The sequence below is a fragment of the Vicia villosa genome, linkage group LG3 (genome assembly GCF_029867415.1).
Source record: "Vicia villosa cultivar HV-30 ecotype Madison, WI linkage group LG3, Vvil1.0, whole genome shotgun sequence".
Lineage (NCBI taxonomy): Eukaryota > Viridiplantae > Streptophyta > Magnoliopsida > Fabales > Fabaceae > Vicia > Vicia villosa.
In genome coordinates, this window is record NC_081182.1 from 23,569,437 (window position 1) to 23,641,525 (window position 72,089).

General features: G+C 32.5%; 3 protein-coding genes across 5 annotated transcripts; 1 reads left to right on the plus strand and 2 right to left on the minus strand.

Annotated features, from left to right (window-relative positions):
• The first annotated feature begins 3,277 nt into the window (after positions 1 to 3,277).
• Positions 3,278 to 6,713, plus strand: LOC131660659 (two-component response regulator ARR12-like). The gene is made up of 6 exons (XM_058929947.1): positions 3,278 to 3,557; positions 3,960 to 4,112; positions 4,213 to 4,608; positions 4,853 to 4,929; positions 5,028 to 6,170; positions 6,314 to 6,713. Exons 1-6 carry the CDS (start codon positions 3,440 to 3,442, stop codon positions 6,383 to 6,385), a joined length of 1,959 nt encoding a protein of 652 aa, XP_058785930.1. The 5' UTR covers positions 3,278 to 3,439; the 3' UTR covers positions 6,386 to 6,713.
• Positions 6,714 to 12,549: 5,836 nt separating this feature from the next.
• Positions 12,550 to 33,168, minus strand: LOC131660660 (CHD3-type chromatin-remodeling factor PICKLE-like). 2 transcript variants are annotated; one of them, XM_058929949.1, is made up of 31 exons: positions 33,013 to 33,168; positions 32,467 to 32,633; positions 30,688 to 30,825; positions 30,417 to 30,601; positions 29,760 to 29,921; positions 28,316 to 28,563; positions 28,138 to 28,233; positions 27,552 to 27,694; positions 27,266 to 27,478; positions 27,033 to 27,140; positions 26,032 to 26,082; positions 25,824 to 25,923; positions 24,282 to 24,424; positions 23,954 to 24,057; positions 22,754 to 22,892; positions 22,476 to 22,645; positions 20,930 to 20,996; positions 20,730 to 20,852; positions 19,145 to 19,254; positions 18,992 to 19,073; positions 17,331 to 17,531; positions 16,802 to 16,949; positions 16,588 to 16,693; positions 16,425 to 16,499; positions 15,660 to 15,721; positions 15,489 to 15,565; positions 15,080 to 15,210; positions 14,438 to 14,810; positions 13,918 to 14,050; positions 13,477 to 13,547; positions 12,550 to 13,332 (listed from the first exon to the last, which is right to left on the minus strand). In XM_058929949.1, the coding sequence occupies exons 2-31, from the start codon at positions 32,608 to 32,610 to the stop codon at positions 12,937 to 12,939; spliced, it is 4,299 nt and encodes a 1,432-aa protein (XP_058785932.1). In that variant the 5' UTR covers positions 32,611 to 32,633; positions 33,013 to 33,168; the 3' UTR covers positions 12,550 to 12,936. The 2 variants fall into 2 exon arrangements, with proteins under 2 accessions (XP_058785932.1, XP_058785931.1); XM_058929948.1 differs by having other exon boundaries at positions 16,588 to 16,696.
• A 30,698-nt stretch (positions 33,169 to 63,866) lies between these two features.
• Positions 63,867 to 65,491, minus strand: LOC131660661 (probable CCR4-associated factor 1 homolog 7). Of its 2 annotated transcripts, XM_058929950.1 has the most exons (3): positions 65,283 to 65,491; positions 65,086 to 65,155; positions 63,867 to 64,983 (listed from the first exon to the last, which is right to left on the minus strand). In XM_058929950.1, exon 3 carries the CDS (start codon positions 64,949 to 64,951, stop codon positions 64,115 to 64,117), a length of 837 nt encoding a protein of 278 aa, XP_058785933.1. In that variant the 5' UTR covers positions 64,952 to 64,983; positions 65,086 to 65,155; positions 65,283 to 65,491; the 3' UTR covers positions 63,867 to 64,114. The 2 variants fall into 2 exon arrangements, with proteins under 2 accessions (XP_058785933.1, XP_058785934.1); XM_058929951.1 differs by having other exon boundaries at positions 65,086 to 65,491.
• Positions 65,492 to 72,089: the final 6,598 nt, after the last annotated feature.

Genomic DNA, 72,089 nt, shown 5'->3' on the forward strand with positions numbered 1-72,089 from the left:
ATTAATTCAACTATTGCTTTACTGTCATGCCACATCACCAACAGTTAACATTTTTTCTCACAATTTAACGGAAAGGAATAAGTCGGCTAACAAAATCGTTTTTAAGGACTAAAATGTAACGTTTATTAAATAAGGGACTAAAGTGAAATATGAAATTAAGTAAATGACTTCGTCACTAATTAAGCCTTATGAGAAAGTTTAACTTCGGGGTCAAAAGTATATACCTCAGAGTCTTCACTTTTCTTGTGTGTCATCAAGCATAGGTTGAAACATTCATCATATGAACTTGAATTGGAAAATGAAGAGGATCTCTCATTTTCTTCCCAAGCGATATAGGCCCTACGACTCTTAGCATAATTGTCTTTCGTCTTGTAGAATTCCTTATCCTTTTTCTTATGATGTTTGTTAAGACTCATACATGTGGTTCGATAGTGACATGACTTTCTGCATTCAAAGCATGTGGCATCTTCTTCATTTCTCTTGTGTTCCTTCTTGTGCGGATGAGACTTCTTGAAACTAATCAGATTTTTGTCAGAATATTTTGAGCTTATGTTTCCTCATATATTGATTGTAGTATTTGACGAATAACCCCGTCTCTTCTTCTTTAGAAGAGTCTTCATCATAACTATCGCTTTCGTCCTTGTTTTTATTTGCCCTTGACGACAAAGCTTTCAAGGATAGATCCTGCTTTTCTTCTTTGACCTTATCTTTCTTTTTCACCTTTACTTTGCTCTCAACGAGACGTTTCAATTAATTTTCATGTTCAATTAGATTTCTAGACAATTTTGTAATATCCAAATTATTAGGATCTTTTTATTCTTTGATGGTCGTAACCTTTGGTTGTCATTCCCTGCACGTAGATATCAGAATTTCATTGACTTTCCCAAGTTGTCTAACTCATTGATTAAATGAAGAAAACGGGTATGCAAGGATTCCACGGATTCTCCGGGTTCCATACGAAAAATTTCACACTCCTCATTCAACATAGTGATTTTAGAATCCTTAAGGTCTTTAGTTACTTCGTAAAGGACTTGAAGATCGTTCCACATTAGCAGTTAACACAAAGATAAATATATTTTCTGCCTTCAAATCATATGATGCCTTTTGTTTTCATTATTGATCCAATATTTTGGAAGTTTAATAGAACTATCGACTTTATTTTGGGAATAAAGGCTTGTCGGCAATTACTACCCATAGATATTTATCAACTGACATTAAGTGTACATACATGTTTTCTTTTTAATTAGCATAATTTTCATCTTTAAAAAATGGAGCTCTGCTGTACGCTCAATTTAGATCTTCGTCACCCATATTCTTAAACATTTGAGTCGCTTATACCTGATCAAAAGACCAACTCCGAGACCTATTGTTGGGTGAGAATATGCATAAGAAACTGTCTAGAGGGGGATGAATAGACCTCCCAATTAAAATTTTCTTCGGAAATGGTTTGAAAAACTTTTATCAAATTTTTTAAAACAATAGTGATTTTTCATGGCGGAAGAAAATTCTAGCGTAAAAGAGATTATGCTTATTGATTGGAATTGGTATGTAGTGACTTAAGCAGTTTACAACACAATCAAGATTTACACACAAATTCAATCAAAATGAACAAACTAGTAAATGTATTGAACAATAGTCAAATTACACGAAAAGTGTGATTTAACAACAACAACAACAACGCTAAGTGGATTCTACGACCACAGTTTTCAGATTAATCTACAACAAGACAAAATTAAATTTCCAATTCTAACAAACCTACTCATTAACAATATAAATCAATACCAATAGATATTCTAATGGCATGCAATTTCTAGAAAGCAATAAAGAACAACTTAATCATGAAATTAACTACAAAAATTAAAAAGGAGAGTGAGAGGGGGGAGAAAGAGAGACCATTCATCCTCGTGCTCTTTAGGAGGTTGATAAAGGGTTATTTCCTTCACTCAATCAGACCCACAGAGACAACTATAGGTATGTAACCTCTAGGGTTGACAAGATCATTCATCAATCTCAGATAACCACGATAAAAGCATGTGTTTGTGATCATACACGTAGGAAGGATCATTCATCATTGTGCTTTTGCAAGAATACTTTCTATCTCAAATCATATTTCAACGATGTTAATCTAATATTAAATAGAAAACAACACTTTTCAGTAACATTTATATGTTGAACTATCATCTTTACATACTAAAAATCTATTGTTAAGTGAGTTGGATGAACAAAGTAGTGAAAGAAGGCACGATCGCTATAAGGTTGAAAAGACGATGAAAAATAAAGACCAAGGGTAGTACATTTATAAAAGAATAATGACCTCTCCATATTGAGTACACATTCATAGGATCTTAAAAATCATTATTGTGTTATAGCACCGCAAGCATGCAAACAAACAACCTAAAGTATTTGGTCGTTCCCAAGGCAATTTTAATCATTTCGCTACATTAACTGCACCGCTAATCCCAAAGTTTAATCGTTAACCTTAAGCAAGTTTCCACTAACTTTCTGCGAAACACCACTAGCAAGAATCAATTAACAAGTTATTTGGTGTCACCTTCGAACGCGCCCCAATCACTTCGTCCTTACATGTCGTGTACTTGGGGACTAGAGATGTTGCGGATTCGAACACACATATATGCAATCATATGTCTTTATGATTACTAACTAGAATAGTTCTTTCTTAACCATTTCTCTTTTTCGAGCCTTGTGCTTGAGAGACTATGAACTAGGATATTCTCACTTAATCACTTTGCCTTGTAAATATTGTGCTTGAAGGACTGTGAAGTGGAACATCATTGGTCAAGCCGAACAACTAGACACAGCTCTTAATGACACACTAAATATATAAATAATAAGTGACGAGATCGCATGATTCTGCTCGTCTCACTCCTTCTATAACGTATCTTTTGAACGAACGTGTCAAACCACATTTTCAAGTGAGTCAAAAGAAATTCTCACAATAACTAACACAAGTGCTTGTGGTTCTAGAGATTGACTTTGTCTCCCACATAAAAGGGTAAAATTGACATTTTGTACACCTTATATCAATTGAATCATGACGTAAATTCTTCCAACTTATAAGCATAAGACCATGTGGCACATGGTGGCCCAGCTTGTCATTTGGACTCAACACTCCATTTGAGTCTTATATTAATCATCCCATTTTCGCGCGTACCCACAACGCGCCAGCATTTCCTCACAATCACAACCGTCCATTCCTACTCAGATTCCAATCCAGCTTGTACTACTTCATCCACTCCACTTTTTGGATTATCACAGATTCCACTCTCTCTCTCTCTCTCTCTCTCTCTCTCTCTCTCTCTCACCAACCCCAATTTTTGTACTCCAATTATTATTCATTCATTCATCTCATTACAAAACAATTCAATTTCCTTTCATTATCACTATTTCATAACCTTCCTTTCTGTTTCATTTCCTCAACATGGTAATGGATGATTCCACTGATCTCTTCCCCATCGGAATGCGTGTTCTTGCCGTCGACGACGACCCCACTTGCCTCAAAGTCTTGGAAACTCTCCTCCGAAAGTGTGAATACCATGGTAGATTCGGATCTGCTCCTTTTTTTTTATTATAAAAATTTATTCTTTTTCATGTTTATGCACAATTTTTTCATCAATTATAATGTATGGTGTTATGGGTATGGTTAATTTTTTGTTTTAGTTTACAAAGTTTATATTTTTAATTCCAGAAATTCAAAACAATTAGGTAGAAATAAAAAAAAAAAAAAAGTTTTTTTTAGTTGATATTAGCATTTGGACTAAGAAGTAAGAACAGAAGATGAAGAGTCATGATTTTAGAGTCAACGTTTCTGAAAAAGTTGTGATTTGATTGAGGGTTTTTTATTTATGTTTTTCATGAAATCCTTATGATGGGTTATATAGAAACAGTTGATACAGTATAATGATGATGATGCTTATGTTATTTATGATTTGGGATTGTAGTAACCACAACTAGTCAAGCTATAGTGGCATTGAATATGCTGAGAGAGAACAAAGACAAGTTTGACTTGGTTATCAGTGATGTGCACATGCCAGACATGGATGGATTTAAGCTGCTTGAGCTTGTGGGACTTGAGATGGACCTTCCTGTTATAAGTAAGTCGGGATCTGTTATCGTTTCGGCTCTCGTTTATTGGTTATTGATATAGTTATTAATCAATGACTTTTTTGGGTTATAAAATGTGTTTGATTTCAGTGTTGTCTGCGTATGGTGATACGAAGCTGGTGATGAAGGGGATTTCTCATGGTGCTTGTGATTATCTGTTGAAACCTGTGAGATTAGAGGAGTTAAAGAACATTTGGCAGCATGTGATTAGGAAGAAATCTGATTCAAAGGGGAAAAACAAAAGCAGCAAGCCAGATAACGCTACTTCTGATAGTGGCAGCGGACTGAGATCAGCGGGAACAGAAAATTCAGATGAAAATGGGAAGTTGACTAAGAAAAGGAAAGACCAGGATGAAGATGATGATGAGGATAAAGAGAATGGTAATGATAATGAGGACCCGTCAGCTCAGAAGAAGCCCCGAGTTGTTTGGTCTGTGGAGTTGCACCGCAAGTTTGTTGCTGCTGTAAATCACCTAGGCATCGACAGTATGTTTTATTGTTCTTCACTCTGCCTACAACTCGAGAACAATTTTTTTATCTTATCAATTTCCTCAATTTATATTATCAAAATATTGTTGAATAACTGGCTCAGTGTTTATTTTCAATCCGATGTTTAGAATAATTTATGATGTCTCAACTATCACTCAAATTTACACTGCATCATGAAGTTTTCTATAACTGAATTTGAGTCTGAGCCTCATGATTCATGATATTGTTGTTTCACTGGCAGAGGCTGTACCCAAAAAAATTCTTGATATGATGAATGTCGAAAATATTACAAGGGAGAACGTGGCTAGCCATCTCCAGGCATTTTTCTAGTTCTTTACTCTTTAGTTTAAATTGTTTAATGTAAGTTATAAACCATTTCTTTCACTGAATCTTTCCTGTTTATGAAATGGCTGCAGAAGTATAGACTTTATCTGAAAAGAATTAGCTGTGTGGCAAACCAACAAGCTAGTATGGTGGCGGCCTTAGGGAGTGCAGATCAATCTTATTTGAGAATGGGTGGTTCTGCACATTTTCACAGTAATGCTTTCCGATCTTTTTCACCTGGTGGAATAATTAGTAATCTGAACACTCCGGCTAGTCTGAATGGACACGGATTTTCTCCATCCGGACTACTTCAGTTGGGCCAATCACAAAATTTAAACAATTCTTCCAGTGACCAATTTAAATTCCAGTCGGCCATAAATCCCGTTAATCAGAATATTCTTCAGGGTATGCCAATGTCTATAGGGTATGATCACTTGCAAAACAGCAAGGGTGCTATTTCTCTTCAAAACTTGAATGCCGATGTAAAACCAACTTTTCCCATCCCGAGTCAATTCCCGGATCAAAGACCTAGAGTAACTACTACCTCTAGTTTTCATCCTCCAAGTCTCGGTATCTCAAACAATGCCTTGATGTCAGAAACACGCCCTGAAGGAAAACGAGGTATAGGAATAGGATATGAAAGTTCACCATCTTCTTCATTAACCTCTCAACATTCAGATTTTTCTTTCAGTATGCTTGATCAAGGTAGGCGTAGTGATGATTGGTCAAGTGCGGTTCAGTTATCCGGGATCCAAACAAATTCTTATCCTTCAAGTGAATGTTTTAGACAAACACCTATTCCTCCTTCAGATAACATGGCTTCTTTGCCCTTGCAAGGGGTATATCCTGGTGGTCAAACCCATGGTTCGTTGGCCGATATGCACTCCCAAGGAGGGATGTTTACTAATCCACCCGAGTATATAAACAGTAATTTACCGTTTCAGGGATGGGAAGACCATAATCAGGACGCTCCTTACCATTCAAATGTTACTTGTGGATCAGTTAACTCTCTCCCTCCAGTTAACGGTGCTGTTGTTCCTCCAGGCCAAACAACAACAAACTCGACCTTGCACAGAAGCATGGACACCAAGTTTTGTGATTCCATACAAATGAAGCATGCTGGATTCGTTGAATGCTCCACATCAAGACAACCTCGAGCGAACATCATAAGCCAACCGCAGTTTTCTAATAATCTTGGTTCACTGGAATACTTAGCGAGTTCAATGATGGAACAGGTAATATCATTTGTGAAATATAATGACTGTGTTTCCATATATCTTGCTATATGACTTTTTAACATGTAGATTTTTTGAATCGGTGAAACCGAGTATTGTTAAATTTTACGCGTATTTGAAACCATGTTCATGATGACATACAGGAGCAAGACAAGATGAAATTATTGGGCGGAGACTTCATATGCGATAACTACTCTGGCGGGGTATCTTTATGACATGAGTTATGGTACTCCATTCAGCATCATTTCATGCCATCATGGTTGATAAATTTTAGAGTTTCGATAATGTCCCCTCTTATGTACTATTAAACCAGTTTTGTCATACTAGTTTTCTTTCTGTGGAGTTTAGCTTCTTTTTTTTCCTTTTTCTTTCAAGATTCAATCAAGTTCTCTAGAATTCTGCATCATGTGCTTTAAATAAGAAGTCAATGAGAAATATAAAGTGTATTATTTAGTTTCTCGTTAGTTTAGTGTTTAAGAAATGGATCTTGATGAAGTAGCTTCGAATATCTTGTTAGTGTTTGACAACTGTTCATGTGATTAAGATTGTATACAAAATATTGTTAATAATTGTTTTCTGTCAGCATGATAGATTAACGTGCCTGAAGGCTCACTGGCTTAGGACAGTTAGGATTGTTCTTATAATGATCAAGAAATGATTCTACGGACACGAGTTAAAACTAACGAAAAAAACAGCATGCAATAATCAATATTACTTTGCAGTGAATGGAAATTGAGATAATTTATAAACATTTTTCTATTATTTTTTACTAAATAAATAATGCTATTAACCACTTACGAATAATGAGATTAGGACGTGCCTCATTATACCACACAAAAACTCAAACTACGAAAAATGCTAAAGGCTTAGTTTAAATTTCAATCTTTGGATTAAACTTACAAGATTGAAATATGAATGTTTTTATTTAAATATTCACGTTGAGACATTTCCCTCTACTTTTTCATTTCATCAAATTTGAACAAGTGAAAAGAGAGCTCGCCACTAGCTACTTGTGCATTAAATTTTTTCAATATTTCTCACAACTTCTATTCCACTACATTCAAGCTTAGCACATTTGTCAATTTTTAATCAACTACATTCAAGTTAAGATTATTCATCTCTCACATTTAATAAGTTTTTCATTTTTTTATTTTTTTTATTTGTGATGCATGTGTTTCATAAATAAGTTATAATTATGCTACATTAGGTTAGATCAGTTAGATGCAATAGAGATGTTGTATTTGTTTTCTCATAAATAAATTTAGTTTGAAATTTTAAACTTTTGAGCTAAGGGTTCGTAATGCATGCTCTGTTTTATGGTTTTGTGCAGTTTGGATTTTGAAAACTAAACTCATAGTCCGAATAACAAAATTTGGACATCTATATTTTTATTTTTGCTTTGAAGTTTGATTTACTGATACTTTGTTTCTGCTTCTTTGATTATGATATGCATTTTTTCTTTGATTATAAAAAAATAGCTATCTACTGATAAAGATTGAGACATGGTAGAGTGGTCCAACATTTCTCGGTGGGTAGAGAGAAAGTTAGACCCTCATTGCCTGCAGTTGAAGAATCGTCGTTCGTTGTTGAGATTTTGTCTTCTTGTGGTCATGTACCTTCGGCTCATTATGAAACCCCTGTCGCTCCAATTCATGTTGATGTACTCAACGGTGAATTTGATGATGTCATGTATGATAGTTTTTTTGGAGGCGCCTCAAACCCTTCACTACTTTCTTTATATGCACACCATACTACTAGGCATGTGTGGGAGAAAGAGGTAACATAAATAATCAAATTGTTTGTGTTAAATATTTGTGTTATAACAATTGAACTATCCGATGATAATGTATTTATTTTTGCAGTAGCGAGACATTAAAATGTATTAAACAAAGCAGAAAGGTTGATACATAGGAGAGTTGTCAAAACGGATTACCCGAACCGCTTCGGTTCACCTTGTAACAGACTTGAGCCTTTAGTGGCTCGGGACAAAAAGTCCAAAAATTTAAACGGGTTATAATTTAGTTGTTCAAACCCGGCCCTACGGATTATGGTTATTGGGGTCAGCCCATATTATATTTAATATATTTTTTTTAAAAAAATTGCTTTTTTAAATAAAGAAATTTGTACCCATGTAACTTATGAAAAAATGAATGAAATAGATAATTTAGTAGTGTTAAACCGTCAAAACTAATCGATGAAAAGTGAAATACCAAATTTAACCTTTTTTTAGAAGCATAATTGTTGGATACAAAGTAACATGTTAAACTTATTATCTATTCAACATGAAACTCATAGCATCAAAATTATTTATTTTTCTCATGTTACATGCTCTATATTATAGTTTGCTTCTTGATCTAAATGATGAGATAGTATTTTTTGTTTAATTCATCCCTCAATCTCACCTATATGTTCTTGCACTTTGCATATTTTCATTAGTATCAGTACAATCAAGGGACTCATAATTGAGTTTAGCTTTAACAATGAAATTCAATAACAAATTGATCATAAACTCTTGCAGTACTCTTGCACTTTGCACATTTTACGGGCTTTCGGACTGACTCGATTGGTCTGATCCATTTTACCAGCTCTACATGAGAAACACATATCGCTACCATTATCAATTTTTTCTTTAATTAAGTGCCTGTCCACTTCAACATGTGTCGTTTTGTCAAATAGGATCAAATTATGGGCAATGGAAATAGTTGCATTATTATCACAATATATATTTTGATTGGTTTTGCACTAGAGATCTTCAATTCATTCATAACTTTTTTTAATCCTTATTATTTCATAAAAATTATGGGCTGTAGAGCATAATTCAATCTTTACAATACTCATGGCTACAACATTTTATTTTTTTTCTTCTTCGTGTTACTAAGGTTCTACCTACAAAAGCACAATACTCAAGAATAAACATCCTATCATTTTTACTATCCACCTAATCAACATATGTGTAAGTTTCAACTTGTATATGTTCTTTCTTCTTAAACATCATCCCTTTTTCTAGAATTCCTTCTAAATATCTCAATATCCTAAAAACTCCTTCAAGTGAGCATGTCACAGTGCATGCATAAACTTACTTATCACACTCAATTTAAAGGCTATGGTAGGCCTTGTATGTGAGAAATAAATTAGTCTATTGATCAATCGTTGGTAGCTTTTTCTATTTACCATTTCATCTCCAAATGGTGCATTTGGTTTTACATTGGGATCCATTGGTGTTTCTCTTGACTTACACGATGTCATCTCTGTTACTATGAATAAATTAAATGTATATTTTTGCTGATTGAGAAAGATTCGTTCATTATACCTTGCAGAGTCCTTTTTAAGGTAATATTTTAATCTTCATATATCTTTAATATTGAATTCAGCCTCATGTTTTCTCTTTACATCAATGATCTCTTTAATATTGTCTTCCTTCATGATAATGTTGTTACATACACTATTAAGATAAGAATCTTACCTTTATGTATGCGTTTGAAAAGGAAGGTGTGGTCTGCTTAACTTTGGATGATAAAAAGATAGTTATACTTGATGTACAATGAGAGGTGTAAACAAATTACAACTCACAAAACTCTAAGAGTTCCATGAAAGAGTAACTTCTCTTTGTTTTGACAGGGTAACTTCTTTTTTTTCTTGTCAAGGAGAAGTGTTATATGTTTCTCCAAATCTTCAGCTCCTTTTATAGAGTCTTATTTCTCCAAATATTCATTTCCTTTTATAGAGTTCCATAAAAGAACTCGTTGGAGAGAACTCCAAGCACAAAAAGAGTCGTTGAAGAGAGATATCAACAGATATGTTGCAAAGCTTCCTTAAATGGTTAATGTCTTTGCAAACTAACTTGAACTTTCTTTGCGACAAAAGGAATTATCAGTTGTAAACCTTCAGACTTCGGCAACTTTCTGTTGAGTAATCACGTGACCATAACAAGACAAATTGACTTCAGAGTCTCATAGCGACGTGTCAAAAAATCATCGTTTCTTGAGCTTTAACTGGGCTCAGGTTTTGATCCTTCCGAGTCTGAATCTTAGCTTATGATCCTTTAGATCCTGACTCTTCAGAGGTTGGCTTGTCCAGAGTCAGGAGACTACAAGTTCTGGTCATCTTGATCATAAGTTGATTCTTCAGAGTCGGATCTTCAGAATTTCCCTCTTAAGAGTTTTTCTTTCAATGTTCAGTGCAATTCCAAAACTTACTTTCAATCAATATATTGATCTTTGTACCTGCGCACTTGAACATACATTAGTTTATCCAATAGTTCTTTAAATACTTTATTACTATCACTAAAACCTAAAGGGTAAGATATAAACCAAATTTATTCCAACACTAGTTTTGTGTACTTGCCACTTCTTTCGCATCTCAGTGTCACAAATGGTTGTCTTCTATCAAAATCATTATAGAACCTCTCGATTACAACGCCAAACCCCAATTTAGCAGCTTTTGTGTGGATCCATTGAAGCATATATTAACGAATAACAAACTCTTGTTTATTTGTAAATTATTTACCAACATATACCTCGACAACTACTGATTTAATATCCATAAACACAGTAGCTTTTGCGACAGTGTCAGAATGCACTATATTTAAGATCAATTAATGAGAAAAAAATTTTAAAACACACCAAATTCAACACTACAATAATATGAAAATACAATTTCGTATGATATTCAACAACAATCTGAAAGTACAATTTTGGACTTAACGTTTGTTTTCTTACAACAAAAATCAAATTCTACTAAATAATGAGAAAGAAAATACATGTACATTACCTTAAATTTCATTTTCTTAAGCTCCTTTTGATGTGAAAAACAAAGAAATTATATTTTGAATTAGAAAACTTAATTGAATGTAGGATGAGGTTTTAGTATGGTTTAAAAAAATTGAAGTATGATCATGAGTGAAACATACATACGGATGATTATTAAATTTTCCGCTTTAACAAATTTAAAAATGTACTTCTAAATTATTTACTGAATTGTAAAATACATGTAAGGTGGTATTTTTTAAATAAAATTTATGCTTGACAAATTTGGAACTGTACTTCCAAATTAGTCACTATGTGTGAAATAAATAAAATATCGAAAATACACTTTCAAACTAATTTAGAAAATAAAGATACTTAGAAAGTATTTTGGTGTGTGATAAATAATGTCGGGAGATATACTTCTAGAGTTATAAAAGAACTTTTTTTTTGTTTCTTTATGGTAGCTCTTCACCAACCATTTTTATGCATAATCTGTAGGTAATAATAGTGTAACAATTTTGATGCATAATCGATTGGTAATAATAGAAAAATCTATCCTGCCACCCTTAAAATTTAATTTAGGACTTTTTCATAAGTAACCTTAATATACTTAGTGAATTTATGTTTTTAAAAAAAATTATATATTTATCAAATTTTTGAGAATTTATCGAATTTTTAGAAAATTATGAGTTTGTACTGGATTTTGAAAAAAAAACTCATTAAAAAATATATTTTTTTAAAAATAGGTGAAATCATATATTTTTTTTAAATATATAATTTTCTAACAGATTCTTTTAAAAGGTATTTTATTGGTTATTTCAAAATTTTCAAAACCCTACAAAAATTTTCAAAAAAATACGATAGTATTTTATTTTATTTTATTTTTTAACTATTAAATACGAATTACCGGTTTTTTAAAAAATTTTAAAAATTACTAAAGAAACCGGATTCATAAAAAATTCCAGTATGTTGAATTTATTTTTTTTTTAAAAACAATAAGATTTTTTAAATATACTATCAAATTTTTTAATTTATTTAGATTTTTAACTTATTATACTGAATTTTTCCTGAACACCTTTTCTTACTAAAATTTTGTCAGTGATAAAGGTGGGTATTATCAAAATTTGGTTTGGGGGGGGGGGGGGGGGGGGGGGGGGGGGGAAGGGGAGGGGGCTTTCAAATTTTGAGGTGGCAGGATCAATTCTCTAATGATAGTGTAACCCTAATCTCGTGAATAGGCGAAATATAAATCAATAGCAATTTAAAACGGATACATTACAATAAATATGTATATAAATATGTATTTCAAAAAAGATAACATTACCCTAGACTTTTTCTTTCAAAATTTACGCTTTTCTTAAGACAGAAATTGACTTTTTTGTTCAAAAAATGTAAGTTCATTCTTAACAGAAATTGATCAACAAATAAAAATTGTTTGATTTGATACCATTTACCTGTTTGTGTACCCTATGGCATTCTAATAATCTTACACATTGGAGTATTTTGATTAGAGAAATTAACAACTCCCAACATATGTATTTCTATGTACTAAGCAGCGATCAAACTCTATCAAATGATTAAAAAACTAAAGTGCCTATCTTAAGTACCATATCATGTCGGGAAGGAGAAAAATATTAGCCTTTCATAATTAGTATATGATGAATTGATGATATCATAAAAAAGAAACTGGCCGTTACACATGACAAATGAACAGTTTGCAATAAAGTCTTAAAACTTCCAAATTCTAGCAATCATCTGCTCGCACTTGAATAGAACATTAGTAATCAAGGCTCAGGGAACTACGGTGTAGTAAAGTATACAATCGAGCATACTCAATTCTTAAAATACAAAGACCTTCTCTTTTGGACTCTTGCAAGGGGTTTAATTTGAACTACTTAAAAGCTACACGTGTGCTTTTTAATCTACTTCACTTTTGTCGAGTTAGAAAATGTCATTAAGATTCATATGATACAATACATCATACATAGTACAACAAATATCTGTCAGCTAGATAATTGCGTTTACTCATCCAATACAATGACTCCAGTGTCAGAATTCTCATTCAACTCAGCATGACTTTCATCCATCTCAGTATTACTTTTAATTTTCTCGGGTGTTTCCTTGTTCTCGTCTCTGAGGCTTGAGCAGTTTCCTTTTATAGGATCACATTCTATTTCCATGTCTCGAGGCTTGTCATCTGCTGAGGAATCAAGTTTGCAATCATTTTGAGGGGTAGCCTCTGATTTGTTGTCTGAATTTAATAGTGGAGTTTCTACTACTGTGGGTGTCAAGATTCTGTTAATATTTTCACTGATGGTTTCTAGTGGCGTCAACTTCTTCACTGCATTGACCTCTGCTGGTTCTGCCAATGAAGCTTGAACTAAATCCATGGGATTTTCCTCAACTACTTTGCACATCTGCTAATACAGAGGAATGATTGTTAACATAAACACTCTGTAGAATGCTAATTTTCCATCATCTCTTCTTTTGTTAAACAAGATAATGAAGTGATCTTCAATAAAAAGCAGCTCCTGAAGGGTATAATTATGATTAAACTTTACCTCGTTGTAAAGTCGAACTAACTCCAATCGATTTGGATCACTATCACAAGCAACTGAAACATCTTCTGGAGCTGCAAAGTGGAAGCACGACAAGTTTTATGGTACTTTCTTTACCCATTTTCAAAAGTTATGTTTTGGCAAAAATAAAAGGGGGAAACAGCACAAAAGGAACAGAAATGCTGACGACATTGACACAAAATAATTGAAAGGTTCTTGCATAATCAGGGGAATATTTTTGCACCTAACAATAGTCCAGATTTTCATTTGGATTAGGCTTGACAGCCCAGATTCAAAATCTGTCATGTCAAGTTCTAACTGTCTAGGTGAAATTCTCTTGGAAGTATGCAAGATTTCTTAAATTATCTGATTGCAAACTAGGCAACTGCTGTTGTCTAATCTAGAAGAAAAAAAAGTATCTGATGAGCAACGATAGAATCATACCTATGGTTTCTACTTGTGGCAATTGATCAATCATTTGGGTATTAGTATCCACTGATTTATAACTTGGAACACTGGTAGACTTGAGTTCACTTTTAAGTTCTTCATTAGTTACTTCGCCGGTTTTTGGATCACCCTAAAAACAAAATTCATGAGGAATAAATGTCAGTCCACAAGGTAATCAAGCACAACCTTTCCACATACAAATGCATTGTAATATTGTATTAAATACACATGATGAAAGCGCAAGCAATCATAACTATGGCTAAGGATATGAACTAATACAGAAAGATCACTCCTATCTATTTCTTGCATTTACCAATAAATTTCCTCTCCCATCTTACTTACGTATAAAGGGGGGATATATACTAACCATGTTTGTTTTGCCCCATCTCTCATTCTCAGTACAAAACTAAATCATACCACTCTCAAGCTATATGCAGTTCGATTGACTGAAAATACCTACCAAGCAAACTCATGATAAAGCTATGATTGACTTCTGACAAAATGTTGATACACTTACAAAGTATTCTTTCTGGTACTCAGCATTGAGCCCCTTTTCCAAAAGAAGAACCCTCTTCTTTACAAACTCAACCTGTCTTCTTTGCATGTCTCTAAAATGATATATCATGGATGAGTCTGGATATAGTTGTGGTTGATTCCTAGCATCGCTTGAACCCTGTGCACCATCAGCTGCCAAGTCACTTCCACCATTTTCCCTGGATTCATTGCTGGGCACTTCTGCATTTGCCAAATTCGCACCATTTTGTACATGAGAGCCAACTTGCCCTGGTCCTGGTAAATTTATAACGGGAAGATTCAACTCCTGGCAGATGGTCTCCTGAATCTTCAGATCCTTATCATCTACAATAGCTTGCCACCTTCCATAACCATGCCTTGCATAGGAAAGAATTATGTTAAAAGAATGTATCAACAAATAATCCACAAGCTACAAAACATTCATAACTGGTTATCACAAATCGGATACAAACATCCAAAATAAAGTTAGATATGTATAATATAGACTCAAGTTTTTTAAGTTTTCATATTTAGTTAATAATGAAAATTAAAAAAAAAAATTAAAAAATGGCTAAAAATCATGCAGTTAGAAGATAATCTTGTTGCATTATTGAAGAAAACAGAAGATAATTATCAAAATTCATACTTTAACACAGCACGCAGTAGCAAAAGATCATGCTCCTCCTTCCACTTCCTTACACCCTTCAAACCCGGATAACGTAATAAGATGTCTTCTGAAAACAGTGGAGTTCGAGGATATTCCGATGCAAACCTCACCTGAAAGTTCACATCCCAAGAGCAAGAAACACTTCAATCAGCTAAACGAAATTCAACTTCAAAAATAACAGAGGCAACTCTAAACTACTCAAGTGGTTAAGCAGGCTATCTAGTGGCTACTAAATAACCATTTTTACAACAGTGTTTACCTACAACTCCTTTCTGAGACTTTTCACAAACGTTAATGTTGCCCCAAGGAGGCACAGAGGATTAAAAGTGATTTAATAATAGAGACTAATAACAAGCAGTTAAAAAGAGAAAATTCATCCCGGGCTTACTTTGTCCCTTAACAAGAGCAGGACTGCAATCCTAACAAGTACATCTTGGATTCGGAGTCCTTCTTTTGGAACACCATCTACATGTAAATTAAAAATTAAAAACAATTAGGAAGCTACAAGATTAAAAAAAGGAAAATGAGAGAAGGTACAGTAGCAATTAGGATCTGCCACCTGTGAATGTAGAGGAATCAGTTATATCTTCAGCAATGTGAGATAAGAAAAGGGCTCCATAACTGTGAAAATATAGATACATATCAATCAAACTAACTCACAAAGAATGGTTTTAAGGTATGGTACAAACTATAAGATAGTAATAGTAAGTAAAATGACTAAATTAAACAAAGTTTATACATATGTTCAACCTACAAAATTGTGGTTTAGGTCCGTCTAACTCAACCTACAAAACCAGCTTGTAAGGTGAGGATTACCCTCATCTATAAATATATGTTCGGGCCACATAATGTCCGACGTGCCCTCAACATATGTTTATAAGTGGGGGCAATCCTCGCGTTTCAAGTCGGTTTATGTTGAGAACTACATGAGAATGATAATTTCTTTGTTTTAAGTCTAAATGTATGGTATTGTATGTTTTAGGCTCCTTGACAGCTGTACAACTCTCAAAGAGTCAGTCATTCAGTCAACCGCACTGTTGTATCCAACTTTACCCTTTCCCTAGATTTTGCCCCAATATACATATTTTGTTGACGAGCTAGATACTTGGAACTATAAATGTTTTCCATTTCTCTTTTCCCTCTATTTTCACCATCTAAGAAGAATGCGTGGCACAGCAGTATGGCCATCATCAAATCCTATTCCCTTTCCTCCCAAAGAAAACCAAGTCAATAAATTCCAGCAAACATGTGTTTCAAATAAACAGTTAAAATTATATAAAGCATCACAAATATGGTAACAGATTAAGGAAAAATTTGTCTATACTCTTTGATTTCTTCATAAGTCTTCTGTTTCATGCGGGAAGTAAACTCCTTCCAATCAAAATCACCAACCCCAAACCTGTAATATAACACAGTTAGATAAACAGAAGATATTGCCAAGCAAAGCCCTTTCTTCAACTCAATACAAAGATAAAATTGAAAATAACCTCATCAAAATTTGCACAAAGGCAGCCCTTTGATTTTGATTAAAACCAAGTACTCTGAATGCTTTTCCTTCACCTTCCATCAGAGGAAGTGGCTCTGCGTTATCCGCTGCTAATAAATTTGAAGGAATATTTACATCACAGTCAAGGCCATATAATCTAGGCTAGATCCATCATGTTGCATACAAAAAATCAAAGTTATTAAATAACTACATACTGCGTGCTTTTTTCTTATACGGCCTTCTACTAGAAGTAGTTCCAGTGGAATTTGAATCACCGTCAGTAAGTTCTGCTTCATAATTGTCGTCTTCGTCAGAGCTTACATCTTCCAGACCAGCAAGGTCGTCCTCCTCAACAGAAACCATCTGTGAAATCAGGAAATAATAGATACTACCTTAACAAAAACACATTGAAAAGTTACAAGAGAGCAACCTTAAAAGGGAAAAAAAACTCAAATTGTACAAACACCCCCACCCCTGATATGCACAAAAAGGGACTTACAAGTACTAAAATCCTAGATTTCAATATGTAGTTATATAAATTATTAGCATATGTCATATTTTGATAGGAAAGGAACAAGTTCCTTATTCCATAAGTAAAAAGGTAGTAAGCAAAATTAGAGTAAACAAAAAATGAATTTTCACTGTTGAATATAATCTATCATAAACTTATAAACGACAGCATTAGCCAATACTCTTTTCTTGCAACTTGACACAGGAAAATGGTACAAAAACATCATCACATACCAACTTGCGGTTTCGCTTCCCTTTGCCCAAAGCATTAAACTCCTCAACTTTATGCTCTTGAAACTTGTCTTTTAACAACTCTTCCCAATAATGTGTTCTTTCTGAACTGTTCACGGTTTCCATTGCTCTTTTTTGTGCTGCCTCCTCTGCTGCAGCTTCTGCTGCAGCCTCAGCCTCATCAACATACTCAAAATTTGCAACCTATATCATATAAACCACTCAGTCAATCAAAAAGTATTGAAAAAATGAAGGAAATAGACCATGATATATGCCCGGTAAAGTTAAATAGTCTTGACCAGTGAAATGCCACAGCAATGCTTTCACAACTAAACAAATTAATCCAAAACGTATGAGTGACAATTGAACTTTCTACGCAGTGTTAGAATATTAGAAAATAAAGTATGTTTTATATCACATTATAGTGTCTTAGAGTATCTTAAGATTATATTTTATATTACTTATTATTATAACTTTTTCTTGATTTATTATTGAGACTATGCATCCCTATAATAAGTTGGGATTAATATTTAGTCTTTTGTATCAAGTCATTATTCAATTAATTTGTATTCTATTGGAATCCCTATTCCCTAGCCTACTTTTGTTCTTTCTCTTTTCTCATACTCTTTAATAAATTCATATTGTTAACATGGTATCGGAGCCTACTACGATCCCCGTTGAACTGTCTTGTTACAATTTCGCTGCTGAATTTCCAGAAGTTTGGAAATATAATAATAGTTTTTATTTTCGATGTGATTCTTCTTCAGTGTTTGTAGATTTTGAGTTACGGTGAGTTTGTGATTTTCCAGCGCTACATTGCTACTCAGTTCAACAACAAAAAAAACGAAGTTGACTGGGTTTTTTTCTCTTCACCGATAGAACAACAAAAAGCGACACCCCTTTCCTTGCTATTGCAAGATCGTTTGATTAAAAAAAAAGGGTTAACAAATTTATTATTGGTTACTATTACATTTGGCTGGTCATATTTTGTTTTGAAGATTTTCTCGATGTGGTTCAACATTTTTTATTGGTTTTCTTTGAAGTTCTGATATCATTGGATGATTGTTTTAGCATTCTCAAGATTCTTCAAAAGATAAATGTAAAGATTTAATTATGTCATGTGTCATATTTTCTCTTTCAAAGGGTATACGTGTAACAAACTTAAAAGCTTATATGTAAGCTTTAACTTTGAGTGAGAGTGTTCGAATATTAAAAAGTACTTCTAGTATCTTTGATATTATATTATAGTATCTTAGAGCATCTCTTAGGATTAGATTAGATTTTATATTGCTTTTTACTATGATTTGTTCTTGATTTTTGATTGAGTCTATGCATCCCTATAAATAGGGATTAATATTTAGTTTTTAGTATCAAGTCATTTTTCAATAATTTGTATTTTAACCCTAGCCTCCTTTTGTCCTTTCTCTTTTCTTATGTTCTCTATAAATTCATATTGTTAACACGAAGAAAAAAGACTAAAGCAGTTGTACTTTCAGGAACCAATTCTCTTTGGTTGCAACATGTGTCCATATGTATGTGTGGCTATAAAAATGATAGAAATCAACAGAACCGTAATTCACAACAAACCAGAATGCGGATAGATCAAATTAGAATGAACATTAATAGCACAAAAATATGTATGCATGATTATATGATAAATCAACCTTAAAGGCCTTCAGAAATCCATCTTCCTCTTCATCATCCAAAGTAGTATCTTCATCTACAACTTGGTCACGGTCCAGCAACCTATTGTGAAAAAATGTCAGATAAAATTCTCAAGCATATTCCTATTTCATGTTTTTAGAGTGTTTGATTACCTATCAATAGCAGCTGCATCATAATGGATTTGACGGGATTTTCCTGCTTCATCATTCTCATCTGCAAATAACTCCTTTGAGCCATACCGTATAATGTCATCCAGCTCTTCCTGAGCACAATTGACAATCAAAGCTACCATCAAATCTCTTAGCAATACTATGCTCAATTTGTTAGTACATACTTGATACTCCTAATCCACATTTAGCTTTAATATTTTAGGAAATATCAATCTCTTTCAAAAATATCATATGCTCCCCGGACTCAATAACTACCAACAAAATAAATAAGATTTTGCTACTTAGGAAATATCAATCTCTTTCAAAAATATCAGAAATTTATTAAAGGGGGAGAGGATAAATACAGTGACCCTCAAGGACACATTAAGAACACATTGGACCATGAGAAACCTAATTTCTTTATTCTTTTATACTGTAGTTTCCAATTGTGAAGTATACGATTGTTCAATATTCTAAGGACACTTTTAAGTGGGGTGTTTGGTGTGTTCGAAGGCAATGCCTGGTGGTCCCCTTGTCCTGTTTCTGGAGTTCAGCAAATAATTGCACTTAAGAATCGACTTATATGAAGAATGGAGTGCTTTACTTTGTTGATGTACATTTATCTTCACCCTGGCTTCTTTTATCATCTTTTTTAGGAGCATATGATATGCCATCCTAATTTATGAAGCTTTTCCTTTTACTAATCTTAATGAAAAATGTCAAAAGCTCCAATACAGATGAATTACAAATTTACAGCTATTGGGAGTTAAAGAAATCCTCCAAAACCAGTTGAGAGAATGGAGGCTACAAATTAACAATCCAAATAGAATTATAAGTGAGGTGATGCCAACCAATCTCTTCTCTATGTCAGGGCCTTATTAAGTTATATGACTACTACTTTGAGGAGAGTTGTAAGGGGCAATAGGGGATTTGAACTGTATAAGGCTGTAACAACTTTGTCTATGCCAATGCGCACAAGAAGTGTGGGAAAAGAAAAAAAATGGTAATGTGTAAGAATTAAAGGGGAAGAAAGGATCGCGCAGATGGAGGCAAGAATTGAATAAGCCGAAAAGATTTTGGGTGGGCTTGAATACTATCTTCTTCTGCATAATTTCCCTGTATTTTGTTTCCTTTTTCCCACCATTGAGTCTTTACAGAGGGGTGCCTCTGCTAGTAAGGAGCTTGATCTCCGTACTTCTAGCTTCAATTGGATATAAAATCAATTTGGGTATATGTTCCAGCACAAATATGTATGAAGTGTAAACCACCAAGTTAGTTATATTCTACTAGGGTAGCATAAACAAGGGAATGAACAGTGAATACCATTGCCAACAATGTCAACAGAACAAAAATGAAAAATGAAAAATGAATATATTTCTGATAATCCTGTGTCCAATAAAAAACTACTAGAAAATATCCATTTGCCTCCTGGTTTCTTTAATCTTAGTCATATTAGTACTTCAAAAAACTGAAGAAAAAGATGACGGGGTATCTCCCAGCTAATCATTAACAATGTGGTCTTAACAATGAAACTGCCAACTTCAGCTTTCACAACATAAACCTTCACTTTGGAAAAACAAGTATTTACCTGGTTGATATTTTGAGCCTTTAGCCTTCCTACGACAAGGTGTTCTAACACCATTTTCTTCTTAGTCATTTGCATCATCCTTTCTTCAATCGTTCCTCTTGTTACAAGCCTATAAATCAACACCTGCAACACCAAAATTATTATAACCTTCAAAGCCAACAACAATAATCATCAACTTCATATCAGTGAAAAACGCAAACCTTGTTAGTTTGTCCAAGTCGATGAGCTCTAGCCATTGCTTGTAAGTCAGCATGAGGATTCCAATCACTACAGAATAGCATTCATCAATAAAAAATTGAATTAAATTAGACAGAAAATACATTAAAATAGAAACTTAATCATACAACATATGGATTGTCAGCAGAAGAAAAGAACTATTATGACTAATGAGTATCCCATTGTTTAACTACAAAACAGTCGAAATGTTTAACTACGAAACAGTAAAAATATCTAACTACAAAACAGCTCAAATGTTCGTGAGAATACACATGAATATGATTCTGAATGCTAAGAGATTAACCACAACCTAATAAATAATAAATAACAATAGGATTATATTGGATAAGGCCTGATTAGAGCTTATAAAGAGAGCACCATTCCCCTTACAAGTCGGTTTTGTAAGGAATCAAGGATGAGTTAGGCTCAATATAAATACCCAATTGATATCAGAGCCTGCCGATTCAGGCTACCTACCATTTATATCCACCAAGCAAGCCAAATAGTGATGGGTGTGAGAGGGTGTATTGGGAAAAAGATTAAAGACAAGGCCTATTTAGAGTTTATAAAGAGAGACGCTTCTAACCTTACAAGCCAGCTTTATAAAGATGAGTTAAGTCCAATATAAAAACTTGATAGATTATAATTTAGAAATTTATATCAAGGGGCGCCTTGATTATAGGGATAGAAGAAATATCCTATATCTATCTATCCTATATCTATCTATCCTATATATTGGAAAAAACTCAGCTTCTACATTACTTATTGATATGACCTAAATAGAACCTATACAGGCAATCATCACCTTTCAAATCGCTTTTGTCGAATCGAGTCGGAACCAAAAACTTAAGATATGATGCCAAAGAGATAGACTCCCAAAACAACTGAGAAGAATCATGAGACATGCGGTGAGGCATTTAAAGTAGCAGACAACGAGGTGTAGCCTTTACGAGCAACGGCAAGGCTGAACAACAATTTGTGCAAGTACACATTTGATGGCATCTTTCAAAATTCCACTAACAAATACTTAACTAAAAAGTTCACAGGCCATCCAACCAATCTTACATGCGAAATACTAAAAATCAAGACAACCTAATTGATATCTCTGATCAAAGTCCCCAGGAAGCTTTCTAAACACAGCAAATTCCCCGAGCTTATAAGCTAGTTAGAAGCCAGCAAGAAACCCCCAACCTTGACCTTGTCATACTTAAGTATGATACTACAAGTCTCTAGCAACAACAATAAGTAGATTTTAAGGTAACTTAGTCAATGTGCATAACAAATAAAGCTAAAAAAGAAAAACACAAACATTATTAATAAATAAGTCAAAAGCTCTCCACACGATAATCAGTCATATATAATAGACTAATGACAGTGAATAACCAGACACCAAAAAATTACTATACCAGTTATTTCCATTTGTCTTGTCAGTAGAAAAAACTTATGACAGTAAAAGTTGTTCCACGTCAAACATTGGATATATGTTTCCACTGTAATATTTTTCTAGATGAAAAAGAAAAATAATTTCACCTGTCATATATAACAACCGTGTCAGCAGTTGCAAGGTTTATCCCCAAACCCCCAGCTCTGGTAGAAAGAAGAAAGCAAAATCTTGAAGAATTTTTGGCATTAAAACGATCTATCCGTATTTGTCTTTCAGCTCCACCAACCTTGCCATCTATCCTTTCATACTGCCATTTCTATTTTTTTAACAACAAAGAGAAAGAATAGTAAAACAGAATGTATATCACACTGAAACAATCAATTTCAAAACTTTGGTTGATAAAAACAGAACCTCATATGAATACCTTGTAAGAGCAATAATCTTCAAGCAAATCAAGCATGTGCTGAAATTGGGTGTATATAAGAACTCTATGTCCTTGCTCTTTAAGCTTCACCATCATCTTGTCCAGCAAATGCAACTTCCCTGATGATTCCAACAATTGTCTGTCACATACAAAATAAAAGGAATCGTGTCAATGAAAAGTAGGCCACGGCTATGGTTGTCAAAAGAGTGAGTCAACTAAAGAAATTGGCTGAGTTTGAGTCCAAGTCAACAAAACTGATAGACTGACTGTTGAGTGTTGAACTCATTTATTACATGATTCTGAAAAACTTTTAAGAAGCAAAATATGTTTAAAACTCTCTTGCCACCTTCTGTCTCTTCCCCTTTTCCGGGTTTTGTTTTATGTCCCCAACAGACTAAAACTATAGTAGTGGCGTAAGTGATAAAGACTTGAACTTTGACGAATCCAATTGAAGAGAACATTTATTTGAATTTTGATGTGCTCAGATGCTAAAACTTGTTTTTTTTGGCTTTTATTGTTTATTAACTCTTATGCATTGCTTTAGACCTATGGCTTTTCCTTGTGTGTGTGTGTGTGTACGAAAAAATAATCAGAATAGTGGTCATACACTTATGCCGCCATGCCCTGTCCCAGTATAAAGTTTGGGTTCGGCTGCTATCTTGGATTGCTAACTCAACTGTGTTGGTTTTCATTTGAACTATGTATAGTTATTTGCTGCTGCTGAGTGAGTCACAAAATGTCTGAGTGGTGGAAATTTGACGGAATTAAATCTTGTTTTTTGAAATGTTATTGCTTTAGGAAATTGGGTTATAATGGAGTTATGTATGGTTTGACCATTCGCATTAGTGTGATTATATTCTAAATATCTATGCAAATATAAGTTTTTAATATTATCTTTTACATTAGATACGCCCGTAACCCTTACTAGTTTACCGCTCAAAGCTTACCAAAGCTCCACAAATTTACCTAAACTCTTGACTTTGACAACCTTTACCATAATAATGCCTTTTAACATGATAATCAAATATTTCAATTTTTACAACTAATAATGGCTAACAATTTTCAATAGGAAAACCGGAAACAAAAATTTAGCCCCAGATAAGCAGAGGACCCAGATTTTTTACAAAGTAGCAAAAACAAGGACCCAGATTTTTTACAAAGTAGCAAAAACAATGTCAGTCCAAAATCATAAGAGCTTACTTGAATGCTTCTTTTGGATCGTCAATATCTGGCTCAACTCCTTCTAACATGTAAGCATGACAACAGAGCTTACGCAGTTCCATAACAACATTGATAAGAGAAATCTGATTCAAAAACATAAAACACAATAATAATAATGATGATAATAATAATAATAATAATAATAATAATAATAATAATAATAATAATAATAATAATAATAATAATAATAATAATAATAATAATAATAATAATAATAATTTGATAATTTGATAATTTGGATTTAAACTTATGATGCCGAGATTAAGAATAAACCAAAATGCTCATTTCAATGAAGCATAAATCTTGCCTGTGCACCGCCACGGCGGGTTAATATCTGATAATTACGGGTCAAAATCGCCTTATAATATTCTTTCTGTTTGCTGCTCAAATCAACTCGCAGAATAAGTTCCTTTTTAGGAGGTAGTTCCTTCATGACATCTTTCTTCACTCCTGCAGAGAATTAAAAAAAAATGAATCTGCTATCCAGCAATACTCATTCTCAAACCAAATATTTCGGTTTATTACGACAACCGTTGAGTACGAAGCCTCATAAAGCACTTTTGTAATATACATTAATGCAAAAGTTAAAATCGCCCAATGAAATAATTGAAAATTTATTTAGCCCTGAACACTTCAATTTAGAGCATTATGCCAAACATTGTTGATTCCAATATGGATCATTCAAATAACTACCATCATTTTTCTTTGGGTTGAGAAATTGAAAAACATACTATGTCCTACAACTTCTCCAAGGAATAGATCCTACCATTTCTCTCCATCATGACTGCAGAGTCAAAACTTAAACAAGAACAAGAATAATGTTGTAAATCAAGTTATCTGTGATTAATAGCATATATTTGTCTTCCTTATTTTTGGATTATCACTTACTAGGTAACCTTAAAGCTTGTTTAACAGTGTTATAAAAATTGAGCTATAGATTGGATAGTAAGATCCTACTAATAGGAAAAAAGTGTATTTACATATATAGTTATAAATACATACCCAAAAAAAAAGTATCATAACATTATTAAACTTAGTTCATAGTAACCACACATTCAAAAAAATTCATACGTTCATAACCACAACCACAAATTCATAAGTTCATACCCATAACCATAAATCGGTAAGTTAAAAAATATCTCAAAAAGTGGAAGAAAGAAAAAGCTAAGCTCAACACTGTTGTAGGATCGTGGGATCGCCACTGTTGTTTACGTTGAGCTTGACAATCCTGTTAGTTTCAAGGGGATTTCCTACTCTATATTAGAACCTTCGCCTTGTGGGTATTCTATCTTGTGTTTGTAACATCTATGACACTCATTGTCTCACTGACTAGAAGGAAACTTACTCTCTCATCCTTTAATGATTCCGGAACTAAGTTTGGGGATACTTGGATTATTGACCCTAATGCTACTGATCATATGATCCCCTATAACTATTTTTGTTCATCTATCTTGCTTTGTCCTGTAAACATCATATTACTGTGGCAAATGACCTTATGCACCTCAACCCAATACAGAGGGCAAAAAATGTAATTTTACATTTTCCTTCCATTAAAACTCATCCCTCGCCTAACCAAGCACAAAGCATTTTAACCCCCCCCCCCTTCCCTTGTCTCCGTTGAACCAAGCAGATGGTTGTTGTTGAAAAGTTTTCGTATTTATTATTTCTGGATAGCAATTGATTCTGTTTCAATTTCGTTTTATTTGTATTTTAGCATAGCACTTCTTGATTTAAGGGGTTGACTATGTGTACTCTCTCTCTCTCCTATAAAAGTAGAACCCTTTCATTAGAATAAAATAATTACAAGTTCCTATAATGTTTACTAGTTATTCAAGATTGTAATGCATACTTCGCAGAAGATGTGGTGCCAGCATTTTATGAAGCCTTGAAATCTGTTCCTCTTGATTGATATCCTTGAATTCTTCTTGGAATTCCTCTAAACTTCCAAACTGACATAAGTCAAATATAAAATCAATAAGATACTTGTGATAATGAGGAGCAAATTATCTAGTAACTTAAAATCATGGTTTCTCTCATAGTGCATTCCTCACACTAACCTTTCCAGCATCAAGGAAATGCATAAGCATAAAAAGCTCGTCCAAGTTATTCTGTAACGAATAGGAAAAGCTATCATTAGCACATTTCATCTCCCAACACATAAATTCAACATATGCAGCCATTCTTTAAATGAAAAGTGTGTTTATTATTAGGTGTGAGTGTAACATACAAGTTAGCAATATGTAAATAACTAAATTAAATTAGAAATTTAAAAGATATGACGGATATATTTAGATGAGACAAAGATGAGACTAATGAGTAGAGTTGTACATCCATATTTAAAACAATAAACTAATCAAAAAAGCAAAATTGTTCAACTTCGTTGTTGTAGACGTGCAGATATGCAAATCATAACTTCGCAAGTGAGACTCACACAAAGTATATTCAACCTTCATTTCATATCATCATCTAACTTAAAATATTCTTTTAGCAATGACTAATGCTAAGAAAAGGTTGAGCTTTATAATGATAGTGGAATTGACTTTCAGTTAACCTAATTAGTTTAATTGTAGATTAATAAATGAAAGTGGGTCTCATTGTGCATCCTAAAAAGCTGAATCTTTTGAGAGCTTCACCTCCATATATATTTACTCTTTGCCAAGTGTGTTTATCTTATACTAGTAGTGACATAATGATGATATGATAGTAGGTGTGACAATATCCCTGTTAACCCAACAACAAATCTTGAATAGTAATCATGGTTAAAAAAGACCAGTTGTATATATTTAAAAAAACATAAATACATGTTTTAATGTCTTATTACAGACATTTAAGGACCATTTAAAATCAGAGATGCACCAAAATTGAATGACCCAAATTTAGGAAAAAATATGGAACTCTTGGAATTAGTTAGTATTCACAAACCACAACACAATCTGTCAAGACAACATTCAGCCAGCAAACACAAACAGCAAAACAAAAACACAGTTCAATTAACCAATGATATAAAATCAGGACATGATTTTGCACTAAACCACTAGGACATATATTGAAAGTGAACCTGAAGAGGAGTTCCGGTCAGGAGCGCACGATGTCTGGTAAAATATTGCTTCAAAGAAGAAAATAATTTCGAATCCTTATTTTTGAGGCGGTGACCTTCATCGACTATCTACATATGCATGTAGATGTAGACTATCAGCATAATGGAAAAACGAGAAATGTGAATAGAAGTAATAGTGGTAACTGGAAAGCTAATACTGTTCATCTATTAATAAAACTGTAAGCATGTCTTACCATGCACTCCCATTTTATAGGTTTTAATGATGTTGTGTCCAAGTTGATCATCTCATATGATGTCAAAAGGACATCAAATTTTATTCTGTCATGCTTACTTTCGCTAACCATATGACCAGATTTCTTTTTCTTTAACTTCTTCATTTTCTTGGGAAAGTAAAATTCATATTCTCTGATAACACTGCGAGCTTGGGCAGATCCAACATACATAATCTGCAAAAACAAACATACAATTAAAAGAGTAACTATCAAAATGAAACATTACTTACAATCCCCATATACATACAACATTCATCTGAGGGGCCCATGTTGCAAATTCACGTTCCCAGTTTCGCAGCGTTGAAAGTGGAGCAACCACCAGATGTGGGTGTTTAGAGACACCCTCTTCAAAAAGAGATGCTAAGAAAGCAATACTCTGAATAGTTTTTCCTGCAGGTGTAAAACTAAGTCATTATGGTACAATAATGTAATTCTCTAGAAACTCCAAATTAGTAGTTGGTTTAACCATGGTTAGTTATTAGTGCCTCGGAACCGGGTTGAACGCTGAATCATGGTTCAACCAGTTTCTTTTGTATATTTATTTAATGGGCATACAGCTCAGCCATAGTTGAACCGATTGAACATGATCCATAGATCTCACCGGTTTGATCTCCAGTCCAACTAAGACAATTTTGATTTAATATCAAGTATCAACTCAATATGGTTGGTTCTGGTACTTTGATTGAATAGTTGATCAATAAGCTCACATTGTAGGTTGTGATATGCCTTTCTCTTGGGAATGGAATATCCTACCATCCCCTAAAAAAATTTCCTGCCCAAAACCCAGGGAATAAATAGATAAAGAATAAGAGAGAGAAAACAGAACTAAGTACCAAGTCCCATCTCATCAGCAAGTATAACATGTGTTTGCTTGGACCAAGAGAATCGTAAGAAGTTCAAGCCTTCAAGCTGATATGGGTGTAGAGAACCTTCACCAACATGAAAATTAAATCAGGCAATCTAGATCATCCAAATCTGAAAAAGTTGGGCATAAAATAAAACAAAAAATACCTCCTGAAAGAAACTTGGGGCTATGTTCATACTGTTGAAATTCTTTCTGCTGTTTCTTCAATTCAGGGTCATCATTAACACGGCTTTTTTGCTTAATGGAAGCGAGTTTGCTCGATCTAGAACGAAATCGATTGAATCTTTCTATTTCCGGCTGAAATGCTGAAATATCAGACTCAGATTCCCAATAACATTCATCATATGGAAGCTCTTTCCACTTCACCAGATATTCCCTCTCATCGCTATCACCCCTGTACCATTCAAATAACAAATCCCATGAAACACATGCATTTGTCAACATTGTTATTGGAAAAATTAGCACAAACCAATTAAGAAAGCTTTCTAAGCCATTGGATTGCACAACCAAATAAGAATGTTCATAATATGAGTGGAAAATACTAGAAGAAAAACAGAGCTAAACACACCCACAGGCCATGAGAGGACTAACTTACAACATGTTAATCTTATTTATACCTTTTAATAAATTTATAAATGGTAAATTTCATCAATCCAATCAAGTCACAGATTCCCTATTCAAAAATTATGAAAGTTCATAACAACCTTTATCCAGTTTAATGTACAATAGCAACAATATGCAATTTAAAATATAAGTATATGGTTAATATACAATGGGATTGAATGAGGGCCTATAGTGGTACTTTACAACTCAATCAAAGAAACTTCATTGTTACAAGAAGAACCAACCACGCTGAGTTGATATTTTATACCACTTCATTTTAAAGTATACTGTTATTTAGACTATTGAATACTTCACAGTTCACACCACTCCATTTCTATTAATATTTGTCAATAATAGTCTATTATTGACAAATTTTATCAATCCAATTGAATTGAAAGATCTAATGACATGGTTCAAGTCTACAATTTCATACAGCTTGAAAATTGTTTAATACTTCATCATACAACTCCATTTTAATGAACAATATGTTAGTATTTAAAACGTAAGTGAACATTCATTATTGGACTGCTTACCTAAAAATATCTTGGTTAGCTACTCCCTCTGGTACCATTTATAAGAAAAGATTCTCTTTTTAGATACATTATTTATTCAATGTATTTAAAAAGAGAATCTTTTCTTATAAATGGGACCGGAGGTAGTATATTTTAGAATGTGCTTATCAATATAAAATCACATCATTAACCGGTCTAACTGCTAAGTTTTGTATTTCCCAAAATATTATAAAATGGTGCAAGTGTCCAATGCTTACACCTGACGTCAACCTAAAGTCAAAAATGATTGTTTTGACCTGACCTGACCTAAGACTCCTACACTACCCGAAATCCTGAGAAACATTTCATCACTCGAATGCTGGTATTTTCAATATATTCCAATTCAAGAACCTATCCAGATAACAGGAACTAAATCGTCTTATTATTTTATTTTGCATGTAGGGAAGAAGGAAAGTAAATCGCCAGACTATTGAACCTGCAAGCAATTATTCGATCAACTGTAGTCCATTCGGGACGGATGGCAACAAAGTCTTCATCTGAAGTATTGGAGGATGACATTTGACGGTGGAAGTTGTTCACTTTGGTCTTCAGACGAGGATGATTCTTAAAAGCTTTCTGAAACTCTTTCTCTGGCACCCTAAAGGGAAGAAAAAAAAAGTTGCAGAAATACCCAAAATAATAAAAAAGATTTAGACAATAAAATATAAAGTCAATTCAAAAGCAAAAAAAAAAAAAAAAAGCAATGAAAATGATAATGTTGAAAACTAAAAACTAAAGTGAAACATAAGTAGTTGGAAAAAATGAGGATTGAAGGATGGTTCTTAAAAGCCTTCAGAAACTCTTTCTCTGGCACCCTAAAGAGAGAAAAAATAAGTTGCAGGTAAAATGAAAATACCTAAAATGAAATAAAAAGATTTAGAGAATAAAATTTAAATTAAAATAAAAGTCAATTCAAAAGTAAAAAAATAAAAAACAACAAAAATGATAATGTTGAAAAATAAAAACTAAAGTGAAACATAAGTAAAAGGGAAAAATGAGGATTGGAAATTAGTACTTAATGAGAACTGAAGAAGGTCTAATAGACACTATGGAAAGACGGAACACAATAAAGGATGAGTTCCAACAAATTTACCATGCACAGTGCAGATAAGATAGTCCCTTCCACTTAACAAGGTATTGTTTAACAAAAATTTGCTTTGACCCAGATTTTGGAGTGTCGCCATCGCCATCGCCATCGCCATCACCATCACCATCACTGTCTTGAGTAGGGCGCATCTCACAATCTAATATCTTATCAATATCAGTAAGAGGGCTAACCTGCAAAACATATCAAAATTTTAAAATATAGCTGCCACTCAAGCAAAAGTCTTTTATATGTATCGTTTTAAAAACATAACACTCACACATTCAGGGCACCTCCAGCTGTCGGGAGCAGGACCTTTGAGTGGTGGAAGTAAACACCTAGAATGGTAAGCATAGGTGCAAGTTTCACAACTCAAGAGACCTTCACTTTCACCACAGGCTTGACATAAATCCTCTTTCTATTTAAGATAGAAAGATCAAAAAATAAAGTGAGGAAAACTGAGTACAAAAAATTTACTGGTATAGAGCAAGGACACCAAATATATGCAAGGATGCCAACTACATCAAACATTGTCATATGGTTTATTCCATATATGACTTGGGACCCGTACAAGTTGGCTCACAGGGAAATTTGTTATGGTGGTTTTTTGGGTCTGCTGATTTACATTGTTTGATGTTGTCTGAAATAAGGTACAGGGGGTAGGAATCTCGTGTGATAAATTCCATTGGTTTGCCAAACAAAACTGCCATTATACATGGGAAAAAATGCATAACAATATGTGCATAACAAAAATAACTATTATCTCAGGATACATTTTCATCATAGAAACAAAACAAAAATTCAGAATAAACAAGAAAAATATATCATCAGGTAAACAAGGTTTACCAGCGTCCTCTAGCATCCAACAAAAAAACTTATGAATTCTTAAAAAGCTAATACTGCCAGATTACTAAAAAGAAGCTAAGAAGACTATTCCATGTCATCTCTCAGAATGGGTTAAATACTTAAATTTACACAATAAAACATGCTGGGATCGGTGAAATCAGAAGCATACATAGGGCAAAGGCATTAAGCTAGAAAGGAGCAGAACCTCTTTCCAATTGAAGCACTGCCCCATCAATGAGGCAGACGTCTAGCTCCTTCAGCAAATATTGATAACAGTTAAAACCAAACAGCCTAGGCATTTAACTTGCTGACGTTAATGTTAAAAGTGATAAATTTGTAGAATAATGAGAGACTTCCGGACTCCTCGGAGCCAGAAAGTTCGGTTCGGTTTGCGAGTTAGGAGGGGATGAGAAGGGAGGGCTTCGGGAGAAGGAGATTTGAAGAAAAATTGAGAAATATTTAACATTTTTTGAAAGAACGATTTGTATATAATGATAAATAAATGTTCGGCATCAATATATTTTTAATTTTCAGAATATTATAACAACATAGATTATAATTGAAGATTTTAACTAAGCCCTCAAAAACCCTCCTCCAATACAATTTTTTAGTTCACCCAAACTAGGAGATTTTTGTATTATGAATAAAATTAAACTCTATCCACCTAAATCCCTCAATTCTTTTCACTTCATCCTTCTCTTTTTTCAAAGCCCTCCCCTTTCTTTCCCTCCAAACTCCCAAACAAAGCCTTAAGGTTTGCAAATTGAAGGTGAAACGCGATGTTTAATTTTTACTATGAAATATGAATGTTGAGCTTGCTTGACTCCTCGAGTGTTCTAATCCTGTGAATAATGTTAAAAACCAAAAAAAATTACTGTTTTCTTCCTTTCCTAACATTAACAACTACATTCATAGAGGCATGCGCTTATTAGTTATTTCTGTCGCTCAACTCAAAGCATCAAAGTTCCACAGGGCCTTAAGGGTTCTTTTACCTGTCAACAGCAGGTCAGAAATATTCTTATCTTTAAATTTTAATAAACCGGAACAGTTCAAAGCCTTAAAAAGTATACGAGTTAATTGTGTCACAGAAAAATTGTAATTATCCGTGACCATATAGAGCACTGAGCAATGCAAAGAACACAAATACCTAAGCAAGATTCAAGAAAAATAAGTACAACAAACTCAAAATAAAGCATTAAACTGAGTATCATACTGCATCACTTCTGATTATCCTCTCAAACTTTTCCTGACTTGTCCCAGGTTTCTTAAGCAAAAAATCATCATCATCTGACTCATCAATATTATAAACCGGCTTGCGTTCTGATCTTACACGAAGCCTCTCAACCAAACTACTCATTTTCTGCTACAAATAGATAAATCCTGAGGTGCAAAAGAGAAAAAAGAAACAGTGTTAATTCTGTCAACTAAACCCTAATAAATTCATATCTTAGCGAATGCCTCAAATGCATCTCATGTAATACAACATGTATATAAAACACACACAATTACAATTCTCTACTGAGCAAACAAAGCAATTAGAGAAGAAAAACATGATAATGCTGATTATCGGTGAATAAGCACAGTATCGACGGAAAACACTAGCAATTTACCGAGAAAAATTAGAAACCCTAGAGTGGCCAAAACCCCAAACACAGTTTCGAGAACTATAGGAAGACGAAGTTTGAAGCTAATAGAACATTTATCAGAGCTATGAGTAATTGAAGTGAAGTGTGAAACGAAAATTGAGAGTGAGATGTACCGTTGAGAGTGAGACTTTCCGGCGATCTGAAAATAGGAGATTCGGAAATTCGCGGGAACCTAAACGTGAAAGGTGAGAAATGAGAAAAATGCGAAATGAGGAAAGGAAATTAAATTAGATTAAAATTAAAATTAAAAGCGGTGAGAAACATAGATGCTATGATAGACTCACCAAACAGTGACGAGATTTAACATCCACGAGTTACACTAAACCTATTTATACTAAAATTTTGGAAGAATATATAATAAAAGTTCAACAGTTATACAATACGAGATTTAACATCCACGAGTTACACTAAACAAAATTATTTTAACAAAAATGTTTATTATTTTAATAAGAAAAACATATTTTTAAAATAAAAACAAAATTGTTTTAAATTAATAATATATTTTTTATTTTTTATATATTATGTTAAAAATTATTATATTTTAAATTAAAAATTATTTTAAAATAAAATTATTAGTAACATAAATAAATACATTTTGTTTGTGTTTGGATTCTTATATTATTTAAAATATATTTTATTTATAAAAAAAATATAATAATTTGTGGGTTTGTACGGATTCTGGTACGGATATTTGTGGGTTCGGACAGATATTGATGTGGTACACGCGCTTTTATTTTTAAAATATAATAAAATGAAATGATAAAAAAATCGTTAACCAAAAAAATTATTATTTAAAAATAGATAATAAATTGGTGGATAAAACATCATTTAAAAGTGTCAAAGTTTTATTAAAAAACTAATTGAAAATTTTAATCAGTAACTTTATATTTACGTTATTATTCAATATTTTTATTAATAACTTCATGTTCCCGTTATTTTATTTTTCTGATTAGTAATTTTATATTCTCGTTATTATTCAATACATAAATTGTACTCTTCATACACCTCAAACAAAATAAATTAGTCAACAGCCGGACCATGTTAAAAATAACTAAAAATCTACGAATGTAATACATGGCTTTGCATCAATCAAGCGCACTTCCTTAAACCCTAGGTATTGTTCGAAGAGCATTTCAAGCATTCTATCAGTAGTTTCGTGAGGCAAGTTCTTTATGAACAAAGTATTGTTAGGAGCAGCTGCTTCTTGGGAATTAGACCCTGGACGGAATGAGGGTGTTGGGCCATCATTGTCCATTTTCCACCAAATCATACTCAAGAAGTGCGCGCATAAATAACCATCACCGCCACACAAAAATAGGATAACATAACTTATATAATTTAAAAGGATAACATAACTTATAAAGTTTAAAATTTTATTTAAAAACTAAAGTCCCACTTCCTTCTTTTCCTTCTTAAGGAAAACAATATAGATACTTAGATATAGATTGAGCTACTGGAAGATTTAAGAAAAGTCATTGAACCTAAGGAGGAAATTTAAAACTTATGTTTTGCATAAAGATAATGGAAAAATACTCATATCTATATGTTTGTCAATCCATCATTGTTGGCGAGCTCATTAGACTTCTACGTATTGTTTTAGGCAGTTAGACACCAAAAGTAGTAATAGCTTAATTAGAATACTTGCTAGATTTGCAGAATATTTATCTATTGTTTATAAAGAAGCTACATTGTTATTGCCAATTAAAGTTGTATAGCCAATCATTTGCGCGATATTTAAGAACAAAGTCGTCTCAATTTTTTCGGAGGCCCTGTGTAAATTAGTCGTAGTTAATCATGAAAAAACAAATAGAGACCCTCTTTAACAATAGTTTAACCATTATAAATATTTTATGAGGCCCTATTTAGCCTCAAATTCACTGTTAAAAATTTGAGGTTCTGTACGGTAGTCCACCTTACACGCCCTCAAAGACGGCCCTGTTTAAGAACTTACTTTCATATGTTTTCCACATTATCTCTGGTGTATTTTGTTACCATTTATATGCTTTGAAGCTTCACATCCCCACTTATATTCACATTAAAGTAACAAAATTCGGTTGATAGTAGTATGTTACCAAAAATAAAAATTTGCACTCAATAAATAAAAATATCTACATGTAAGAATATTTTTACTAGAACACATGTAAGAATACATTTATTAATAGAATACTTTTAGTAGAATACATGTAAGAATGCTTGTCTATTATATATTCAAATATTCAATGTTTATTTTACATCTACCTTAAAGGACTTATCTCAGTATTTTTTAACAGAGGTATGAAAACCTTATCTATTCTATATTTAAACTTTAGTTAGTTTCATCATAGTAACGCATCATGGACATACAGATTAATTAAAACTATTGGAAACATAGAAATCAAAATCAAATACAAACAGTAAACAAATACCTTGCATTTCAAATCAAAATTGGATATTGTACTTCCACTCTAGGAATATATATTAAATTTAGATAATTAATACATGACGATCAACCTGCATTACTATTTGATTGTAAATTGTATATCTTCAGTTGATTGCTACATGGTGGTTCCGTAAAGGCTCAAAGCCACCAGCATTCATGATGTCAGGCAGACTCCATATCTGAAAAATCAAACTCATAAAAAATGCATATGCAATAATTGATGGCTAGTGATAGATCAAATAAGAGAAAAAATTATAACCATGAACTTGAGAAGTGCTCCCAACATTTTTAGTATTTACAAACTGATTAGAATTCACAAAATGCTTTAAAAAAGTCACCTTGCCATAAGAGTTGGTGAAACAAGTATTTTGAATAGCAAGTTCCAAGGAATTTAAGACAGCAAACTTGGTTTTTTTTCATGATGGAGAGACTTGTCTGAACTGTGTCTAAAAATTTACAGGTTGAAAAATCAAGTATTAAGAAGAAACAGATAATGAAAAAACAAAACTTGCTCAGAGATCCCAAGCTCACTCCCTTCTTTCCAATCCTGCTTCTTCAATAGCAGCAGAGAACAATAACACTATCCCAAATTACAGTTACAATTACGACGAAGTGAAAAAGAATGATAAAAATTAGAGTAGATAAATTCATAAGGAAATAAAAGAAACTACCAGAAACTTTATATTAGAAGATGTAATTATTGTCGATGAACTCAACATATCTTACATGGCTTTACACAAAATTAATCTATCACTTACATTTATAGTCGAATTTGCCTACGTATACATTGACGGACATACCAATGTATATTTATTTCATAATTCACAAACCAATAAATCAGTGATAAAATCTTAATCAAGATATTGAGCAAGACATACATTATCATTTAAATTTCATGTAACCAAAAATAGTATAAAATGTTGCTTAAGACAGATCATAAATGACGGGAAAAATGTTGACATTCTCTTATTTCCACATTTGACAGGTAGTTTAGGATTAGACTTAAGAGTACGAATTTTATCTTATTATACAAATTTTAGTCAGCAGAAGGTTGGATATTATTGACAATTTGAGCCTGTGGTCAAATCAATATTTAGGAACATGCTTCATTTTAGGCGCACCTGATTCTTGGTTCAAGTAGTAGAACTTTGAACCACTAACATTTGAGTTGTGTTGCGATTACTGACAATGCTTGATCCATTTGAAAGTAACTGGTTATTTAAACCATTAAACCTGCTATTGGGCTTGTTGCTCGAATATTTAATCGGTCAATAGAAGCAAAGATAGGTTCATTGGAGCCTAGAGAAGTAATAGAAGGTGATTTGACACTTTCAGCTAGTCCACTTAAAGGATCCTCGACTTCAACAACTTTAATAAATGGCTCTCGGTTTAAAGGATCCAGAAGTGTATTCTAGTTTGATGATCTAATAATCCATCTACCAAAATACAACGAATACATTCAGAGTGATTGTCATCATATCATTTCACGTGAAGTTTGATTGAAAACATATATTGTCCGTCAGATACTTCTAAATACTGAAGTGTTATCATTGATGAATAAATGGCATGGTCAATATCATAAACTCGTACAAGTTTACCTTTATGCGAGGATATTTTGTCATCAAAGATTGAATTCCTTCGCCACCAATAGAATTTCCATGCAAATATAGTTCTTGTGGATATATTCAAAGTAAATCATGCTTGTTTAAGGAAGCATTTAGCAAGATATAGTTCAACTGGATTCCAGAAAATTTTCATTGTGATGAGAGAATATACATTGAAGGATTAGCACCCAACTTTTGTCAGGTAAGATTTGGAAAGTTCAAATTTATTTTTCAAAAAATTTGATTTATTCCAAAAGTTATAAGTAATACTTTGGAAGAGTATAAGGTTGCAAATTTCATTGGATATAAAATAATTAAGAATCGTACTCTTAGGGATTTGTTTCCCTCGAGTGCTTTAGCCAATCCATTAGCCCCCAATGCACCGCTATAATTGCCACTGGAGTAGAAAAATGTCAGAATAATTCATAAAGAAGAAAATTAATAAGTAATGAACTGATAAAATTTTATTTATGAAACAATTCAAGTAAAAATTACAAAATCAAAAGTATGAAAGCAATAAGTCGACCTTTCATTCCATACGCCTCCCAGTTTCGTCTTTGCCAACAAAAGATAGACCAACAGACTCAAGTTGTGATATCATGTCAGGATTAGCCTGTACAATACAACCACAAGTAGTATATCAAACTATGTGCTATTAGCATTAGGTAGGCCTAGAACAAATCTTACAAATTCAATTCAATGATAACAATTTGCATCCCAAAGCAAATGCCGCAAAACAGAACAATGTTTTCTCGAGCATACTTCGCAACGAGAGTTTTCCCTTTCACTCCTCTATCACCAAAACTTCCTGGAACTAAAATTCCTTTAGCATCCTACAACAAAAAACATTTTGGTAACACTTAAAGATAATATCGCAGTTATGACATATTACTGGTAGAGTATATACTACAAATTACAACAAAAAACTTTGATGGATCTGAAATAAACTTGGAATTCATCAAAGCTCAGGCGGTTGAAGAGTTTGACATCAATCTGGGATGGATATGAAATGACAGCAACAGGTTCTTGAACAACTTCATCCATGACTGCAAAGAGAATAAAACAATGTTAGTTAACGAAATCGAAAGCAGAATAGATAGAGAAATGGAACGAAGGCGAAGAAAACAATAAACTTGTGGTGAGAGTGGAGGGGGCAACAAAATCAAGATTGAAAAGGAAGAAGATAGGTGAGTCCAAAAAACCTAGTTTTAATGGTTGTTGGTTTCACGAAAAAATGTATAAATGATCAAACCCCTAAACAAAATCAGTTAATGAGAATAACTCTCACAACAACAACAATATAACACCACACAAATGAAACAGAAGCAAAATAAAAAAGGAGTACCAAAACCGAAATCAAAAGGAAAGAGGAGATCTGTGTTTCCTGACTACCACAAAACCGCTGGAAAATTGCTCTGATGAAAATATTTGACAAAAAACGTGAAAGAGAAGAAGGAAGAAAACATTTGTAATACCTTAAAACAAAAAGGAACACGCAAAATCAAATATGGAATTGATACTGGAAAGAAGAATAAAAATGGTGTGCGTAGAAGATGATGTTTCGTAGAGCAAGATTGAACCTTACTGCAAGAAGATTAAAATCGGTAAATGCAGAGCTATATTTTTTATATGATGTTTGCTTTTTGATAGAATTAAAATGGATGCATTAGCTTATGTTGGTTCGAAAAGGAAACAAAAATATTCATTTGGTAATACGTTCAGTTTGAGTCCAGTGCATTTGGCAAGAATATGAAATGGTTTTACTTGGAGACCAACAAAGCAATGACTATTTGAGTTGAAAAATTAATTAGTTTGGTAAATATTTTAGTGGGCATGATTAACCTCTAATATGAAGTTATTAACCAATTAGAAAAAAAAAGTTAATTTGGACATAACCAGAACATATTATTTTCTTATATGGTAGATTACATAAACATATTCATTGGAATTATTTTAGAGATAACAGTCAAACATATGAAAAAAATTACAAACGAATTTTTTTATCATAATTTTTTTAGGCTTTCGCACCGGTTTTCGACCTACATAGTAGATTGACTAATCCGGCCAATAGTAGACCTACATGGTAGCACGAGACACGTGCACTGGCCAAGTGTTGTTTCTGCCAGAAATCGAACTCGGTATTTCCCGATTATCGTCCTTTGCATCAATTCGTTTGCCACTCGAGCCCAAACGCTTGGTTATTTTTTATCATTTTTTGTAAAGTGAATTTAGTGCCTGAAATTTGTATTTAATGTACTAGCAGAAGCAGAACTGTCAACTAAGTTGGCTTAAATTTTTTATCACTTCTTTAAAAATTATGGATGTCAAATTATAATTGATTAAATAATATTTAAAAATATAAATACAACTAAATTAAATTAATGATCTTATTTGAATATGTGTTGTCTCAACTAAAACTTAGAAGTTTTTCTCTTCTTCGTCCACTATATATGGATAATTTATGGACAATTTTGACTTAGAATCACTCATCTGGATCATTTTTCTTATTTATTTAAATAAATAATTGTGATGCAACTCATCTTGATCATTTTTTTATTAAAATAAATAATTGCGATGCAATTTCAATATGTTTTGAGACAAAAATATTAATTGAATTAAAAATAAAATTAAACTTACACAATTTTGATGATTTGATGGTGGTGTTGTGAATCCAATATCATAATCATCTATTCATAGGTTTAGTACAACAGGAAAAAAAATTGGCTCCTCACAATATAGTCATCAATAATTTTAATGGTACTAAGGCATAAAAATCAAAAGATGTAATTTATGTGAACTTGAAAATTGGATAGATAACTTGTTCAATCATGTTTATAGTAGTTTTTTTTTTTAAAGAAAACCATAATTTACTATTTTGGCATGAATGGATCCGTGATGGAGGTGTTATTCTTTCCATTTTTCATCAAATATTAATTATTTAGGATGATTTATAGAATATTGAAATTTAGAAATGTATATTTTAAAATGATAAATAGTACATAAATTCTAAGTATTAAAAAGATATTAGGAGACGTCAGACGTTAAATCTTGTAAAATAAAAACTTTAGAACAATAGAGAAATGTTACAACATGAATGAAAAAGTATTAAGATTACTTTAACGATTCGTGTGTGAGTTTAATGTAAACACCATTCAAGAGAATGGTAAGCATGGCAAAAGTTCGGCCATTAAGTAGTTATGACCACCTAAGGATTTTTTTGCTCGAATTGTTGCTTAAGTAGCTTGAGAAAAAATGTAGTTTCTAAGGCCAAAATAAATTGAATGTGGCTTTCGAGAAAAAAATAATTATTGTAACTCTTGAGGTTGAACAAAACAAGATGGTTGTTATATCTAACCTTAAAGAACTATATTCTAAAGAAATAAGTTCAAAGATTTGTATTAATCAAAATCAAAACTTGAAAGTTTGTTAAAATGATAATTCTTCAAATGATGAAGTAATTTTAAAACTTTTCAAAGACAATCTATAATATAAGAAAACTAGATGTTTTGAAAAACACAAATTTAACATTTTGTCTTTGCCTTCCACCTCATCAAAATGGGGGCATTTTGTGTCCAAAAAATACTGTATGCAACTAATGATGTCACATAATTCAATTTCAACTACATAGTTATTGAATTATGCCTTTGCTTGCTTGGTTTGGATCAATTGATGATGTTATATGATTCAATTGCAATTACTTTTTCAAATCTTTCTCTTCATTTTATAATATTCTTTCTCTCTTCTATCAAACTTCTCCATATTCGTTTTATGTTTTCTTTCTCCCGATGCTTCTCTTATTCTAATGCTTTATCTCCCCCTTCTTCATTCTTCCTCTTTTTCTTTGTTCTTTGTTCATCTTCTTCCTTCTTATGGTTAGGGCTTCTTTTATATGTACATCGGTTTACAAACGTAATGATACTTAGAAAGATCTTCTAATCACAAATCCAGGTCCTCTTCCAATCTTCTCTGCTGTATTTGGTTTCCTTTTGCAATCTCTCCCATTCTTCGCCCATTTTCATAAACGAGTTTGTGCATGATCTTCCGCCATTTGAGTTTCTTCCTAAATATTTTATTATTGTCTATTAAGTATTTTATGATTTTTTTTTATAAAATTTAATGTTTAGGGTTCATCTTGCGGTTCATTATCTTGAATGATTTTTGAACAAGTTAGTTGTGTTTGTGTTCTCTTCTTTGGTACAACAGAAAAATTGTTCGTCTTTATATTTATAGTTATTTATTAGGGTTCTCTTTCTTGGTAGAAAAAGTGTTCATTTTTTAGGAATCATTTATGATGTTGGTAGATTACATGTGCATTGTTTTCCTCTCACAACAAAAAATTGTTGTTCTTTTTTTTTTATGTAGAAAAGGGACATGTCAAGCTTGCTATTTATTTAGCATTGTATGTTGAAGGGTGTTGCTATACATAGGGACATAACGAGGTATCAGGTTGATATTTAATACCTATTTAAAATTGTTTGTTTATATTGTGTGTTTCTGATTCGTGAGATTGGTGTGCAGAATGGGACCTTGGGAAAAATGGGACTTGAGGTATTGATCTTTAACTTGGAAAGTTTGGGGAAAACTCAAAGGTTAGTGCAGAGATTGCACCTTTTATAATGTTGGTTTTTTTCATTGGTTGATATTTTGTTGAGTGATTTGTTGCTAAAATTTGAATTTTAGAAGGGTTCTTGGTAGGATATTATGTTATTGACTTACCACATTCTTAGTGTTGTTTATGGAGACTTGATTGAATCTCCATTGTAAGTTTTTACAAGCACTTTTGTTGAGGATATTGATTATTCAAGAGACTAATGAAGAGAATTATGACACACTTTATTTAGACATTATGTGGATGCGATACGATCAACTTAGAAGTATAGCTGGCCGTATACAGACATTGGTTGGCGATTTGGCTACTCAAAGGGAAAGGTTGCAGTCCTTGTTGTGCTAGCGCGTTCTAAGAGCTATGACCCTATTTATGATTTTCTGTCTAATTGCTGCCACTATATTTGATGTAACTCAATTCCAAGTCGTCGCCCTCCCGGCTGGAATTTATGTGTTGAGACACTTGAGGTTACGTCAAAAGCGTTTGTTTGTTCTGGTTAATTTCTTTTGGAGGTTGCACGCAAGAACCGTCTGCATGCTTTGAAGTTTGAATCCTCGACAAAGGGCATTGGAGATTCACTATTCTGATTCAGGTTTTTATTTTTGGTTAGATGCATTATGCATTATTACTAGCATTATGTCATAAGATTTTATGCTTTGGATTTTTTAAACGGAGAATTAGTTAGAATTGTTAATTTGTCTTTATATCTAACTTTTAAAAACTCCTAATAGCATTAGCAGGCACATGCCTCTAGATTCAACCGATCCGTCTTTGGCTATTGGATTTTACTGTCGAGACAAAGATTCACCGATTACTTTGGCATAATTTCGCAATTTGAATAGTTGCTAGGCTAATATCTAAGCTTTTTGTTATCTGATATCGCTCTGTCAATGTTATCGGCCAGATGATTTTGACATTTCGATTCCCAGGCTATTAAGCTTGCAAAAGAATTAAATGGTGCACCACTTTGTCTGACGATGATTCTCTTGGTACAAATCTCGACAATAATGCAGGCACCGACGAGGAAGACTGACAATTCTTATAAATCATGTACTACACTATAAGTAATTAATTCCTCTTTAAGAACCAAGAAATGCTATAAAGTAATTTATGTCAGCAGGTTATATCCAAAGATGAGTCACTTAAAACATAAAATAACTATGAAGATATTATGAAATGTGACCACATACATAATATATAAAGAACTATGAAATTAATATTTGGACAAATTAACCAAGCTTTGGTATGTTATCTAGAAATGTGCATTTTGTATTCATTGCTAAATGATAACATTCTTACACTTTAAAGTATCTCGTGTCTTAAAGTATTATAAATATTATAAATATCTTGTAATATCTTTTTTGGTAATCTATAGTGTCTTAAATTATCTCTTAGTATCAAATTTGATATTAGTTTGTTTGGTTTGATATAGTATTTAAGGTTTGCATGTAACAAGTTGAAAGCTTAGAAAACTTCAACTTGAGGGGGAGTGTCAAAATATTATAAATATCTTATCTTAGTTTGATCAATAACTCGTTCAACCAAGTCTATTGTAGTACACTTGAAATGAAATTATATTTTGTTATCATCCATAATAATTTCTCTCGTATTTTACACATAATTATAAATCCAACCTGGTACCAATAACTTGTTTCATTCCTCTTTAACTATTGATTGATTCTGCTATTGAGTCCCAAAAGTTTGGAAATGTGTTGTTTTATTTTTTTATTAATTAGTTTTGTTGAAGAAAAAATTCTTCTTTTGAATAAAAAATTATTCTTGGCATCTCGTCTACCACTTTGTGTGCTTGAAGATCAATAATGAACCATATATGGATTGATTGATTCTTTCATTGTTGGTTTTGATATTTGTATATATATACCCTATAGTGCCCCTTTCTTTGTTGGTTTTGTCTCTCTTTTTAGATGCTCCTCATATTGATTTCTCCTTTAAAGTTCACCTTCGATGTCACCCCATGCTTAAATTTCAGTGGCATCTCTGGTGTTACCTCATACGTTAATTTCGGCATCATCTTCAACATTATTTTTTACGTCATCTTTAATGTTATTTATGTATTGTCTCTGTCGAATAAACAACATAGTCTCTAATTTGTTTAAAGCTTAGTAAGCTTCACCTTGACGGAGTATTAGAATATTATAAATATATTATGATGTATTTATTATTAATTTAAATGTTTTCTTAGTATCAACTTTGATATTAGTTGTTATTATTATTATTATTATTATTATTATTATTATTATTATTATTATAATATGTTCTTAATTTAGGAGTGAGTTTATGCATGTCTATAAATAGAGATTGGTGTTTAGTATTTTGCATCAAGTTAATTGTTATTGTCATTAATATCCTTCTCTCTTCTTTTCCATATAATTACAAATTCAACATTTATATTATATTTCTAATATAGTATACATTGTTAATAAAATGGTTCTTTGCCAAGGTGGATTGACTCGGTTAATAAGGAGTTGGCTTACACATTGGGAGGTTGTGGGTTTAACTCCCGTTGTCGATGTGAGTATCTTTTTGGTGGATGATCTGTAAGTACTTCTATAAGTATTTGCTGAACCTCGAGGTCTGTCCTGATCTTGGTGAGTCATTGAAGCCCAACTCACCTAAACTTTTCTTAACAAAAAAAAATGGTTCTTTAAGAGTATGTATAGACTTTAAAGTTTTAATTGTTGTTGCTCCTAAAAATGAATGTCATATATTTGTTGCTAATATTTTAATAGATTAAGCATCTCAAAGTGAAAATTTAAGTTTAATAGATGAATATTTATGATATGATAAAAAATTTATTAGGTAACTACAATACAACATAGTCATCCTCTTACTATAGTATAATAATTTTGCACCTTCTTATATATACAATCTTAAAGTGCAATTTGTATAATGTTATTGTTAAGTGATTGTGTTAAAATTATATAAAGGGGAAAAATAAACTTGAATAATAAAGACATTGAATTAAATAAATAAAGAGGAATTAAATTACAAGGTTTGATTTATTCTTATACCTTCTCTTCATTTTTCATTGTTACATCTCTTTCTCCATGTTACTTGTATATCTCTTCTTTAAGTGCATTTGTGCTTGTTATTTTATTTTTTACTCAAATGTAAATGGTTGTATTTATCAATCTTTGTCATTGCATTAATAATTCATCCTTTAATTAAGTTTTATTTGACAAATTTATTCTATTAAACTTTTTTATAGGTAATCAAAGAGGAGTTTATATTAAAGTTGGTTAAGACTATAAACCTAAAACTAATGTTAAATCCTTTAAAAGAATTTGTCATGAAAATAAGACATATCTGTAATATGTCAAAATGTATTTATTGTGGTAAAAGTGGTCATATCCATTCATCTTGTTTTATAAAGAAAACCCATGATTATAATACGAAATCAATCTCTAATTATTCATTTCACTTATTAAAAAAAATGAAAATGGTATGAATTGAACTCTTAGAAATAATTTGTATTTCACTAATGCAATAGGACCCCGAAAGATTTGGGATACTGAAAGTCAATAACATAAGTTGTGATCCATATATGATATACAACTCAAACTCAAAATGGTGACTTGGTAAGGGCGATTCAAGGCATACTTTCCTATTTTACTCTTGAAAAAGAATACTTTTATAATGATAATAATGGTAGAGTTGTTGCTTGTGGGACTATTGGAAACAGTCTTAGTCCTTTTAGTTGATTTTACTCTTGAAAGTGTATAACGAAATTTACTTAATATTAAACAAATTGTGTGACAAAAGTAATGAATAATGGTTGAATCTATCATATAAGAAGAGTATACCATTTCCTCATCTCTTAGCTATGCCACATCATCTTCTCTTCCCACAAAAATCCACATCATCACTTCCAATTGTGTGTTGCTGATCACATGCTGTTATTTGATCATTTAACTTCTGCTACATTCAACTTCTCACACATTCATGATGCTGCAGTTATGATTCTTTGCCTCCCTCTGGCCATCCACTTTCCAAACGGTTTACACACATAAATGGTCTCATGTAATGGCTTACATATATATATATATATATATATATATATATATATATATATATATATATATATATATATATATATATATATATATATATATATATATATATATATATATATATATATATATCTCACTACTCCACGATCCATTTATGGTTTTCCTTTCACTTTTCTTCTCCATTTAGGGTTTCTTTTTTCCTTCAATTCGATATTCATCTGCCGCGAAACATGCTGATAACATGTGAGTTTCTTCTCCCGATTTCGTTTTTTCGATTTAATGTTTCTAATCTCGTGTTCGTTTTTGTTTGGTAGGTTGAAGCGCAAGGACACTGGTGCTGGAACTAAGCAATCGAAGATGACTCTGTGAAGGATCCTAATTTGCTTCGTTTTCATGTATGTTTCCGTGCTGAAAATCATTCGATCTACTTTGTTAATTTAATCGTCACATAAGATGGATGTAACATGAAGGAATTGATTTAGTTCATTTAGGTTGTGATGGCTTTTGTAAATTTTAAATCACAATTACAATTTCTTTCACTGCAGAAATAACACTGTTATTGAACTCAATGCCACCACAAATTCAGTAAGTGCTGCATATATAGCATTTGTTAATATGAATTAATATGGTTTCCTTATTATTGTGGTGTTGCATTCTGATTTTTTAGGTGAATAATAATATTTGGTTGGGAGAAAATATTGGACAAAATCATCTAAGAAACCAAACTAAGCATGAAAAAAACAAGACAGAAAATCTGATTATGGAGAAAAAAGAAAATGGTGATGTGAAAATGGAGATGGAAGAAGATATTATGTCTTGGCCTGAGTTATTTGCATGGGAGTTGAAAAATGCAAATGGAGGATAGTTGATCAAAGAGGAAGATGTTCCAATGATTTCAAGAATATATTATTGATTTTAGCAAGTAATGATTTCAAGAATATGTTTCATCCATTTTTTAATGTTTGCTTTATTTTGTTTTACTTTGGACATAAGAAATGGTAAATTATTTGTTGGATATTTCGTTTCGTATCTTTTAGTAAATTATACGATATCAATTAGAAAAGGAAAATGAAGAATATATTGTAACATATAATAAACAAATTATTTAAATAATAGCATTTATTATTAAAACAAATTTAAGTATACCAAATTGGGTTAAAATTTTTGTATACCAACAAATTAAAGTATATACCAAATTGGGTTTAAAATTGGATGTAATCCATATTATTTAAGTAAGTAGCATTTATTAATAAAACATATTTAAGTATTATAGTCGTTTCCATGGTTTGTAGCAGGTGTAGGATTTAACTATTATATTGATGTTAACAGCATCAGCCAACATTGTAGGATGCAATATCATAATGTATATATGCATTGATCAATCAGACTTCTAATTGCAATTGGCATTTTTTGGTACTATCATGGAACTACTTATATACAGTTACCAATTTTTAATCTTTCTTTAATTTCTACATATGATTGAAGACATTGGCTATGGAGGTATACCACTTTTTGAAGAGGGTGATTACCTTTACATCATTGACTAAAAGATTGATTTAAAATTTTTCTGTTAAAGGCACTGGCAATTTTTATGGAGATCATTCCATCATGGTGGTGTCTGTATTTGTGGAGGTAATGTTTGTTTTTTTTTTTCAATTAATGAAAAATAATCAACTTTGTTTTTGAATTATTAACTCATATAATTTATGTCATCACAGATATCAGAATTGTCAATGCAACTAATTAAACAGCCACAACTAAGTAGAAGTTTGACAGATTTAATAGTCATCGCATTCTGAACCTTCTATTCACTTTGATGATATATATATATATATATATATATATATATATATATATATGTATATATATATATATATATATATATATAGGAGGGTTATATTTACTACATGAGTAAGTTATTATAACTTACTCTAAATCTAGATCATTGATTCTTTTCAATCTAGTGGTTAAAAATAATAAGTAATTAAATGCGGAGAGAGAAATTAATTACTTATTATATTTAACCACTATATTGAAAAGAATCAATGGTCTAGATTTGGAGTAAGTTATAATAACTTACTCCTGGAGTAAATATAACCTTCATATATATATATATATATATATATATATATATATATATATATATATATATATATATATATATATATATATATATATATATATATATAACTGAGCTGCTATCTCTTTTTCTTTACTTTCTTCATATTTTCTAAGGTGTACATGATTTAAAATAAAAACGTAATGTGTATATATACAAAAAGTTACAGTATTAATATAATGAAAAGTAATATCCCTTTAATGTCTCTATTTGAGATTAGTTTGAAGAGTTTAAATTTTAAATAAAAAAAAGTTATTAGTTTTATTGTAAAATTAGTTTTTATTTATAAAATTAGTATAAATTAGTATAATATTTTATATAAGTGTATTAAAAAAATTACTAATTTTTTTATATCAATGTCTTTTCAAAACATTATATATTAGTAGTAATTAAAACAATGATTGCCAAAAATATACTACCATTAATTGCAATTATATATTTATATTTGATTAGTTATTTCTTTTATATTTGTATCTAATTTTTTTTCTTCATAATTCTTATTGCATAAATATTGTATGATATTTTTTTTATTAATCATACCATTTATTTCTAATTTTTACTCTTATATAGACATAAAAGATTTTATGTACTTTACCTTTTAGCGACATGAAATGTATGGGCAAAGAAGACGTAAACCTTATGTGCCAAAGAAAACTTAAAATAAATTGGTTCATATATTTTTTATCAACCAATTATAAAAAATACTATATTATAATAATAAATATTAATAATGTGATAAAAAGATAAAAAGATCGAAGATACATAATTTTCTTCTATTAATTTTCTATTTTAATCATTAAATTTAATTAATTATAATTAATGTACTACATGTTATAACTCACGTTTGTTCACATAATTGATGATTTTAAATTATTTCCTATAAAGTTAAAAAATATTTTCTCCTTTATTTCTTTTTAAAAGCAACACCTTAAAACAAATCACATATCAATTATTGTTGGCATTTAAAGCAATATTAACAAAATAGGATTGTTTTTGTTACACTTATGAAAATATTAATAGGCCATAAATCATTCCAAATATATGTATATACTGTGTTTGTATATTACATAATATGATAATTGAAAATTACTAGATCATTGGCCTGTACGATACACTGGTATTTCAAATAGAATTTTATAATATTAATATTTATTTTATAATTATAATATATTAAATAATTTTATTAATGTTACATATAACAATTATATTATCATTTTAATATATTTTCTACTAATATTATTCTGTTATATATAACTTTATATTTTATTTATCATAAAAATTAAAATATTCATAATTTTATTAATATAATACCACAAAATTTTAAATGAAAATTTTATTGATATTAAAATTAGTCTTATACTGTCATATATTATTGAATTAGTATAATTTTATTCATAATAATATTAATATAATAACATGTGCGATTGAGAGAAGTAAAATAATATAAAAATATTTTTATAAAAAACTCAATAATACAAAGAAATTCAAAAGTCAATATAATAACACATGATTATATTTGTACACGATTAAATTATTGACATTTATGTTTTTAATTTTTCGTTGTGAGTTTAATTTCAACTTAAAACAATAATAATTATTGATACTTAATAATTATGTCCTTTGATTATTTTTTATTTAAGATGATTAAATGTATGAATTTAATACTTATTATGTGAAGGGGATTTAACTTTTCATTCTTCGTAACCAGTACTATTTTGTATAAATATTTTGTCATTAAGGATACGAATAAATTATATATTATTTGGTTTTAATTGCACTACCTTTCAAATTTCTCAATGATTATTTGACTTTAAGTGATAAATCTTTCTAATTCTATATTGTAATATTTATGGTTTCCATTTAAGATACAATCTTTTTTAAGATAATAATACATGGAATTAATTTTTATTTTTCACAATTATCAATTTTCAATGCCTATTCTCAATACTTATTTTAAAAATAACTATCGTTACAGGTTACTTATAAATGATGTCAACATACGGGAAAATAATATATCATTATTTCAAATATTTGTATAAATGATATTATTTTTGTCTCTTATTTTTGTTCTCCAATATCTCTTATTTTACTTTTAAGACTATTAAAATGAGCCAAATATTAGAAACGAGTCAAACATTTATATTTGAAGTTTTAAAATAAATTTTAAAAATTAATGTTACTTTACAATTTTGTTAACAAATAATCATCTTTATGTTAGTTTCTACATATATTCAGGTAGATTAAATAATCTAATTTGTTTTCTTTTTTCTACTTTTTACTTTTAAATGAAAGTTTTTTTTTTTTGAATAATTGAAAGTTAATTTTACTTTAAAATAGTCTTTAATTTTTTTATTTAATAATATTTACATTATATTTTATTTTTCTATTTTTTAAATTATAAAATATTACGTACAATTAAAAATAAATGATGAAACATAACATCAAACATGATTTAGTATTATCAATTGAATGACATTTTTATAAGAATGACATATATCTATACTATACCGATACAAACGGGTACTTATATGATACATGTATATGGTACTGCTATTAACACATTTAATTAAATATTGAATAATAACAAGAATTAGTTTACTATTGATTTAAATATTTTTATAGATAATTCCAAACAAAATTATTTATATATAGGAATAATTATACGATCGATTTAAATATTTTTATATATGGAATAATATATTTGATTTGTAAATTTATTTTAATCGGTTAATATTAACAGAAATATGAAGTTAGTAATCAAAATATTGAATATTAACGGGAATATTAAATTACTGATCAAAATATTGAATATTAACGGGAACATGAAGTTACTAATCAAAATATTGAATAATAACGGAAACATGAATTTACTAATAACGGGAACATGAAATTATTGATAAAAATATTGAAACATGAAGTTACTGATCAAAATATTAATATTAGCGGCAACATGAAGTTACTAATCAAAATATTGAATATAAAGGAACATGAAGTTACTAATAAAAATATTGAATATTAACGGGAATATTAAATTACTGATCAAAATATTGAATATTAACGGGAAGTATATCAGTATTATACATCTTTGGTGATTATGAAAAGTGTATAATTAAATTATTTTCAATTAATTATTCATTTGTATGGTTAAAGTATTTTCAACCATTATTTTTTTAAATGATTTAGTTACTAATTTAAATTAATATAGAATATGAATAAATGATTTAATATTAGTAATTTTATAACTTTACCCATTTTAACCAAAATTTAGTCTTTTATTAATACATTTTATTATCCTCAATCCAAATGCGCAAAAATGACGGGTACCCGTACGAACGCACATGAATCAAAGTGACGGCTGCCATTCAACTATACTGGTGGATTGCATGAATTTGAATATCTATAAGATATGGGAACAAGCTCAAACGTTGGTGCATACGCGCATATGGGCTTCAGTACGTGAATTTTTTAAACTGCGGATATGGGAACGGGTCCCTACTAGCATCTATCATTTATTATTCCGTTATCTTTCTTTTGTTAAAAAATAAATTAAACGAATTAAAATATCTATAGGATACAGAAACAAGCTCAAACGTTGGTGCCTACGCGAATATGGGGTTCAGTACGTGAATTTTTTTAACTGCAGATATGGGAACAGGTCCCTACTAGCATCTATCATTTGTTATGCCATTATCTTTCTTTTGTTAAAAAATAAATTAAACGAATTTAAATATCTATAGGATACGGGAACAAGCTCAAACGTTGGTGCCTACACGAATATGGACTTAATTACGTGAATTTTTTAAACTGCGGATATGGGAACAGGTCCCTACTAGCATCTGTCATACCCCAAAATTTGCCCATACTATTTCTCTTATACAAATGCCAATCAATACACAAAACTCATAGACACATTCTCCTACACAAGGCTATGAAAATAGGGTTTGATTTATTCAAAGGAAAGATCAAAAATCAACAAATCAAAAGGTTTCTAAATTATGGTTTTGCATAGGAAAAGTCAACTAAACTTTGACCAGCCATAACTCTCACATAGAACGTCAGAAATTTTCCATCCAAAGCTCATTTTGAAGGAAATTTGATTCTCTACAACTTTGTCTCTCACATACCAAGTCTAAAAATGCTCCATTTGAGAGATATGGACTAAGACATTATAGGTCATTTTCAAAAGTCAACAAAAAGTCACTTTTTTCAAAATGACACACAAGGAGCATGGAAAATGATTTTGATATGAGACCAAAGACATTGGTTAAAGGACTCTCTAAGGTTTCTAAAATGTCTTAGAACACTCCCATACCTCAAAAATTGAGGGAGATAAGCCTTGTCGAAGTTAGGCCATTTTGAGGGAAAAATGTGAAGAAACTCAAATTTTTTTGCAAAGGGGCCTAGGATATTTTGATCCAAACTTGATCCACAAGTCATCCAAAGATTAGAAACCAATCCCCACGAATTTATTTGATTCACCTAATTTATTTTGATTTTTTATTCAATTTAAAAAGAATTAAAATCAAATAAATTGAAACAAAATCAAATATTTGATTTAAAAATATATGGGACTCAATTCCAATCTACATTTAATCCATATATTCAGTACAAATTCGTGGCAAGCAAGATTGGTGTGAAAAAGATTGGAAATTGGATCAAAATAGAAATATTCATGACTCATATTTTTCAAACATGGCAAATCAAGATTCAACAAGATTCTATTCAATTTTGTTGACCTAATAGCTTAACCTATATATACACAACATAAACAAAGCATTAGGGGAGGATTTTTGCAGCCATAGAACTCTGAACCCGAGCCAAAAAATTCACAAAAAACTCAAGAGTCAATTTGAAGTTCTAGGCCGATTCAAGTGTTGCAATTGATCAAGACTTGCTCCTTGATCATCACTGAACGATTCCAGACCATCATCGAGCCCTGAAGCATCACGAGTTGTCTCCTATAAACCTCGGTTTGTCACTTTTTATCTTGTGTCGATTTGCATCATACAAGCATCAATACTTAAAATAAATTGCATATTATTGTTTATATTGGCGTGTTTATCGATTCTGGATAATTTGATGCGTTATTGTATTGTTTGGAGTGGTATGCCATTGTTAGGGTTCTTGCTTCAATTTAGGGCTTTTCTGTACAAGTAAAATTAGGTTCAATCAATGCCATGGTCATGTTCGCAAGGACCATACGAATCGAACGGTAAGGGTGAGCCAAATTTCTGCATTCATTTAGCCCTATTCGCTATTTTCCAGTTTCGTATGCAGGGTCTTTTATAGCGTTTCGAGCAAAAAAACGCTATAAAACGTATTTACAGGTTGGTCCCTTGGAGAAGACGATGGCGTGGCGCAACACCATTGGCCGGATTCAAATGGAAAAGCGCGCGCGAGAGGTTTCATACCATGGGATCCAGTGCGTTATGAAACACGCACTATGGTGGTCCCTCTCCATCCAGGCCATCAGATTTCATTCCCATCAAATCCAACGCGCCAAGTCCTGCAGACGTACCATGATCTTCACGCGCGTGTCACACTGAATCGAAAGTTAAGTTTTCCAAAATTTTTTTTAATTTTAATTATACAGCCTTTTATTTTATTATTTTATATATATATATATATATGCGCTATCTATTTTCTTTTCCTTTTCTTTACTATAATGAAACAATTATAGTTGTTTTTATAAAACCTTTTTACATTCATTTTTATTTTATCATTTTATTTATTTATTTATTTAAATTATTAAATTCATATTTGTTTAATTAATATTTATTATTATATTTTTATTTAAATTATTATGTTTATATATTTATTTGCTTTCATATAATTATATTTAATTATTTATATTATTTAAAAAATACATCTTTATTTTGTTTTAATCCATAAAAAATTCTTAAAAAAATATATTTCATACTTAATTCTATTTCCTCGACTCGATTTAATTAATTAGGTCGTCATACCAATAATTGATTAAATTATTTTCTTATTTAATTCATACCCTAATCAGGGTTTACGAAGATCAAGCTATACACTGATATATTTCTTTTCTGTGCCTTTTCAGGATTGTCTTTTCAAGTACCTTCCGACCACGCGCCGCGTCAAAAGAACGAAGCTAAGTTCTTAACCCTTCTTTATTATTTTATCATTTAAATATTCATTTGCCTAATAGGGTTAAAAACCTTGAAAGTCAATGGACTATTTTACACTCACGAGCCCTGCCTCTTTGCCTTTTCAGGGCTAATCTCGAGGCTTCCTCCGACTACAAACCATATCAGATCAAATTAAAAGCTAATTCCTATTTCATATTTATTTTAAATATTCATTCTATTTTATTTTGTTTCTTCCCTCCAAATTAGAGTTAGGTTTAATTGTCGTTGAATTAGCCGTACACTCACTGTATTTTATTCTTCTGTCAATTCTCAGATGGTCAGAGTCAATGCTTCAGGCTACCTCCGACTGTCAACCTTCGTCAATCGAAGCTAAGTTTCTTTCCCCTTTTTTCTTTTATTATTTTGTTGAATAGGGTTAACCATGATTGCCTCTGAACCGATAATGCACTCACCCTATTTTGTTTGCCTTTTCCAGGGTTTGTCAAATTGCCAAAGCTACAAGTATCGGTAACCCTAAACCCTAACCCTGATATTTTCTGTCTTTTATTATTACTTGTGTCAAACCCTATTAGGGATCCGCTGGTTTCATTGTCCCTTTCCCCATATTGCTATTGCTGTTGCTTTACATTAAACTGCGTGGTTAGTAATCCTAGGGAGTGCAACCTTTGAATTGAACGTAGAATCACTAATTTTACAAGATAATATATTTGAATATGATCACGTGATTGATGCACACACGCACACTTTTGGGTAACCTCCTTGTTGCCTTGTTGCCTGTTGCCTGTTGCCTTTGCCTTGTGTATTTTTTTTTGCAGAATAGCCAGTCCCTCGAATACGAGGATACCTCAGCCATGTTGCCTCGATCAAAGGTCATGGTCCCTAATGATGCTGCCTTCGATACACTAACATGACCTCGACCCTCGGAAGTTGCCTACGAAAAAGGCTGAGGTATCCTCTGGTTGCCTACGAAAGGCTATTCTGATCCTTCCCCTTAGACTACCTGCCTCTCTATGGCATGGGTCAGTCTTAGGGCGAATGATAACGCGATGACCCTTCAATCTCCAAACGAAAGGCTTCCTTCCCTCTTATGGCAAGGATAGACCCTTTCATTCTGAAAGGCTAAAAAGAGACCTGTCATCTAAGTTTAAGGTAATTGCCCCTAATTGCCTTGCCATGCTCTATTTTCTATATTCTTTCTCAAAATTCTTCAAAAAACTGGCTACGCTCATTTTACGAGCTAAAGTCCATTTTTTCCTCTTTCATCTACATTTTCTGAAAACGAGCAAGCAAAGCAATTAAGAGCCCATGGAAAACCATGGATGCAAAGGGTGCCTTACACCTTCCCTTTGCATAAATTACCCCCCGAACTTAGATTTCTTTAAAAGGTTTTTTCTGTTTCTTTTAGCCTTTCTGAATTTGTTTGGATAAAATAAAAGTCGGTGGCGACTCATGCTTAACCGCGACATTTCGATCGATAAAAAGTCAGTTCACCGTATTACAGCATCTATCATTTGTTATGTCATTATCTTTCTTTTGTTAAAATAATAAATTAAACGAATTTAAATATCTATAGGATACAGGAACAACCTCAAACGTTGGTGCCTACGCGAATATGGGCTTCAGTATGTGAATTTTTTAAACTGCAGATATGGGAACGGGTCCCTACTAGCATCTATCATTTGTTATGCTATTATCTTTCTTTTGTTAAAAAAATAAATTAAATATATGTATGTTAAGTGCCAAATTGTGTTATTTTGAGTATGTAAATAGTGGCACTTATCAATGCTTTTTGTTAATACCGTTTGAATAATTCCCCGTTTTTGTGTAATTACGTGTACTTTACGAATGCTTGTATTTTTATACACTTTTATACCGTTTGATAGTTTTGTTGTATTTTTGTAGGTATTCTTGTGTTTTCGGAGCTTTGAGGAATAAAGTGTCGAAGACACGGCTGCGAGAGCAAAGAGGAAATAATTCTGCTGTTCTGGTGCAGGGCGCTACGCGCGCTGGAGGGCGCGTCACGCGCTCTTTGAGTTTGAAGAACAAAAGCTGGCAGAAGTTTGAACGCGTCGCGCCGGATTAGGGCGCGTCGCGCGCTAGGGCGGTTTGGTAAATTTATACAGGGCGCGTCGCACCGAAGTAGGGCGCGTCGCGCCCACTGCGAAACTCAGTTTTGTATAAATAGTTAATAACATATTTTTTTAGGTTTTTTATCACCTCTTCTTGACAAGTTGAGCTCTGATCCTTTTTTGGTAGTTTAGAGGCTTAGGAAACACCATTGGGTGCGACGTCAAGTGGATTGATCATGGATCTGACTCGATTTCATTGAACCGGTGAGATCTTTCCGGTTCATCTTCTCTCTTCCCTTTGTTTCATTCCAATGGTGGGTGTTGTATGTATATTTCTACTCTTATTGTATGTACATTTGTGGATCTTGGGATCGTTTATATATTCGCTTTACAAATCATCATTGTTGTTGTTCTTGATCTTTTTGCTTAAATGCTCTGGATTTGTGTTGTTGCAGACATGGACACCATAGATCTTGATTAGGAATGATAACTGTTAGTTTCTGGGTTGCAGACATGGATTTAGGACTAACAATCGTAGTGGGTATCGAGTTTAATGCCTCTGTGTTGTTTGTGTCGGTGGAGAAATCGCTGATGTGAATAGTACGGTTGAGCTTTCGTCGGTGTTGCAGACATGGGCACCGATGCGGCATCTCGAGTGATGCCCGGTGATGTTGACGCGTATTGTGAGTGTAGAGCGATAGATCTTTAGATTTAAGTATTCGACGGGTAGAACGAAATGCAATTCCATAACTCTTTCTCTTAGTCTATTGAGATTGTTTATCTGCTTTTATTTACTTTTCCCGCATTTACCTTTCCGCACCAAATTCATGAAACTTAGAACGCGAGATAGTCGAACGGCAGTTCTTCTCACCAATCTCTGTGGACACGATAATTCCCGGATGAATACTTCCAAAACTTTTGTTGCTTGCCGCTGTATCGCTCCAACAAAATGGCGCCGTTGCCGGGGATTGGTTGAGATTAATCGCATTGCGATGGTTTTATGTTTTAAGTTTCGTATATATGACCATAGCGTATATTTTGTGTATAGACTCATACTTGTATTTTCTTGTATAGTTATACTTGTTTCGTTTTGTTTGGTAAACTGACTAAACAAGTTGAACTCGTATTAGCTCTTAAATTACATATCTTCACTTTTCAACTTGTTTAGTCAATTTCACCATTCATTTGTAATTTGGTGTTTTTACACATACTTGTATATACTTTTGCTTTTAATTCGTTTGTTAAGTGTTTGGGCAGGACGTTTTCTTTAGGTTGCGTTTGAGGCGAAAGCATTGGCGTACCGCGAGGAAGTTTCTTACCATTCGCGAAACAATAAAGGCGTCGAGCTAACGACGTTAAACGAGCGCTTGTTGGGAGGCACCCCAACGGTTTTATTTTTCTGTTTTTCTGTAATTGAGTTGTGTAGGTGTTAAGTGGTGGCTCACTGGAAAATCTGTCTTTTTAGACTGGTCTGGTTTTTCTGGTGTAGCGCGCGTCGCGCGCTCTTGGGTGCGTCGCGCGCTGGGTTGCTTTTGGCCAGTGACCTCTTTTTAACGGGTCATTCGGCTCGCCTTTTTCCCACTTACACCAAGGCTTTATAGTATAGTATTCTATCGATTTATTTTTAATGGTTTTGTTGTGTTTAGACTCAAATTTTGGCCCGATTACTTGGAGTCGCATTTGGTAATTCTTCGATTTTGATTGATTCAACAAGCCGGTTGTGCGGTAATGATTGATCGACTTTGTACATAACAAGGTACTCGTTTATCGCTTTCTATAGCATAGCATGTTTAGGAGACTTTTCATTTGTACAATTTTCATACTATTCATTCTTTTTGCATAACTTGCTCATGACTTGAATCACAATTAGTTTTTCCTTTTTACCATAAATGTGAGGTGGCTTTCCATTGTGTATATATGTGAGTGACCGACATTTCTTGTTTTAACTGGATATTATTATGTTTAATCTTTCGTCTGTATTGATTTTGTGAATGCACGAAAGTGATCAAGGCACTTGTTTGATTTTGAGCACAACTACCATAAGCCAAATATCATTTTACCTTGTGAGTGTGTGACCATTAGTACCCCCTTTGAGCCTTTTTGTCATTGTCCATTTTGTTTTTGAACTTGAGAAATAGTTCACCCTTTTTGATGGATTTTGATTATCTTTGTTTTCTTGACCTTAACTATGATGTTTAGATGGATTTTTACCTTGCCTTAGAAAGTAGGGAGTATTCACTTTATGTTATGGTTGAATTCAAGTTGGGGAGAGGATGTTTGCTTGCTTATGTTGTGATTGATGTGAGGTTAAGAAAAGAAAAAGAAAAGAAAAAAAAAGTGAAAAAGAAAGAAAAGAAAAAGAAAGAAAAAAGAGAAAAATTTGAAGAAAAAAAAAATATCAAAAAGAGTTTGGCATAAGATTTGTGTTAATAAGTATTGTGTTTGGTGTGAAACTTGTGCTGAAGAAGAAAGTTGGATTGAAATTGTATTGTTTGAAACTTTGTGGAAGTAATTACTCCCTTAGGTTTAGGCAAGTTTTTGTTTCGATTAGCTTTAGGACTTATCATTTGTTTGTTAACCGAGCCACATTACAACCTTGAAAGCTCTTGTGATTCGTGCCGTTGCATTTTCGATACTATTTTTGGATGAATGCATAATTTTGTCTATTGTTTGCAAGATTGTTGGATGAGTGTTCAAAGTCCTCACCTTTCGGTGTTTTTCATCTACCGATGAGTTTTTGCTAGGCGTGATTCATTATTGAGCTTGTTTTGTTTTAGGATGTTTTGTATGAATTTTTGTACTTAGGAATCGTTTCATTTTCATGTTGATTCTTGATTCTTTTGATTTTTACTTTTGCGATTGGAGTGTTTGGCCCTGTTTAAGGACAAACAGATTCTAGTTGGGGAGAGTTGTTAAGTGCCAAATTGTGTTATTTTGAGTATGTAAATAGTGGCACTTATCAATGCTTTTTGTTAATACCGTTTGAATAATTCCCCGTTTTTGTGTAATTACGTGTACTTTACGAATGCTTGTATTTTTATACACTTTTATACCGTTTGATAGTTTTGTTGTATTTTTGTAGGTATTCTTGTGTTTTCGGAGCTTTGAGGAATAAAGTGTCGAAGACACGGCTGCGAGAGCAAAGAGGAAATAATTCTGATGCTCTGGTGCAGGGCGCTACGCGCGCTGGAGGGCGCGTCACGCGCTCTTTGAGTTTGAAGAACAAAAGCTGGCAGAAGTTTGAACGCGTCGCGCCGGATTAGGGCGCGTCGCGCGCTAGGGCGGTTTGGTAAATTTATACAGGGCGCGTCGCGCCCACTGCGAAACTCAGTTTTGTATAAATAGTTAATAACAGATTTTTTTAGGTTTTTTATCACCTCTTCTTGACAAGTTGAGCTCTGATCCTTTTTTGGTAGTTTAGAGGCTTAGGAAACACCATTGGGTGCGACGTCAAGTGGATTGATCATGGATCTGACTCGATTTCATTGTACCGGTGAGATCTTTCTGGTTCATCTTCTCTCTTCCCTTTGTTTCATTCCAATGGTGGGTGTTGTATGTATATTTCTACTCTTATTGTATGTACATTTGTGGATCTTGGGATCGTTTATATATTCGCTTTACAAATCATCATTGTTGTTGTTCTTGATCTTTTTGCTTAAATGCTCTGGATTTGTGTTGTTGCAGACATGGACACCATAGATCTTGATTAGGAATGATAACTGTTAGTTTCTGGGTTGCAGACATGGATTTAGGACTAACAATCGTAGTGGGTGTCGAGTTTAATGCCTCCGTGTTGTTTGTGTCGGTGGAGAAATCGCTGATGTGAATAGTACGGTTGAGCTTTCGTCGGTGTTGCAGACATGGGCACCGATGCGGCATCTCGAGTGATGCCCGGTGATGTTGACGCGTATTGTGAGTGTAGAGCGATAGATCTTTAGATTTAAGTATTCGACGGGTAGAACGAAATGCAATTCCATAACTCTTTCTCTTAGTCTATTGAGATTGTTTATCTGCTTTTATTTACTTTTCCCGCATTTACCTTTCCGCACCCAATTCATGAAACTTAGAACGCGAGATAGTCGAACGGCAGTTCTTCTCACCAATCTCTGTGGACACGATAATTCCCGGATGAATACTTCCAAAACTTTTGTTGCTTGCCGCTGTATCGCTCCAACAATGTACTTTGAAATATTTATATAATATATGTTTGTATCACTTTAATTGTATTTTAATTGTCCTAAAATATATTAATTATAGTTTAATTATTAATGACTTTTTTTTTCAATATTCAATTTGTTTAATATTAGTAATTTCATAATTTTATCCATTTTAACCACAATTTAGTTGTTTACGAATAGCTTTTATTATCCTCAATCCAAATGCACCTTTGACTTGGCTGTTATAGTAGCTATATTTTTTAATCCATAGGACACGGGATCAGGCTCAAACGTTGATGCCCACACAGATATGGGCTTCAGTACGTGAATTTTTTAAACTGCATGTATGGGAACGGGTACTATAGTACCCAATCCATACCCTACTAATTTGTAAGTTTTTCAATTTTAACTAAAATATAATCTTTTACTAATACCTTTTATTTGACTCAATCCAAATACGCGAAAACGACGGGTACGCGTGCGATGCAGTAAAATATTATTAAATTGACTTATCAAATTAGGCTCAACATATTCTTACAAACATTTAGGCCCAACACTTTAAAAATAACTCATGTTTTCCACACACCATTTTTCTTTATGATAACCTCTAATCTAATTTATAATTTTTTCCTAACATTTCTGATTTTTCTAAACCCAAATGCGCGGAAACGACGGGTACCCGTGCGAACGCACGGGTAAGACACTAGTTATTATATATGTAAGGTCATTAAGGTTATATATGACACTAAACATAGTGACGCCGAAACACTTACTCGCATCTTTGAAACGGGAAATACCTCTAAATGTTTTAAATATCAAGCAAATATACAACATGCATGCTTAAGACAACAAGGCGGTAAGATGGCCAACATTTGAGATGCAACAACTGTTAAAGTTGTTGGAAGATAAAACTTATGTTTCGAGGTCCGTAGTTTGTAAGAATAAAGTCATCGTTCAAGATATATTTCTAAGTAACACACTGCATAATATTATAAAATTGGATGATATTTTTTGGGCAATTTTTTTGTGTTTTGAAATTTTGCGCTGCATAATTAATTGGGGCTGCTCTACATAAATATTGGGTGACTCCGTAAATGCATCTCCGAAAACACATTGTAATTTAAAAAAAAAAACAATGGACTATGTAGAAGTACATCTCTGGATAAACCCTTATTTTTTTGAAAAAAATGGTAGATCCAAAGATGTATCTTCGAATCTTTCCTAAAGATAGGATAAGGTTTATAAGGCCCTTAATGGTCTACACTTTTATAAGCAGGATATCTCATTCCATTTTCTTTAGAAAAATCATAATGAATCTCTATCCCCATCTTGCATTTCTGTATTTCAATGGCGCGAATCTCCCACTTCAATTTAGGGTCGTTGGGGACATACTTCTCGTTGATTTCAAATCCAAACTAAATATTCCAATGCGATATCTAGAAAATCAGAGAGTTGTCAAACTCAAGTATTACTCACCCTCCATTGACAGCGAAGGTGTCGCAGTGTAAGAAAAATAATCAAGCGTATCGCACGCTCGAAATATAACAACCACCAAATTTTATTTATTCCAATAGAAAAGAAAAAATATCGATTAAGTTATGGAGTTTAGGAGTGAGTTACGCAAGGAGAAGGTATTACCACCTCTCACATCCATTGTACTCAATGGTACCCATTTAGTTAGTCTCGCGATCAAGTGTTAGCGTGATGTTTACTTGCGATTCTCTACTTATTACGCGAAGAGAAAAAAAGAAAGGGTTTTGGATAATTTTATTATTGTGACCGCCATGTTTTTAGAACGAAGCTTTGTATCGCCTTAAAATAAACTAAGCGTCTCTCACTTTTGAAAAAAGTAGTTTAAATCGCACAAAGGCGAAAAAAAGTTTGATGAGTTGGAAATTGATTTTATATGGATTCGAATGATCGCTTGAACAAGGAGTTGCGCTCGTTCACCCAAGATTTTAAAAGGAAATACATCCAATTGTCCTTTCTCGTCCATATTTGTTGAAAAGTGAGATGAACTTATATTCGTTCAATTAATGATGTTTTGAAGCATCTTGATTATGAAAAAGACATTTGGTATTGACGCTTTGTAGCTTGTAAAGTTTAAGTAACTTATGTCTTGAGAACTTGTACCACATTTGTTCGTGGTTTGTAGAAATTTTGTATCATGATTCTTATGAGGATTTGCATAGTTGATGCATATTTTGAAAAGTTAGTGATACAAAGTCATGACTAGAATGATGATAAAGTAACATGGCCTTGTTGGAATTGTTTCTTTATAAAGCTTTTGAATTCAACTTGAAATTGAATTATGTTTGTAAGTTAGAATCAAAACTTCTTGAACAAACACATACCTTTAACTTCAATTTGAAAAGTCTTAAGAAAGTGGTGAAATTATCATGATATGCATATGATCTTAACCCATGAATAATGAATCCATCTTGAAATTAAATTCAAATCTTCAAATTCCAAACAAGATTTAGTCTATGAACATGATGCAATGGATGTAAAATGAAGATATAATTCTAATTTGTTTTGAAATCGGAAGGTGTAAACAAAGATGAAATAAGCATATTCACTTGAATTAACAGAGGATATGTTTATTCATTAGTTCATTATTCTACCATTGTTTTTGTCTGTTTTTTATATGAACTAACAGAGCATATTCTAAAGATGTACCTTCGAAAAGCTCATAGAATAATGAACTAAGGGAGTTTCAAAAAATACATCTTCGAATTAACCTTTTATTCATACGGAAATGAATTTCAGACTAAATTTAAATAGAACAATAATTTCTAAACAATTTCATTCAAATGTGTGCGAAAAAAGGTGCTGAGCATTTGAAATTTTTCACTAGAATGGAAAGGAACACATAAGGTAAAAAGTGCATCCCCTAATATATTGAAACTTTAATAGGGCCAAACAATTGAGACTTTTAAATATAGGGGAGCAACTTCTAATATATTAAAACTTTAACGGGGCCAAATAATTGAGACTTTTAAGACAACCCCCAATATATTGAAACTTTAATGGGACCAAATAATTGAAATTTTTAAATATAGGATTTATTTGACAAATCTAATCAATTTAAATTTTGGATCCTTCAAAAATTGTATAACTCAATAATCTTTAATCACAAGATCATCATTCATCAACATAACCTTGTGTTGGATTTAATAACCAACAGATCCAAATTCAAATAAAATATTTTTAAATATATCAATAAAAAATATTTAAATATTTAAATTCTAAAAAGAAAAAAAATGACAATTTTAAAAAAAAATCCTATGCTTAATAACGAAGTAGTCTTCGCAGTCAACATATACTAATAACCGCGGGCGTATTTACGGAAGGTATTCTTACAATATATCCATGATAATGAGTAATTCAAACTTGCCTGCGGTGCATCATCTCTTTTACAGCTATTCAAATTCTAAAACCCACACTTTTTACATCAAATATACCAAAATTCAAGCCTCATTTTTAGGCATTTATATTTTTTTCACAACAACAACTCAACTTTGAGGAATTTACGAGGCAATGTGTGAAAACGCGTTAAAACGGAGTAGGAGTACCACTGTTTTCTTCAATCATCCCATCAACTTGCTTATCCTCTCCCAATTGATTGATACAACCTAATTTTCACAAAAAAAACAATAAGACAAAATAAACAATTGTTAGTAAGAGAAGGCGGCGACAGCAAATTCCAGCCCAAAATTGACCTTAAACCTAGCCTGCACATTAGACTCAGTCACCAATTCACCATAGCCAATTACACTTCAATTAAATGATCAAGATAATTCAAAACTGATAATCAAATCAAGCAGAACAAACTATGGCAGAAAATAAAGGAATCATGATAAATTATTATTGCTGAAACACTAACTGAAGTGATTTACAAAGAACTCAAAGCTAACAAAACAAGCTAAGACTTTAGAGTTACAATTCAAGCAAAGATGATGAAAATGTTACAAGTAAACCACAACCATATCTTTCTGGTAGAAGTGTACACAAGTAAAAAAAAAGACTCACAACACATAAAACCCATACTGTAATCTACAACCAATTATACTTTTCTTTCTTTCAATTTCAAATTAGTCTGTCTCAACACCTAATCCATACAACACACCAGAATATTTCTCCGTATCGCCGTTGAAGAAAGTATCCCTCAATTTCCTAAATGCACAAGCGGTGAGTAAACTATCCGATCCCGCTTGATGGCAAACACCAATCCTCTCCACTTCCAACAACTCCGCAAGCTTGTTCAACCCACCATGTAAACTGTTACAGAATTTCATCAAGTGTTTGATATCATACAGCAGCGGAAAATAAATGTTGATCAAATCGAAGAACCCCGCTTGCGTATCCGGCAAAGTTCTGCAAGTCAAAAGCTTCAACAGATAACCAAAATCATATCCACTGTGAAAAGTAACCCATTGCATGTTATCATTCAACACAACCCCCGACGACATAAGAAGCTCCCCGAATCGGTTCACATCAATCCCTTTCTCACTATTCTTCGTGAAATCAATCCCACACTGATGCAAAAGCTCGACCGAATCAGCCGCGAATATATCTTCGCTAACGTTAAATTCACGGAAATTAAACTGCCAGATGCAAGGATTCCCAGTGCCACAAGTAGGCAACTTCCCATTCTCATCAGAGAAAGTTAAACCTAACTGAATCAGCTTCAACATATCAACGTTATCCTTCAAAGTCTGGTAGTTAAAATCATTGATATGCTTAAAAACACCTACAGGACGAAGAACAACGCCAGGAAACTCTGTATCCATAGCTACATAGTTGAAATCATCAACAATTTCACGGATCAAAGCGAATTCCTCTTCGAGATTATCGTTCCAAACCTCCCTGATTTGAACCGAATCATCTTTCGATAAATCTTTCGCTAAATCCTTCGATAAATCCGACATTTCAAGAGAATTCAAAACCGATCAACTCAGATCTGCAAACAAAAACACCTTCAGATCTCGAAACCTAACAAATCAAGAGCAACAAATTCAACAAAACCAACACAAGCAAGTAAATCGAGTAGCAGAAAATTAACCTGAAGAGAAACCGAATATAGAGTAAATTGAGCTTCGAATCGAGAGCTTGAGGTGGAAACTCAACTAGATCTGAACCAAAAACAAGCGTAGAAAGAACGTCAAAGCACGAAAAAGTGAATCGATTAAGCTGAACTAGGGTTTGAGGTTTGAACTAGGGTTTAAAGTTTTTGAAGAAAGTGAGAGCGGAAAACCGAACCTTATTATAGAGAAGAAAACGAAGCACCGATCTTGAAAAATTGCATCGATTCGCGAGTCAACGAAACGAAACGATTGGAGGAGGAGCTATGAAATGGAAGAGACGGGAACTTGGGGTGCGAGGGTTGAGACTTGATTTGTACTCAGTGTGAGGAGTGGGGTCGTTTTGGTTAGAAATGTGGACACGGAAGTGTCGTTTACAAGTTGGGCTATTGGGATTTGATATGCGACAATTAGATATCTGTCGTTAACGTGTGTAGATAGATATATAACATTATCGCCGACCTTGTTTATTTTTTATTTATTTTTTGTTACATCATTTCAATTATTTTTAGGCGTGTTAGAACTCTGGATTGCAATTTGACATGCTTTGTGATTTCATACCTACTTCAATTATTTGTGTGGAAAATTAAATTATATCAATTTAATACTTAGTTTATTATTTTGGAATAAAAAAATAAAATTGAATAAAATATTTAAAAAAAATTAATTTAAGCTATGTTTTTGTTAAAAGTATTGATTACTCCTTAAGTTTTCGGATTATCAGATATATTAGAGTTATTTGTGTTGTTAGAGCAGACGTACACAGAGACGTGACAAGCTTCGCACGTGGTGTTTTTGCTGAATGAGTTGGATCTCTCATCAATATCATGGTTGGGATATTAAAAAGAAATCTCTGGGTCTAGTCCCTAAGCTCCGAGAGAATGATAAACGATCTCAAGAATGTGGGAAGTGGGCAGTCAATTCCCTATTATTAAAGGGAACATGGCATTCCCATTTTGACTCTCTTTTTGGCACCGTTTTAGACAGGGACATGTCACTCCATGTTCTCACAAATCGGGGGAGACATCCAAGGAATGAGCAACATAATCAATAAATAGGCACTCGTTCCAATAAATGGGTTGCTGAGAAGTCTATCGTGTGGGCGATGTACCACCTCGCCTGCCTTGGTAGAGTTTTGGCGCCCCCTCTAGTGGGCTTTACACTTATATTGATACATACTCCCTCAAGCACGAGGTTAGTATAGAGGGCAAAGCGATTTACTTTGGAGTTGTTCAGATGAGACTTTATGTTGAGTCCCTCAGGCGAGACCTTCTGTTGAGTCCCTCAAATGAAACTTTAAATGAGGCTTTATGTTGAATCCCTCGGACAATACTTTGTGTTGAGTCCATCGAACGAGACTTTATGTTGAGTCTCTCAAGCGAGACTTAAAGTTATTGATTTACGCCCCACGAGGGATATTGCCATGAAAACTTAGTATTTATATTGCCCCTTAGGACGACAATGATCTTTCGAGGAAAGTCCAACACTCATATTACCCCTTAAAGGTGGTAAGGATTTTCCCGTGGGAATACAACATTTAAATTGCCTTTTGAGGGCGAGAATGATTTTCCCGTGGAAGCCCAACATTTTGATTTCCTTTTAAGGGCGACAATGATCTTCTGGTAGAAGTCTAATATTTATGTCGATTAATAAACAAAATAACTTGTTGTCAATAAAAATAAATTTTTTCAAAGAGATTCATACATTGGCAAGCAAATCTCCTTCTGCCTTTACACATATAACAGAAAAACACTTAACTATAGTAAGGAGAGGTTATTTCCACTATTCCCTCTAAAACGTGAAGTGTGTAACATCCCGAATTTTTGTTTATCTATTTTAATTAAGTTAAATTGCTTTTATTATTTTATTTTGGCGCTTGAGTAGTTTATGTGATTTAATTGGCATTTGTGAGAATTAATGGATTTTTATAATTAATTATTAAAGAAAATAGGATAATTATAAGACTTGCGAGGAAAATGGTATTTTTATGAAATTGGTGGGGTAAGGAAAGAATTTACTAAAGTGGGGGGGGGGGGGGAGTTGTGGTGATAATTAATTAAATTAAATATAAATATTAAATTTTATTTCATTTAAATAGAAAAAGAAGGAATAGGAAGTGCAGTACATGAGAATTGGAGAAAGTGATAAGTTTGAAGGAGATAGTCAACTCTAGCTAGAAAAACCTCCATTATTGTATAACTCAATGTCTTTCCTAGAAAATTGAAGTAGGGGGAATTGTTCATTATTCTGTGCTTACTTCATAAAAGGGTTGTGAGAGATCCACGCCCTTTTCATTATTCTCTGTATTTTCCTCTATGAATGAGTAGTATGAATATGGGGAAGGTTGTGTGAAACCTTTTGAAGGTTAAGGAAACACACGAAATAGGGAGTTTGAATTAGGTTTCAAGATTGAAACTTTTTAACTATCCAAGACATCAAACAAAAAACCTAGAATAAAAATAACAAACACCATTGTCTTTATCCTGGTTTGCTGTTAACGATGCTACCTTCAGACCACCCACCAAGGTAATTTCGCCTTCTCACAAGAACTTAATCCACTATAACCAGACTTGATTACAAACACTAAGACTTGTTGTCAATGTATTCTTCAGAATTTTGACTATGCCCTAGTCTCTCAAGGAAATACAACTCGAAATTTGATATACAAAGTGAATTACAAGAATGCTTATATGAAAGCAGATTACACAAATGAAAAACAATGATTAAAACAAAAGTGTTTGAGAGCTAGTGTATGAACAAAATTCTATTGCTTTATGCTTTTCTTTTCTCACGGAATTGTAGTGTTCTAGTTCACGTTCTTGAAGGATTGTTATTGTTCCATTCTTGGGTAGACGGAGGATCGAAGAAAGCTTTTGGGTCGACTTGACCTTGCTTAGCATCAAGGGGGAGAAGACAAAGAATCAACGTTAAACTAAGTTTGTTTGTTTACTGCTTTAACTTCTCTTGTAATAACATTTGCAAGGTAATAATAAAAACTATCTCAATTCCTGTTTGGAATTGGGGGCAGACGTAATCGTAGCAAGGACAAATGACAAACTTCCTAAACAAGTATTTGTGTCATTCTTCCCTTACTTCTATATTATTTGCTGTTAATCATGGTTCACAATTGTTAATTTAGGAAGTAGTCTAAGTGCTAAATTGTGATACAAAACCATCTTTGTATAAAAGAATTATAATTGGTAATTGTAATTGGATATCGCAATCAACCAAACTTAAATTGCATTGACAAGTTAACTACTGCACGTAAAGTGTTTGTTGTTTTATCTGTGCAGCAAATTGTTTGCACATTACTTGTTTGATAAATTGCCTTAGCCAATTTATCAATTTTAATCTCGTTAGAAATTGGTAATCAAGTGTATCCATTCAAACAAATAAGCTTTTGAAAAACACAATTGATTCCCTTTTCAAACCTCTTTAGCACATCAAACATCTTCGTGTTTTGTAGCATATTTGATCCTGCCAATAAAGGTTCAGAATAGACGAAAGTCGATTTCGAGACGCTTCCGTTAACCAAAAGTTTGTAAAACACCGTAAAAATTTTGTTGATCTATTCACCTCTTTAGAGCATTAGCCTATTGTCTAGCAATAGGTTCAACTGATTAATATAGAGACTTGTTTGTTCTTCAGGCTCAGGCTACCTTTCACAACCCACCTCTCATTTCCCTTACTTGTAATTCTGTTTATTCAATTTCTTCTAATTTGTGGCATAGACGCCTAGGCCATACTTCACATTATATACACAAAACTCTTTCTTCTATCTTTTCTCACATTGTAATACGGTGAACTGACTTTTAAAAGAAATGTGCGGATAGCAAGAGTCGCCACCGACTTTTATTTTATCCAATTGGAAAGGCTAAAAGAACAGGAAAATACCTTTTAAAAAAGATTTTGAGTTCGGGGGGTAAGTTATACAAAGGGAAGGTGTAAGGCACCCTTTGCATCCATGGTTATCCATGGGCTCTTAATTGCTTAGCTCACTCGTTTGTTTGAATTGTTTGAAAAGTGTCGTGTGTGAATAGTAAAAAGATTTCGTTAAGGACTTTAGCTTGTAAATAAGCGTAGCCTTGTTTTGAATAGTTTTGAAATAGGAGGTGTGAAAAGCATTTGACTTTTGAATTGATTATGAGCAAGCAATTAATAGCTACCTACCCTAAGTTTGTCTTTTATTGGAGGGACATGGTGATTTTTGAATCGAAGGCAGCAAGCTAAGGTATCCCTACGCTCGAAGGAACTTGACTATTTGATCGAAATCGAAGGCAACAGGCAACAAGAGGGGTACCCTAAAGGTGAGTGTGTGTAACAAGCATGTGGTTGTATTCGATTATATTTATCTTGAATTAATGAGCTACGTTTGATTAATGATCTTGCACTCCCTATTTTACTAACCACGCAGTTAATATATTTACAAGAAAATAAAAGTGCGAAAATTAAATCCTACGCTATTACATGGCTTCGGGATTGGGGGTACATAATAAAAACCGGGGGATGCGGAAAGTAAAAAGTCCTAATTACTATTACATCAAAATCGAATGAGCGACCTATACACCTTCTAGAATTTAAATGACGGAAATTAAATTCAATAATTAAATAAACAACATATTTAAATAAAGGACGGAATTTAACAATCATGCGACATTCAAGAGTTTTGAGATGAGAATAGAATCGCGAATTTGGAGTTGAGTAAAAAGTTTGATTTAAAGAAAATGAAATCCTAAATTAATTACTAAATGGAAATTAAATTAATTGAAACCTAATTAATAAATTAAGGTTAACTAATTAATCACCTAATTAACATAATTAATTTTAAATCTTAATCACTTAATTAAATTAATAAAAATGCTAATTAATAATTTAATCTAATTATTAAATCCTAAAAATTAAAATAATTAATTCTTAAAAAAGATTTTAATGGTTTAACTAACTCTAATTTAAAGTAGGTAAAATTAATTAACAATTAAAATAGCAATCAAATTAAAAGAAAACAAGAAAGATAAAATAAAAGAAGAGTAAAAAGCTGAAAGAAATAAAATGAAACAGACCTGGGGCGAGTGATCTGGTGCTGCGCGTTGGTGAGGGTGTATGATAGACCATCGACCTTGGCCTTCAGATCTTGTCGTTGTGGAGATCCAACGGAGGAGGCATGAGGGCTACCGTATGGCTGATGAGTGAGAAGCGCTGGATTCGTGAACAAGCAATGAGGAAAAATATTACCTAGCCCAGCATCGAACCCAGGTTAGGAATAATGCATAGAAATGCCTTTGCCAGACATGCTGTTACATTCATTTGTAAATAATATAATTAACAAACAATAAATATAAAAAGCAGAATTAGTTTGACTTCCCAAAAGAATATTCTACGCATGGGTCCCACACTCTCTGCTTGTGCCAATGAATGATGGAGAGAGGAGTGAAAACGTTGACCAGCCATTAGCGGACCGACACGTGTGGAGAGAGACACCAACGTTGCTGACCAGCCAACGAGAAGACACCGCGTGTAATCCATAGTCCAAGAGTACTGTTCATCTTCTTCCTTCCTATTACTTGCGGATTTCGCTCTGAATTTTGTTGCGATCATACCTGCGCATTTGCTGCGTTTTCGTAGGAAAAGACCTGCAAACATGGAACTCGTGAAAACGCTCAAGGGAAATAAAACTAAAGGCTCATATCGACTTAAAATCACGTCCTGATCATGAATACGGTCTTTGTTTGAGCTGAAACGTCTTGAAAACATGAGCCCGAAGTAAATCACGACTTGTGCCATAACCATGGTAACTCGCGTCCTACGCCTTAAAGCTTCAACCTATTGATCCAAAACTTCTCTATATGGCACCAGGAACTCATGTATGCAATTATGATGAATTAAAACGTGAGGACATGCGAGATATGAGGGTCAGAATTTTGAACAAACATGATGAACAAGATATGAACATTCTACGTGTTATAAAGCTTACTCACGGGTACCTCCTTACCCTTTGATGTCCCAGGAGTTTGATAGGATGACTTGTTGGCCTTGAATCTTTCTGAAAATCAATGCTTTTTTCGTGCCCTAGTTTTTGCAAAGTTTGAGAGTTTAGTCGTGTTTTGAGGCAAGGTCTCCTTTTTCTCGTGCGGCTGCATCATTAGCTATATATATGTGTTGGATTAGGTCAAGAGATAATGGAAAGGAAATAAGAAATTTGATTGAAAATATTTTCCTTGATTCATGCATAAAAACCTTCTATTTTGAACTAAATCTAATTTGGTTCTATTTCTCACGATTTGTTTTCTTGGTGAATGGGATATTGACCTTTTCAATGAATAAGATATCTTGTATAATTTAATTTGATTTATTTTTGATTTTTATTTGATTTGTTTTGAATTTAAATTGATAAATTCAAGAATAAAAGAAATAAAACCATTAAATAAATAAAAAATGATCTATGGGCCTCTTATAAACTCATTGTCACATGGACAATACAATAGTATAGGCCCATTATTAAAAGGTTTGAATTTGCTCACTTAGGGTTTCATGCATTTCCCAAATTTCACCCAACTTCTGTTGATCATAACTCTCTCAATTTTTATGCTATGAATATGTTCTAGGACTTTTTAGAAACCTCAAGATGTCCTTTAAAACCTCCTTTTGGTTTCATCTCAATTGAGTTTGCCATGTTCAAGTTATGAGCTTCGAGAAAAAATGACTTTTTGCGATCCTTTAGGAGGACCTGTAATGTTTTTGCTCATATCTCTCAAATGAAGCATTTTTAGACTTGGCATGTGAGAGGAAAAGTTGTAGAGAATTCAATTTCCTTCAAATTGAGCTTTGGGTGGGAAATTTATGATGTTCCATGTGGGAGTTATGACCGGTCAAAGTTCAGTTGACTTTTCCTTAAAAACCCTAATTTAGAAACTCAGGTTCTTGATGATTCTGGAGCTTTTCTTGATGAATCATGATCAATCCTTGATCAAATGATGAATGATACTCC

Excerpts from the sequence above, each read along its gene's own strand:
- LOC131660659 (XM_058929947.1), top strand. The coding sequence starts at position 3,440 with ATGGTAATGGATGATTCCACTGATCTCTTCCCCATCGGAATGCGTGTT. Across the intron at positions 3,558-3,959 it reads CCGAAAGTGTGAATACCATG|TAACCACAACTAGTCAAGCT; the intron begins GTAGATTCGGAT and ends TTGGGATTGTAG. Across the intron at positions 4,113-4,212 it reads GATGGACCTTCCTGTTATAA|TGTTGTCTGCGTATGGTGAT; the intron begins GTAAGTCGGGAT and ends GTTTGATTTCAG.
- LOC131660660 (XM_058929948.1), bottom strand. The coding sequence starts at position 32,610 with ATGAGTAGTTTGGTTGAGAGGCTTCGTGTAAGATCAGAACGCAAGCCG. Across the intron at positions 30,826-32,466 it reads GGATAATCAGAAGTGATGCA|AAAGAGGATTTATGTCAAGC; the intron begins GTATGATACTCA and ends TATCTTAAATAG. Across the intron at positions 16,697-16,801 it reads GTATAAGAAAAAAGCACGCA|CAGCGGATAACGCAGAGCCA; the intron begins GTATGTAGTTAT and ends CAAATTTATTAG.
- LOC131660661 (XM_058929950.1), bottom strand. The coding sequence starts at position 64,951 with ATGTCGGATTTATCGAAGGATTTAGCGAAAGATTTATCGAAAGATGAT.